This window comes from Haemaphysalis longicornis, unplaced genomic scaffold (genome assembly GCF_048455015.1).
Source record: "Haemaphysalis longicornis isolate Haplotype H1 unplaced genomic scaffold, Haemaphysalis longicornis Haplotype H1 scaffold_7, whole genome shotgun sequence".
Classification (NCBI taxonomy): domain Eukaryota; kingdom Metazoa; phylum Arthropoda; class Arachnida; order Ixodida; family Ixodidae; genus Haemaphysalis; species Haemaphysalis longicornis.
Window position 1 is genome coordinate 189,506,115 of NW_027526422.1, and position 72,089 is coordinate 189,578,203.

Sequence of the window (72,089 nt, forward strand, 5' to 3'; positions counted from 1 at the left end):
GTGTAAGTGCGAATGCCCTCCCGCTCTCCCGCCCGAAGTGGAGAGGAGGCGCCCAACACCCGCAGTCACTGAGCGGAGAGAGGAGGAGGGAGTAGCGCCCGCCGTTACGGCGAGGGCTACACGAGCGCCCTCACGCGTCGGAATGCGGAGCGCCCGCTACGCGAGCGAGAGCTCTCCCGCCCGAAGTGGAGAGGAGGCGCCCAACACCCGCAGTCACTGAGCGGAGAGAGGAGGAGGAGAGTAGCGCGCGCCCATCTCCCCCCGTTGCTAGGGAAGACGAGGAGCGCGCGCACCCGCAGCTGTTGCTATGCGGTCGACGGCGGCGGACGATTCAGGCTCGCTTAAGAATTGCATTCGCACTTAAAATGTAGCAATCGGATAGACGCCGGCTTCGTAACGGGAAGGACCCAGGTTCAATTCCTTCCACGGGAAGCGTTGGTTTCTTTCACTTTACCCAAAATAATTCATCATCATCTTCAGTGAAAGTCCACTCTTCTGCAGAATGTATTGGCGTACAACGGAATTAGTAGAGACGCTAAAGCTTTGCTTTAATATTGTCACAAGCCAAACATTACGCAGTTGTCTTGAAGGAAAAACAAGTTTATTGGAGCGTACTTGTGCTCCCCTAAAAAAATTACACCACCTTCCTGTAGGGGAACCCTGAGTAGTATGCAAAGCAGCCATGGGGTCGACTCAAGTGCCCATTAGTTTTCAGTTCGTCGTTTCGGTTAGGTTGAGGTACGTAGCCACGTTATATTTATTTATTTATGTATTTATTATTTATTAATTTACAGAATACTGCAGGCCCATTTAAGGGCCCCAGCAGGAGGGGCAAGAATATAACACTGCACACAACTGTAAATCAGCAAGAACAATAAAAAGATACAAAAAGATACATCATGGGTCATGGTTCAATACGATCAAGTGCTTCTACAGAGCCGGTTAACGACTGAGGTAGGCAGTTCCAGTCGTTTATGGTTCGAGGAAAGTACGAGTATTCGAAAATGTTTGTTCTGGCGAAATACGGTGATAACAAATGAGTCTGCCGATGCCGGGTTTGTCTTGTCGTAAGCGGTTTTAGGTACAAATCACGGTTTACTGACAGCTTGTTGTTATTCAAAAGAAAAAGAAATTTGAGCCTGTGAATTTTCCGACGTTTTTAAAGTGTGGGTATACTGTTTTCTTTCATAAGGTTTGTGGGGGAATCAGTTCTTCGGCACTTGGAGTAAATAAAACAAACTGCTTTGAGTTGCATTAGTTCAAGAGCCTCGATATTTCTTTTTGTGTATGGGTCCCAGACGATTGATGCATATTCCAACGAGGGTCGTATAACAGTCAAGTATGTTAGTTTTTTAACAGTAGAAGGAGCATGCGACAGTTTGTGTCTCAAAAAACCAAGTTTACGGAAAGAGGACGCACAAACATTAGAGATGTGCTTATTTCAGCTGAGGTTGTTGGTTAGAGTGACACAAAGGTACTTATACTCAACAACCTCAGCTAGTGTCTGGGTACCACATTGATATGTAAATGGTAAAATAGTTTTTTGTTGCTTACTCGCATAAAGACGGTTTTGTCTGTGTTTAACCTCGTCTTTCATTGCTCGCACCATGCAAAGATATTATGGAGGTTAGTGTTTAGCAAGAGCTGGTCGTCATGGGAAGTGATTTCATTAAACAGCACACAATCATCAGCAAACAGTCTGATCTGAACCGGCGCGGAAACAGTACGAACAATGTCAATAATATAAATTAAAATAATAACGGCCAAAGAACACTCCCTTTGGGAACCCCAGAAGTTACAGGGAGCGGGTCAGAGCAATTGCCGGCACTGCTTTGCTTACAAACTGAACACGGTCAGACAAGTAGGAAGAAATTCAGGAAATTATAAATTCAGGAAGGCCAATCGATTCCAGTTTTTGAATAAGCTTATCATGAGGAACAAGATCAAATGCCTTCGTGAAATCCAAACAGATGACATCAACTTGACCTGCCTTATCTAAAATTTGTGAAAAACTGTGCACAACAGAGATTAATTGCGTTTCTGTGGAAAACCGGCCCTTTCCTGAAACCATGCTGAACATCCGAAAGTATGTTATTTTCATTAAGGAACAATATAATAAATTTAGCTATAATGTGTTCAAGCACTTTGCAAGATGAAGACGTTATAGAAATTGGACGATAGTTCGACACCAAATCTTTGTCACCCTTTTTGTGCACTGGAGCAATGCGTCCCACTTTCCAATCACGAGGCAAGCGGCCGGAACGGATGGAAGCGCGGAAAAAGATTATAAGAAATTTCGATAACATCTCGGCATATCGTGGTAAAAAAGTGTTGTGAATTTGATCAGGACCGGTGGAAGTTTTAGTTTTCAAATTCAGGAGCAGCGAAACAATACCGGGTAGAGATACAATATCTGGAACGTCGTCATTACTTCGACACACTCGGTGCAGTGGCTCGTTAGAGGCGGTAAAAACGTTATGGAAGTACAAATTGAAATGATTGGCAATCGTTTTCTTGTCGACAATAGTTGCTCCTTCGTGCATTATTTGCTCAACACAATTGGTCTTTTTGCTCAAAAAGTGCAAGAATTTTTGTGGGGCAGACGTAATAAAGTTGTGTAGAGTATCCTGAAAGTATCCACATTTAGCTATCCTCACAGCCTCGTTCAGTGTGTCCTGGGCAGAAAGAATAACGTTGCGTGGGGCACCGTTGCGTTTAAGCCGCTTTAGTTTTCTTTTCATGTGCAAGACGTTTGCGTGATCCAAGGATTTGATTTGCGCGTTTTTTTTTAAACTTTTCTAGGGATAAAATTATCTAGACAATACAGGCATATTTCTTTAAATTTGTTTCACAATACTTCAGGGTCACTTCCCTCAAATCTGTTGAGGGAGAGATCGAGGTGGTCCAGAACACTCTCGCCATTTGCACGCGTAAAGTCTTTCCAAGTGATTGATTTGGCATTGTGCGTAGTGCAAACAGCGTGCACGGGACAAGAAAAATAAACCATGTCATGATCCGAAAGGCCAGGGTCGACCGTTACAGAAAAAAGTTCAATTTACAATTTGGTTTCCATGGTAACTACCACACTTACCACTTACCGGAACTATGAAATAGGAAATTGCGTTGAGCCCATGGCTGTTTCGCATACTTTTATTTGATACTTCCTCTTCCGTTTTACGACAGACATCAGCAGCACCAAACAAATTGAAACCGATGGCTCGTGTATCATTCGACCTCGTCCACCCCACGTCTTACCGGAGGAGCGTTGTATAATTCAAGAACGATGTTGACGACATGCTGAAGAAAAACACAGTTCGCCATTTAACGAGCTTCTAATCCTGGAAGGTTGTTCTAGTCCGCAAGAAAGACGGATCTGTACAAGAATGTGTGGATTACCGGGCGCTTAACAACAGAAATAGGAAACATGTCTATCTGATGCTTAAAAGTGACGATGCTATGGACACAATTCAGGGGGCTGAATAATTCTCCAATCTAGACCTGAGATCAGGATACTGGCAAATTTGTATACACTAGCAAGACAAAAAAAAAAACAGCTTTTGCCACGTCCGATGGTCCTTACGAATTTAACGTAATGCCGTTCGGGCTGTGTAATACTCCAGCCACATTTAAAGGCATGATCGATCAGGTTTTACGAGGTTTCAAACGGAAGACATGTCTATGTTATGTTGACGACATAGTTATATTTTCTTCCACTTTTCTGGAACATTTTCATCGACTTAATGAGGTGCTAACATGCCCTTCCAATGCCGGTCTGACCCTTAACGCAAAAAATGCCACATTGCTAGACAGTAGAATGACGTATTCGGTCATGTAGAGCGGAAGGACGGAATCCCGTCCGACCTCGACAATGCCGTACTAAATTTTTCCCGCCCAAGCCGTGAGAAATAATTCCGGAGATAGGATTGGCCTCCCACTGCCGCCGCTTCGCCCGAAGCTTCGCTTCAATTGCTTCACCTCGGCATGAACTCCTGTCTTCTGGCACACCATTCCTATGGTGTGAGTAGTGCGAAACGGCCTTTACGAAACAGAAGCGTGCCCTAACCTCTGACCTTGTACTTTGTCATTTTGATGAAAAAGTACCCTCTCTAATGCACCCCGACACAGCGGTCACGGCATTGGGGCTGTTCTGTTACAGCGGAGGACATCTTCCGTAGCAAGTAATTGCCTATGCCGCACGGACATTGACACCTTAAAAGAAAAATTACACAATAACCGAGCAAGATTGCTTCACCGTAGTTTCGGTAGTTCAAACGTTTCGTCGATATCTGCACGGGCATCACTACAGTGTCGTCACGGACCATCACGCTCATTGCCGGATATCTTCCCAGAGCACCTTACGGTGCGACTTGGCCGCTGGGTACTCCGTTTACAAAAACAAGAGTACATTTTCACTGTTGTCTACAATACCGGCAAAAAGCACGGGGTTGCAGACGTCCTTGCATGCTTCCCGTAATCCCCTACTGAAGAGCACATTCAGGCGCCTTCTGCATAAACGGGAGTCTTGCGAATTGCCGCTGCGGACACTTTTACAGAACTAGTCTCCGACTTGACTTCTCATCAGAGGTCCGAAACTTCCTGCCCAAAACTTACTGACCTCCTAACCGTTCGGCTCAACCACGATTACGTCGCCTGCTCCACCAACTTCGACTCAATAATGGCACCCTTTACTGGTGAAACAACCCAACCGGCGAGAGATGGGTGCCCGTCATTCCCCGTGCTCTCCAAAGCAAAGGTTACCGCAGGTCACCTCGCCTTCCACAAGACTTATGATCGTATCAGAAGCCGCTTCTTCCGACCCGGCCTACCCACTTCTGTCGGAAAATACGTCATCGCGCGCATTGTATCGGCACGGCAAACGTCTGACTTCGGGGCCTACATGCACACTCGAGCCACTCCCCCTAACCACTTCTCCGTTTGAACTCCTTGGCATCGACCCTATGGTCCTCTGGCCGTCAAATTGGCTGGACATCGGTGGATCGTTCCCGCCGTGTATCATCTCACGGGCTGCGCGGAGACAGCTGGATATTCTCGGCGATGTACTGCCTCCTCGTTATCCTGTTACAACCAACAAACGATTTCATTGCCAGTTGTAACATTGAATGGTAAAGCATTATTGTTATGCATTACTGTATTTGATCTAAAAGGGGTCACAATATTAGTTTTCTCGCTAGTGAGTACTTATGCACAGGACCTCGTGTAAAAATACGAAAGCTGCAAATTCATGGGGGATTCACAGCACCGAATGTCCGTGAAATAAGTTTACTCATTTCAGGGCAATGGCAACCGCCATTTTTTTGGATTCTACGCAAAAACACAAGATGTTTCCGTTAGCTGAAGTTGCCAATCTGTGAAGGTCATGCATTCCCGCCAACCGTTTACAAGAGGTTACTTCTTTTCAGCAGATCATAAAGAGGGCGTGGACCACAGTCAATGTATTATTGAATAGCACAACAAAGCCGGCGTTGTCATGTGCGTTGCAGTGCGTCTTATTTTTATGTGTCGTACAATTATTATGCCCATTCAAAACTTGGCGAAAATGTTATCCCTAAACTGGCGCAATTAACTCTCGTGAAACGTCAAAATGATGAATCCGAACACAACCATTCCGTCACCTGAGGTACGTGGTCAAACTGATAGGCAATAAAAAATAGCTCCTATTAGAGATGGCGAAATCGCTTATTGATGGAGTCTCTAATAGGGTCCCGATAAAAACAAAACTGGCTGTACAATTTAATCTATTGTACTTTCCTTAAACTTTTTATAAACACTTTTTAAAAACTACTTTTGCTCAGTTCAACACAAATCTTTCGCTCGTGTTTAGATCAACGTTTGTGGATTGCCTTACAGTATCAATGCAACCACAAAAATGGTTTTTTTAGCTAGCCCTGACGTGCGTCTTTACATTAGGACTGTGCATCCAATGTAAATTCTATCTTCTGTTAGGACTTTCTATATATTTTGTGCACACTATCACATAGCCAGGGGGTGATGTTTGTCAGATAAGCTTCCAATTGTAAGATGTTTCGTAAGATAAATGCGTGCACACGTCAGTGATTGCTTCCGTTTCACTTACGAATACATTAGGCATTCTCAAGGTCGAGAGTATGGTCCGCGATTAAAATTTGGGGGCTATTTTATGTGTCACGCAGTTTTGGGTATGTTATATATGTTAGAGCGGAAATTTGGGCAAGTTGGTTCATACTGGGGTAACTGACGCGAACGCAAGAAAAAAAATGTGGATGCAACAGGCGCTAGCCATCAACTCAATGTTACAAAACATTGATCCGGAAACTCGCCGCAACCTAAAATCCCAAGATTCAGAGCACATCACATTACAATGCACAATTCATCTTGAATCAGTCAAGTTCGGTTTTTTAAAGTGCCAGTGGAGGTCTCTGCATCTCTGCTCTTGCATTCGCGTCTCTTTTTTGCGCTAGAAAAAATGCATCAGTTATCTTGTTTGAGTGTATTTTGCCGGTGAATTAGATGCGGTTTTCATTTGAAGAAATCAAATACCAAGTAGCCGAGCACAAAAGCTCTGCTCCATAAATGCAAAAATTTATTTATACAGATTTTTCCCCAGGAGTAGTAATTTTTTCTCACTCACTGACGTTCACTGGACCAAGATATTTTGATCAAACACCATCCAAGTCCAGGATTAGGTATTTCAAAGTCGGGCTCGTAGTCGGAAACGTTGTCTGCACTTTCCAGGTAAGCTCAAATGCTTCACCACTTCTTGAGTACTGCTCTGCAAACTCCAAGATGTGCTGCTTGTGCATGGACGTATTCAGAATAAGGAAGTCTGCGAACGCTCGTGCCGCTCGGATTACCTTGGCTTGCGCATCGTGAGACAAAGGAAACACCTCCCAAACTAGTCGGGTCCTGCCTCGTGGAGATTTGTCCAGTGTGTCCACAATAGACGTCAACTGGTAGACAGCACTTACGTGGTCGGCCACGAAGTGGAGATATGCTCGAGTAAGACAGGGTAGCTGACACAGCATTGAAACCACAACGGTGTTGCCCTTCAAGCCGGACAGGTGCAAACTCTGAACCTTCTTGCAACATGACAAGGAGCCAAGCAGCTCGTCTGGAACCAAGCTGACGTCGATGTGGACGTGCTCCAGCGTCTTCGAGTAGCTCAGAATGAGCTGCTTGAATTGCCCTTCCTCTAAAACAAGATTGGGCACTTTGAAGCACTGCAGAAGCGGGGGCGGACGAAACTGCCCGTTCAGCCATCCTTCACCGCAGTCGAGTATGACGCGCAGTGATCTGAGTTCCAGGAAGCCTTCAAGAGCCTGGGCGACGCTGATGTCGTTTTCATTAAGCAGGAACCCAGTCTCTAGCATTGTGAGGCCAGGACAACTCTTTGACACGTGCAACAGACAAGCGGTGGAGATGGCATCCACTGATAAATTGCGGAGGTAGTGGAGACACCCGAGGTACTCCAAGCTTTCACTGCGGGAAATATGCTCCACGCCTATCTCCATGAATTCAAGTTCAGGACAGCTGCAACACAGTTGGTACAGGGCATCGTCATTGATCCCCACCGCGGTTGAGGCCACGAACTCCTTGAGGCACGGCAGCGTCTCCAGGGGGCGGACGTCAGTCGCAGACAGCCTGTGCGGGCCCACGAGCATGATGGCCGTGAGCGACTTGCACTGTCCAAGAATGCGCGGCATGGCACGGTGTGAGATCGTGCTGCTGGAAATCACCAGCTTTTTTAAGACCCGCAATGCAGACGAGGCTGAAGCTATCGTCTCCAAGTCTGCTCTCTCGGAGGTGATTTCTAGCGTATGCAGCATGGTTGAGCGCTCGAGGATCTTTCGTGTTTGCTGAGGGCTGTCGCCATTTCCGGGGTCTATGCGCACCACAGTGTACAGCGACGGGTCGCAGGTCAACTTCCGCCAACTCTGCGACACCTGAGCAAGTACTTCGAGAAAACGCTGCGGTAGGTGCGAAAATATCTTGATAATTATCTCCGTGGGTAATTCGTCGAATTCCATTCCGGATCTTTACAATGTGGCGTTGATGTTGGCCCTTTGTTTTCGTATGTAAGTTTTGACTGCGACCGTGCTGCCCTGCGTGAAATAGCCTGCGCGTTAGTCATGCTTATAATATTACTATTTTTTCGGGATATGAGATAACGTAAATTACCCAAGGTTGTTATGTGCAGCGTATCGTGAAATTATTACTCGTGTATTCTCGAAGTGCTGTGCGCCAGTTTAAACGGCTCCTACACCGTACCTGAAGATAACCAATATTCGGTCTATTTAGCTAGAGTGACGTTATTTCCCTTGTATGCGTAAATGTGTGCCCCAGTGCAAGCTCTGGTGACGTGTTTAGAGCATTTGCACATCTCCTCGGCCGCACGACCATTCCTCCGGTACTTTGTGACTGCTCACGTTCTTTCATGGCGAGAGCCTGGTGCAGTGTTGTGAAGTGAACCTCTGATATGTCACCTGTCGACAGAGCAGCCAGGCGTTTTTACCATTCGCTCTAAATCGTAATTCTTCTCAACCCATCTCAATCGACCTTAATCAGCTTTATTTAAATTGCTTTTCACAAATACAGCTTAACCCCACCATAACCTCGTTAGTCCTTAATCCATCCATCTTATTTCTTCTTGATACATCATATACCCTGATACATCCTAATCGCACTTTAATAGTGTTTAATTGAAATCGCTAATTAATCATGACTAGTTTTTAGCTCACTGTGACGCAAAAAGGAAGCAGCTTTTGAGAAATTGGTACTCGCTGGTTAGGCATTCGATGCTTCGACGAGTGCCATTTGTTAGAGGAAAGGCGCTTGGGTATGAAGAAAGTGCGGGGGGAAGCGTTTCCGCTCTTCTTGCGCGCTCTATGCACGTTCCATGCTACGCCTCTAGAGCGTTGTTGCAGGTCCGAAATAGTGCCTGCTTCGGTATATAACGTCGCCAAAAACCACGGGGGGATCTACGGGATAGGTTCAACCACGCTAGGTGGGGCTCCCTGGTACACATCCAACATTTCCTCACCAGAGAAGGATTTGGCCACCCTGTTTGAATACGTTTGTTAAAACCTCGCAATGATTATACAATCCTACCAGCGGCATTCACGCACCCGATAGGCGTTGCTGGAGATCTTTCGGAGAGGCCTTCGTCCTGCAGTGGACACAACCAGGCTTAAGATAAAGATAAAGACAAAAATTTCCCCGCATTTACCCGAGGGGAAGAATGTGAAAGTGCGAATGCACGAGTTGAATTTGCGCGGTTCGGTAATGTTCGCGAAAGAGAGATCACACACACACACACAACTACAAAGAAAGAAAGATGCATTTATTCACAGACACCTATTTGTGTTGTCGTTGTACTTGATTGCTAGAGCGGATCTCAGCTTTGAAATTTCGTGTCAGTACTCCTCTAAGCGGGTGCATTAGCCCTTCTCACGCCCGATTCCTGGCCAATCCCCCACGTGGGTATGTGCCATGTCAGCGGCCAGGCAGCGCGCGCCCATCTCCCCCCGTTGCCAAGGAAGACGAGGAGATTCCTGGCCGATCCCCCACGTGGGTATGTGCCATCTCCCCCCGTTGCCAAGGAAGACGAGGAGCGCGCGCACCCGCAGCTGTTGCTATGTGGACGGACAGCGGTCAACGGAATTTAGGGTCGCTTATAAAGTGCATTCGCACTTAATATTTTACCTCATTCCGATCTACCGTGATACATGTTGTTCTACTTTAATTCCACCCTACTAACCATTGGTGTCATTTACTACGACACACTACTGAAATTTTGTAATCGTTATTCATCTCACATACACCGTTTCCATGCTTTGGTTCGCTTCTGCGTTTTAATGGGTATTTGTACCGCTCGTGTCGAAGACCGGGTCCTTCAAGGTTACCTCCCAATCGGGCTTCAGACTCTCGCCGTAATATTGGGGGACGCAGACTTTTTCCGCTGGTATTGGCGTAGAGAAGGAAGGAATAAAAAGCATGAAAGGTGATTTTCTAAAAAGCGACCAAATGAGGCTTTCACAATTTCCCAGTCTAAAATGACGACAGGAATACCGCAGAAACCTAACAAGTATTCCTGTAGTACGACAAAAAGCTTTGTTGTGACGACAAAGCCATCGGTTGTTAAAACACACATTTATGTAGTAACGACAAAGTCAATTTTCTCAACAACAAACATTCCTGTAGTCACAACAGAACTGCCGGTCGCTGCGACAGCCATGACGCTGTCGCTACATAGCCAGCTGCCAGAATCACGACACAAGAATACGACAAGACGACTGTACGACACACAAAAATGCGACAAACTACAGGAATTGTAATGCGTGACATTCTTTGCCGAGTACTTCCAGGTCCAGGACCCTGTAACACTCTGAAATTTCACAAAAGTACAGCTTTTGCCGAAGTTACACCTGTAGTAGTTATAATAGCGCAAATGAAAACAACTGTTCGCACCAAATTTTGAAATCTGAAAAATAACAAATATATAAAACAATTACGAAAAAGGGCGAAACGTTTAACGCCCTGCATTTCCACAATATTGCTGATTTTGCGAAAGTTCTGCCTATAATCGTTATAATAGCGTAAATGCAGATAATTGGCCGAACAAAATTTTGAAAAAATAAAAAATAAGAATATAAAATTACTGAAAATGGCGAACCGTTTAACGCCCTGCATTTCCACAGTAATCCAGATTTCGCGAAAGTTCCACCTGTCATCGTAATGATAGCGTAAATGGAGATAATTGCTCGAACGAAATTTCGAAAAAAAAATAAATAACAAAAATTTTAAAAATACGTAAAATGGAAAACTGTTTAACACACTGCATTTCACAATATTACAGATTTCGCGAAAGTTCCAAATGTAATCGTTATAATAGCGTAACTGGAGATAATTGGTTGAACAACATTTTGAGAAACTAAAAAACAAAAATTATAAAAAACACGTATAGCCGGAAACCGAACAACGCCCACAATTTCCCCAGTAATCCAGATATTGCGGCAGTTCCACCTCCAATCCTTTTCTTAGCGTAAATGGAGATAACATGGAACAAAATTAAAAAAAAAACTAAAAATAAAAAATAAAGCAATATAGATAATGACGAACCGTGCAACGCCAGGCATGTGGACAATAATACAGATTCGACGGAACTTCCACCTTTAATCTTTGTAATTGCGTAAATGGAGATAATTGGTCGGACAGGATCAGAACAACTAAAAAAATTCGCTGTAAAGAACTTACAGTAAAGACAAGCGACATAACAATGCTTCGCATTAGTATGCAATTCCCTAAATTTCTGCGCAGTTTTTTCTTGTCATTTTCGACTGGGTGCCTTTTTATTTTTACTGTATATTTCACAGAAAACAAAATCTAAGCAAAACAAAGTCACCCTCGTAATATGTTGCCAGACTGGAAGATACAGCGCTGCTTTTAATCTGCAGGAGTCGCATTGCTCGTGGCATATCCTTGGAGTAGACTGTAAACGGCTCGTAATACGTGCCAAGCGGCGACTGCAGCGCCGTTCTGCCATTCCTCATCGGCGAAGATAGGGTATTGCAACGTTTACGGTCACTATGTGTTAGCGGCACTTCATGTAGGTTCAAGAAACGTGGATGGCGTCCCAACGTTTGAAATTACCGCCACGGGACAACCCCGCTATTGGATTATGCAGTCGGGCCGCATTTTAGGTGGCGCGGGATGTACAGTATGTATACTTCATTGCGCGTACCGCGTTTGGAATCTGTACCCTAAGAATAAAAAGATAAATCTATGCTGTAAAACGCACCCTGCACAACTTTTGCCGTCCACCGTGTGACGGGGCATGGACAAATAGGAATCATAAGTAAATGATAAACAATTAGCCCCATGAACTGTACGAATTGGTTGTTTTTCGGGAAAGCATGCGCAGAAGGGCGAGAGTTGCACGCATGAATAACAAACGTACACTGTCTGTGGGTTTCATTGAAAGTTGTTTATTTCGAAAGCTTTAAATTTGAAATGGTCCAGTGTGCCGTAAGCAGCGAAACGTTGTTGAACCCACCTAACTACGGACACTTCGCAGCGCCTGTGTGACATTCATAAAATACCATAAAAGGTCCGCTTCTGCTAGGACAGCAGGGACACACGAAAAACCGAGAATGTCTGAAGCACGCGTCCCGCTCACACCCGTCCCCAGCGTGGCAGCGGTTAGGAACATCGTCAAAGTGATTTCCGTCTTACAAACACGGTGACACGAATTCCAAACAATAACCTGTTCCTATCTCACAGCAATACTCTAAAGCAATCCAGCAGTAAAACTCGAAAATCCTACTTCCAAGTAAGCTCTGAAAGAAGCAGTAAGCGGCGTTCAGTTTTAGCATGTCATTTAGTGTTTAGAAAAACGTGTTTAGCCACATTTTGTACCCGAAGGTCCCTTAGTTAAAGCGCGCCACGAAACCTTGAATGAGGGGTATAAAACCGTCGTTCAATTTGTTAACCCTCATCGATATCAAATAGACTGGAAACTATTGCTTTCGCATTCCAAACTCATAAGCAGTGCCTAGATGGCCTGTGATGTCATGTTGTAATCATTTATTCAATCAGATAACTCAAAACCACACCAGAAAGAGGTGTCTTGTAGGAGAGAGAGAGACAAAAACAATTTTATTTATGCTCAGGCATCAGGTGAGGGGGGAGGGGGCGCTCAACAGGGCCGCCGCGACTGCCAAGGCCCGGGTGGTCACCAAGTCTTGACTCGATGCCTCCGGGTCGCACAGCGCCTGCTCCCAGAGGGAGGGGGAAGGAAGGGGGGAAAGGGGTCTGCTGGGAACTCGCACAAGGAATGATAGTGCGTGTCGAGGGTCCCGCAGGCAAGGCATGTTGGGGATTCAAAAAGGTGTGGGGGGGGGGGGTGAATGAGCTGAGTGCGGTGGGGGAAGGTGTGGGTCTGGAGGACGCGCAGGCAATGAGCTGCGTCTAGGGTGAGTTGGGGATGTGGTGGAAGGTACTGGCGGCGAAGGAGGTGGTAGTGAAGGGTAGTGAAGTCCTTGTTTTGCAGGAGCCCGTGGGGGCTAACGGCAGGGGCACCGCGTGTAGGCGTAGATGAAGCGGTGGCCAGGTCTACTGGTTCACGAGCACGTACGTTCGCCACCCCGTTATCTCCTACGTTTGTGTGGGCTGGAGTTTACAACAGGCACGCGGTGTCAGTTGGGGGATGGGTGGTCAGAATTTTCAGGGCTTGTGGGGAGATGTTGCCACGGAGAAAATGGCGGATGGATGGCTGTCTGCAAATCGGAGAGTACGTAGACGGGGGTGGGGCGCTGGGAAAGCGCGAGGGCAATAGCCGCCTCCTCCACCGTCGTGGTGTTAGAGGTTGTAATGGTGGCAGTGGCTGTACTGTGAAGGGAGTGATGCCCGATGACTGCAACGCAGTGCGCGGGGCGGTTGAGGTACGGAGCGGCGTTGGTATAGAGGGTGTGTGACGCCGGGGGTATTTGTGGGAGTGGGCGACTGCTTGGGCATGCCGGCGAGCTGCATGGTATGTGGGGTGCATATGTCTAGGGAGAGGGCGGATTTTAATGTGTGCGCGGATGTGAGCTGGTATGGGGGTGGTAGGGGTAGGCAGTGTGGCTGGCATTGTGTCAATAGCTTGTAGGATGTAGTGCCCTGTTGGAGACGAGGCTAGCCGCTTGAGTTGGGACGTGTGGTGAGCGTCTAGGTGCTCTCTAATGGTATTGTGGACTCCTAGCGCTAGGAGTCTGTCATTGTGGGTGTAGGGAGGAAGGAGTAGTGCATGTCGATAGGTTTTCCGCAAACGGCATCAAGTGTGTTAAGTTGGATGAGTGTGAGATGAAGGTGAGGGAGGTGATACATAAGACGGTTAATGAGAAAACTGTGCACAAGCCGTAGACAATCCTGCTCATTGAGGCCGTGCTGTTTCGTGGTGATACGCCGGATGAGGTGTGTAGTTTGCATGGTGTATCGTTTAATGTATTAGAGGGTGGGCACTTGGGAGCGGTTGTGGGTAAGAGTAAGCCCCAGGAGGCGGAGTTGCGAGACGTGGGTGACGGGTAGAGCGGATGTAAAGCTGTGTAGGAGGGCTCTGTGGTGGCTTGGAGTGGGGCGGGGTGAATATGAGAAGGGCAGATTTTTGAGGAGAGCAGCTAAGAGCGAGGGGCTCGATGTGGTGGAGAACTGTGTTAAGGCCAAGTTGCAGAGTTGTCTCAATATGGTAGTCGGAGCTGGAGTGCACCCAGAGGTTAATGACATCTGCATAAATCGTGCTGCGGGGAGTGGGAATGGGAAAGAGGGTTCGGGGAAGGGGTATGAGTGTTAGAATAAAAAGAATGGGGGATAGAACAGCACCTTGCGGGGTGCCTCTGTTTGGCATGGTGAAAGAAGCTAATTGTGTGTGTACAAGGCGTATGATGGCGGTGCGGGCAGAGAGGAAGTTGTATAGATAGTGGTAGAAATGGGTGCTACGTTGTGGCGTGATATGGCTTCTAAGATGCGGTGGTGTGAGATGTTGTCCAAGGCCTTTGGAGATCAAGGGAGAGGAGGGACGTGTGATCGCGTTGGGGTGGGTGAAGATGGAAGTCGTGGTGTAGTTGAAGGAGAGCGTCTTGGGTGGAGAGGTTTGCGTGAAAGCCAATCATGTAAGGTGGATAGGCCTTCGTACTGTCTAGGTATGGGTTCATCATGGTTCAGAGAACGTGTTTGAAGAGCTTGCCCTGGCAGGATGTAAGGGAAATGGGGCGGAGGTTGTGGATGGATGGGGGTTTGCCAGGCTTAGGTATAAATGTGATATTGGAATGTTTCCAGGCAGGTGAAAGGGTGTGGTATTCCCAATGGTGGTTGAATAGTTGTACGAGACGTTCGATGGCGTCTTCAGTAAGGTGTCGGAGAAGAGTGTGAGGGTGCAGCCATAGTGATGGCTTTAGTGGAGTGGAGTGGAGGACGCCTACACAGGAATTTGCGAGAGTTGCTTGAGGGAATCAGAGAGGGAGAAGGTGATTACCACGTCTGGTTTAAGAGTGGACCTATGGTACACTTCTAGATTTCACCCCTATGGTCCATGCAGGTGGGTCTTGCTTAACGGGTGGGCAATAACACTGCGAGAACACACCATTATTCATCCGGATAAACAGACATCATTAAAACGCCAAAACTGATCTGGATTTTTATCAGGATAGCAAATTAGGGCACGAGATAATTACAGTACAGTACGTGGAAATAAGCAGAACCGAAAAACTCCGACGATAGCTAAGCCTTTTACATGAGTTGGGGATGCGAAGGCGATAAAGTCCAAATCACGGAGCAAGATAAACAGGAGCGCCGACTTCGCTCTCTCCTGCGGGCTCTTAATGTCCACCACTCGCGGAGCACAATGTAGATGGCGCAGCGAATGGTCAAGCGGCCGGCGTTCCCTGTGCGCCGGCGGGCGCGTTGGCGGAACGCATTCCGTCGGCTTTTGTCGTCTGCTTCGGCGACGGTAGTTTTGTGCACGGGGTGCTTTGGGCTTGCGTTGGCGCCGCTTCACGTTCATTGCGCTCCTCCTTCGCACGGCTTGATTGTTCGACAGCACCTTCTGGGTAACCCGAACCCGAAGGAATTGAGTGGTCGTACGGCACGGCAAAGATACGTTAAGGACTGGTTTGCATGGCGGGAAAACAAAATGTAGAGCGCACATATAAACATATGGCTGCTATACAAACACTACCTTTTGCGCAGTGCTTGCCGAAAATGTGACTCCGTTTTGTAAATTTGTGAACACCAATTCGGGTGTGTTTTAACAGGTTTTACAAAAGGCGAAAGGAGCAACTGGTTCTGATCACTAGCGATTATAAAAGTTGCCTCAGCTTTCTCGTTATTCTCCAACTTATGTCCAAAACAGAGTGTGCCTAGAACACGGACCGGCACTCACACGCTCATCAGAAAATAACAGAAACGCGATAACATCACCCGCGACTGCCCGCGACGTAGCAATCTGCTCAAGATCGAGGCCCTGACAGTGCGGTCTTTTCACAAGCCTTCATTTCACGATATTTGAATTCGTCCAGACCCTATATCTCTGTGTTGATGACTCTCTAAAAGAAAAGGTTTGACGAGCCTGTTTTGCTGGTCAGCCGCTTAAAGAATAAAAAAACGCCGGGAACCCTCGTAGGCCGAAAATTGCCGCCATACAAAACGCAGCATTTTATTTGGAATCCACGGCGTTATCGACGAGATAACACGACCGTAGAGCGACAGTGAACATCGGGCGGTAAGTTGCGGTATGGGTTACAATGAAGGTTGCGTTTGATATATTTGGGTGCCTTATCAAGATGACAGTGTTTTTGTACACTTATTACAACAGGGCAGCCGTCCAATTCAGTCATTGGCACAGAAATGTGTGTCTCATTGCCGTTTGCCGATGGAGACTCCGGGCGATTCTTGTAAGCATTGTTCGTGCGCAGAAGCGGCATAAATAATTAAGCAGGCGGCCGGAAAGCGGGCCAAGAACAGAGGGTAATTTTTGCGCTGCATCGGTTTGTCGTAAGCAGAATCACGCTAGACTGCATGTTGTGGCGTTTCATATTACTCTTGCTCATTCTTTGGTGATTCTAAAGTCGTCGTCGTTCAGTTGCGTCTTACATCTGCTGGGTTAGTACAATATTTTTAGCGGGTCTTCATAATGTCAGAATAAACGCCCCCCGATAGGGAATAAGCGATCGCCATGTATGCGGTGGCGTGCGATTATCTGCGCCGTCTATTCCGGCTGCGCACGGGTGTTTAAATTCCGCGCGTGCAGGCATGCCTCCTGCATAGTAGGACTGGCATACGACAGGCGTCGTTGCGAAAGAAATGACGCCTCTGGGGAGAGCGAAGAAGGGAAGAGCCATGTACAGAGGCACAGCGACGAGAGGGCAAACGAAGGAGGAAGAGAGCAAAGGGAAAGCTGGGCGGCCGGCGGCGCGTGGACATTATCGGCCCAAGCAAAAGAATTTTTATGGGCCACAGTCTGCGCTCCTCTTTATATCTTGCTCCGTGGTCCAAATGAAAGCCGCTCAGTGTCAAATTGAACGTCGTAGTACGCTGTGCTCCACGAAAAGGTCCGCGTGTCTCGTAGAGATAGATTGTAGGGTTTGACGCGCCGACGCAATGAAGGCGATGAGGCACACCACCGTGGAGGGCTCCGGATGAATTTTGACCACCTGGGGATCTTTATCGTGCGCCGAAATCTCGTACACACGGGCGTTTTTGCTTTTCGCCTCCATCAGAAAAGCGACCGCCGCGGCCGCGAATCGAACCGGCGACCTCGTGTTCAGCAGCACGACGCCTTCGACACTGAGCCACCGTGGCGGGTCTGCTTGTCTGGGGCTCAAATAAAACCCCTTTAAAGGCGCAATGAAGACAAAGTGCAACCTCGTTAATTTTAAAAGATCTTAACTCACTCAGCTTCGTGACAGACCCGAAAGATGGTTTTTACGCGAAGAAACGCGACATGTTGAAAAACTTTCAAATCTGGCGCTACCGTGACGTGATGTGGCAGAAGTGACGTAATATGGGAAAGCGCTAAAAATATAGTTAATGGTGCGCCAATCGGCTTCAGAATTAAACTGATCCGACCAAACAGAACCAGAGGCCCAACTGCAACCACATAGTAATGTTTCTTTTTGGTGGCTTGGGTGGGCTGTCACAAATCGCAGAAAAAATGCTCTGTGACCAGTGATGATTCGTGTCGGGAATTTTTCCTTTTTTAGGGAATTTTCGGCTGTAATTTCGGCCAAAAGGGGATCTTTAATCGACGCAGGAAATTTTAGGAGTCGTGGAGTAAAAAAGAAAAATATTGTCAGCAAATGGTCAAACCTTCAAATACCCAAATTGCAAACAAAGAATGAGCCAATGCGACGATATTTCACGCACTAGGTAGACTCATCCTCAAACTATCTACAGTAAAATCGCGATGATACGAATCTCGCGGGACCTCGAAAGATATTCGTGTCATCCGAAATTCGTATGAACCAACACAAACCAAAAATTGAGCACTAAAAAAAGTATTCGTTTATTTCTGTTCTTACTTTCGCGTGAAGAAATCCGCGACGTTTTTCTGCTTTTCTTAACCTCGATGTCGCCGAGCGCTCCTTTCCGGACTTTCGCCTCTTCACTCGCGGTGCCCAAGCTCACTACAGGAGCGTTTTTGCACGCGATTTGTGCGCGTCGGCGTTGCGCGCGCTATATTTTCACGCCCGCGTCGGCGATTCCGCGGACGCGGCCGCCTGTGCCTCGGTCATAAAATGACGCACAGTGGGAGGAGCCTGACGACTAACGCCAATGGGAAGGCGTGCGCCTCATGGTGGCAGTTTCTAAACGCTCGAGGCAGCCGGCTGGCTCCGCCTAGGATGTTTTGGCTTAGCACTCCAACAGGTATTAATTTCATGGGCGCTTTCACTAGAGGCGCGGATGATGTTTTTATAGCACCGTTTTCGCCCACATTATTAGTTCATTTACCGCACTAGAAAGTTCGTTTGTGCTTTGAGCGACATTTTAAAGAGCGGTTGTGAGCGGTCGCTCGAGCACCCCGCGCAGTGTGCGCGTGGTTTCGCGGCAACGTCAGTGCGCCTGTGGAGTGCGCGGCACGTTTTCGCGAGCAGAAAACTATCGGGAGTTTTAGCTGGCCGTTTCTGACGCTCCGCTCCGCTCCGATAGCAAGAGGGATTGCATTGCGCATTCGTGGCGCGGTAGGGCGCTGCCGGCGATACCGAAGCGAGGCGGACAGTCGCGGCAGCCATAGAGTTTCTCACTAGCTTACCTAGAGTGGAATCTGGCGCTAGAGCGTCAACGTAAGCGCTCTATGCCTCCATGAGTGCCGCCATAGTGTGTAGTTCCGCCGGAAGTTCGGGGCATGGCCGGCAATGACTTCGTGGCTACGGAAATTGAGTTTTTGTTTAAAAAACTGCTGCCGAAAGTGCCGCTGTCAACAAATTTTGTTTTGTGTAAGGCACTGTGTTTGAGGTCTTCTGCTGCAGAACAAATTAGAGGGTTACAAAGAAAAGAAAAAAGTAGAAGTCCTGCCTTTTGCTCACGCTGCCAGATACAGCGGGCCGCCTCGGATATATTTTTAAGTTATTACATTCTTCAAACTGGGTGAGGTTTTCTTTGATATTTTGTAATAATTAGCTGAAAAAAAATTATTTATATTGTCTAAAGCTGTGTTCTTGCTCCCACTCATTAGTCTCATTATCGTATGCTACGCGCCTTGGCAGGCGATGCAGCATTACAGATGCGAGAATGCCATAATCCCGTTGTATTTATTTGTTTTGCCTAAGAAGGTATAAATTAACGTAGAAGTGAAGCCTGTTACCGCAAGTAAGTCTTCAAGTACGCGCGCAAAGCATTATGAAATTGCATGAATGCTTCAAATGGCAAATAAATACTGGCTTGTCGAGTTGCTATGTATGTTGCCCCATTGCGCCTGCCAAGGCAGTGCATGCTTCAAGGAGTAAGTAAACGCAGCGGCGGCGACGAGCGATGCGAAAATCGTAACTGAATGTGTGCAGAAAACGGATAGTGTGGACTAGCGTAGCTTATTTTGTGGCTGTAGTGTGGGCGGTGGCGGCAAGCGGTATGATGCGGTATATAACAGGCCGCTGGGACCCTCGCTCACTTTTTGCTGGCCAGAAGCAGCCCACAAGCGAGCGGCAGTGGTGATACAGTGAACTGTAGCGACGAGCGACGACGACAGAGTACATTGGCGGCAGAGTATTAATTTCTTTTCGCTTGTCGCTGTCACGCAGTGCACTCAGCTGTTGTACTTTTTGAGTTACGTTTTTGGCGTCGCTTGTCGCCGTCACTGCATGTGGTCACCCCTTCATCTTAAGAAACTCGCCGCTAACGCCAGCACATACGTGAAGTGCTAATCACGCTGTTATTTAGACATATCTGTGATAGCCATTGAATGCCAGAAAGTGGCATCCCGAAAACGGTAAAGCATACCGAAAACAGAACTAACAAGCACTTCCGAGCCGAGAAGCCTAATCCATAGCCCTTTGTACTAGCCACTTGCTACCAATCCGATTCGCACACTACCCACAATTCCCATGTCGGCGTGCGATCGCAGCGACACTTTCCGCTCTAGGTAATATTGAGAAACTCTATGGCGGCAGTTTACGCTTCTGAATTCCAACATGGCTGCACCCCGCGAGGCGAGCGCGCTACGGCGACCCCCGTTTCGTTGTTTGGAACACGAGCGACAATATCGCAAAAGCGCTTACGACTAGGCAAACATGTCACACACCTCAACGAGGTTTAGAACGGAAGCGAAAAATGCCGGCCGAAGCGGGGGGCTGCTTCCGTAAAGACAGTCTTGTCATGGCTATTCCAAAGTTTATCGCCTTCTATTGACGGTGAGATATTTGAGTGGCGCCCCCTGGATCCGACGTCAGCTTAGGGACTGGCGCAGCTGTCGTCTGCTACACTCGCGCCCCTGTCGTCCGCTAGTGAGGGGCAGCAGTGCCTGTGCTAGAAATTGCGTGCTTCGATGTTCTGGTGCATTAAAAAGCGTATTTCCAGTAATTCAGTTATTTTCTGACACGTCTGAATAATTTTAAACTGTATCACGCACAAGTTTGCAACAAACAAGAAAGGGACCAACGTTCTTCAGAGCATCAGTTATACGATCGTGTGTAACTCGCCCTTTCAAGCTTACTTGCCAGGTTGAGTGCTCAGAGCGCTTTGATAAGTATTCTAAATGCGTAGGCTTCCCTATAGCATCTTTGAGATGCTCTTATGAAGACTCAACTGTCTAATGCTACGCACCAAGCATCGCACAGCAGGAAATAATACGGCTGTATTTTATTTATTTCGTTGTTGCATGCTGACTTGTATCAGACGAATTTTTTTTTCTGCGCCCAACGCATTGTTTTTCTGCACCGTCACAAACATCTCATTTGGAGGTTTGGGGATATTTGGGAGGCTCACAAAGTTTGCGTGGATATTTTCTTCGCGCTGTAAGGCGCACAGAACCTCCTTCAGAAGTTGGCTTTCGTTATGGCTGCGTACAAGAAGGTGTATATCCGCAGCGCGAGTTGTTTATTAACATGCAAATGCAATGAAAAGGTTCGTACTACGACACAGCGAAACGGCGCAGACCACGTTTTCTAGAGTACTCGAAGGCGGGCTTTTGTGGCCCGAATTTCTATCGTAACCATCGTTATCGTAACGAACTTAATCTCAGCCCAAACAGTTATGACATGATTACGGTGTTGAAGCCTTGAAATACTCGCTAACGAACGCAATAAATAGTATACGTGCCTGTTTTCAGTATAACTAGAATCGAAACCGATGAAAATGTCCACGCAACTCTTTATTGTTTTCTAACCCCTTCAGGCGTAAAGAACAAATCCTGGCCTACTCGGGATGACGTTCGATGAATTGAAGAAAATTACTCTTACTCTCTTGTCCTGGACTGAGGAGCCCGAACACTAACCAGCTCAATTTTGTTGTAAAATAAAGTTTTCCCCGCCTCCTCGTACTCCTCCTCTTGAATGAAGTTTTACTATAACGCATATCTGAAAATAGGGAAGATGTGGCTGTGGGAAATGTACCGAAATATCCCCTCCGGACCTCCATGTCAGAACAAACATAGTGTTGCTGTATTTTTACCATACACCGACTCGGTTTGCTCGTTAAGCCTCTATACTGGTTAGAAGCCTGGTATAAAACCAGCACGCGCCGATACACACTGGTATGGTTGGGCCTCAACGTACATTTTTTGCGCCCCGTAGTGCATGACAGCATACTTTCATGCCATGACAAGGTAAAGTGTTGTGATACAATTCTTTGGAGTGTTCGGCAAGGTTGAAAAAACTGTTTTACCTTACATACAATTACCGGGCATCGTAATGCCTTCTGCCAAAGTCGACAGCCCCGAAGGCCTGGATTTCTTTTTCGTTGTGCATTTTCACTGTTTGTCGGTAATTAGACTCTGGCTGTTCCCTTTGTTCGAAAGATTGCTGAATATGGAACCTGACGCCTATCTCCGACTCTGCGCGCTCCGCACAGGACCGCCTTCGCAGGAATAGGGCGACGCCAGCAATGTTCTTTCTTCCGGAGCGGTATCAAAAGCTATATATAAAATCATGCCTTGAGCTAGTGTATGCGATATTAAGTTTTTTATTATGATAAAATGTTGCGCATACGCAAAATCTGGTGCGGAAAAGCATCAGAAGTTAACCGCGCTCAGAGAAATAGCAGGGAAACTGAGCCCGTATGAAGCAGACGACAAATGCGAGAATCCCTAAGCCGACGTCACGAAGACGCGCGTCGCAGCGCCGCCTGTGGTCGCGCTCACCGCCAATAACTTATTTGGAACCATTATACCGTGTCAGTGACCACATTACACAAAAAAGGTTAAATGAGGCGAAAAAAACCGGGGTACTTTGCTTTATTTGAGCGACCAAATACAGATTCGTATGTTTTCTTTTGGGTCACGTTTTGCATTACACACGCGTGCGAAACGACCAGTCACGCGAATCATTGCCCGTCGAGTGAGATACGTTTATCGCTCAGCTAAAAGACTTTCTTCTGTTGGCGCTACGGTTATGCTAAGCGGGCCGTCGGGAGCATAGCGGAGCGTCCAAAAGGTTCGCCTAAAACTCTCTAATAAACCGGCCGTTCCTGGAGAAAGAGCGACAAAGAGGGGACACAAAGCCCGTCCGGCCGTCGCTTGCTCGATAGACAGTCGGACGTCTCGCTGGGTCGTTCGTATCATCCGCCGGGCCGAACCTAAATTTTCCCTATTGCAAACAATGGAATTTCGCCAGGACTTATCAGAGAAATTCTTATCATTCCGAAATCGTTCACCCAGAATCGTATCATCGAGATTCCACTGTATATGTATACTGAAACGTGGTTTATGAGATAAGGGCATAATATGGTACTCCTTTAGGGTCGACGAGTGTATTGTCTTATCTGCGAGTGTTCGTTTTGGCAGATTTTGAAGTAGTTGTTTTGTCACAGTAGTAGCCCGGTCTCACGCACGCGCCGTGTGTCCACAAATCTCATCAGAGCTTTGCGGTAGACCAACCGGTCTGTGAGGAAATGCGTTAGTTTATCGGCGGAACGCCATCTGTCCCACTAAGAAAGCTTTCATTTTACTAAATACTGAGCGACAAAAGGAGATCGCAGATTCACTCACTGTTTTCGAACGTCCGTGGTAATTACACTGTAGGTTGCCGGCGAGGCTGAGCTGACGAATCCACGTTTTCTCGGGTTGGGGCGGCTGTGCCGTGGTGGTGGTAGAGCAGCGAACAACTGCGTACCCCTCCAGGCCGGGCACCCAGCGCGTTCTTAGCACGACCTAATTGACAATGATGATAATGAAGCAGGTGAAGAAGATAATGATTGCATCGCTTCACCACCAATTTCAACGGAAGAGTAATTTTTCAATGAAGACATAGGTTTAAGTGTCGATAAGAAAATTATCCCGTGGATGTGATTGCGTAAGCCTAAAGAAATTCAGCTTTTAGAAAGTTTTTATTCCGCACCTTGAACACCAGAATTGGCGCAATGGTAATTGTGGTGCTGATAAAAACTTTCATCCAAAGCTGGATAGAAATAAGCGGCGGCTGGGGGCACCGGGACACTGCAGGTACCTAGCTGAAGGTCATCCCCGTGCGCCCTAGCGGCGAGTTAGTCCAGGGGGATCACACACTCTTTCACTTGTGGGAAAGAGCTGAGCAGCGTAGCCTCCCATTGCTCTAGGGTGGTAAGGCGCGGGGTAGGATGGAGGGTGGTTTGGCAGGGCAAGCGTCCACTAAGTGCCAAAGGGAAGTGAAAGGCACGTCGCACCACGTGCACGCGTGGCAGCATCGCTTGCACGCACGAGCAGGTTATACAAACCAGGGAATCGTGTCATAACTATTAATGCGAAAGCGTTATGTGTCTCATGAGGCGTAAAACTCTCGCCTTGTGACCAGTTGACGGCCCCAAAGTTCCAAGTCCCTTCAAATAAAAAAGACCTGAAATCCGTGTTAGAAACCAAAATCAAACTAAGGAACATGTGGTCAAAGGATAGTGAGTTGAACCCGGCTCTAAATTTCCACCACAGCAAATATGGCATCCGGGTTACACTTCAGTCAACATACGTGCTTTGAAGACGAAAACAGTACATGTCTTCATGTGCTGATACTTTTTCCTATCTGCAATTTTCATGTGTATGTATGTCGTGCTGGTTCTTTGAGGCTGACCAATTAAGCATTTATATCTCCCCATTACCGAGTTTTGAATGGTCTTCGCCCTGATCACATACTCACTCAAGGGGATCGGCCAATGACGACGTCGGACTACGGCGACATCAATACACCAACTACAGGGAATTGGGCAGTGAAGTTACCAGAGTCTGCCAAAGATTGGCCGATTTCATGCATTCGTTTAGAAAATAAGCATGGTTTAGTATAATTTAGACTGATTTAGGATACCAACCCATTTAATTTGTTCTGGAACCCTTCCAGGGGGGCTATTCCAGAAGGCCCGAGATTGAGCAGAATTCTGTAGATACAAGTTCTAGCGACGCCCACGTAAAATGATAATATTTCGAGGCGGAGTTCAAGCCCATTAAAAATGCGATTCATGCTATTGGCTCACTATTAAGGAGACGCAACCTGTCCAGGGCGGCGCGCCTCAAGGAGGCGCGACTGGGGCTTGGCGCATTTTTTAGTGCGTTCTCTAGTTCAACTGCTGCACTGGTGGCTACGGGGGGCAAGCAAATTAAACTACTTTACTTTATCCGCTTTTTTATTTTATTCATCTGTATTTCACTACAAAGGTAATATATGTTTTATTTCACGCGTTCACATCAGCTTTCTGTTTGAAATTTCTCGTCCCAAAATGCAGTTTCTTTCGATATCTGCCGTCCGTTGCATGCAATGCTATCACGTGACTAAGGCTGACTGGAACAGAAGAAGAGAGGGCGGTGATCGAAATGCGCCACCTTCAAAATAATTACTGCTCGGTTTTACAATATCGAAACCCTCCATCCACTTTTCGATGGAAAATCTGCTGATGGGCTCTAAAGGCGAAAACTTGGCGATACGTTTTAACAATTATACATTGTAGTTGCGTATTTTTCCTACCCTGCCTTTTTTTCTTTTGGAACGAGTATTTTTGAACGCCTGCTTTTCAACTATACCAATCTGCGTCAGTTTCTTCTTTCATTTCGTAGTGAACTACGTCAGCAAGAAGTCTGGCACAATCCATAGACTCCCATAATCGGGGTACTGTGCGGCTGGTGTGCACCTGCTCTGCTCATGCGCCATCACGTTCACGCGTCACGCGGCAGGCACCATTATGCAACTTTTACTTTTCCAATTACAGTTTTGTGAATATTGAAAACCATGCCCATTGCTCCTCAAATGTCCCAATTGCAGGGAAATCGCCCAAGTAGGCGTGTGCTACGAATAAAGCAAAAGCAACAACCACAACATTTCAAATTTGTTTCCCTTATTTTGCTCTACTTTTCACAGCTCTTGTTCGACGAAGGCCTCTACTTGAACTTGCCGCTTGAACTCAAGAAAAAGACAGGATAGCGAGCATGCTTTGACGCTCACGCGCACATCGTGCCCTGGCACAAGAATTGCAATGTTAGAAAGCGCGGCGATGCTTGTTGATACGAGCTTGCGGGCCCCGGCTTATTTTGCAGCCAGGTGTACCTCAGTTAATAAAGACCGCCAGCAGCTGCGTTATTGTAGTTGTATTATAGCCTGTCTGGCTTCTGTGGCCCGGCCGCACTGAATTGTTCGAGGGGCGCTAAAAGCGCTTCTGGTCAAGAGATCCAACGCGTCAAGAGGGCCAACACGTCAAGAGGTCCAAATTGTGCCAAAAGGTATAACGCCTCATGAGATCCAACGCGTCAAAAGGACCAACAAGCATTGCTTTTTTTTGTTTTCTCCATTTATAATATACACCTCAGTCGTTCTTGATACATTAACTCCTTCGGCTCATTTTATAAAATGGCTGGATCCAATGAAATGTCCTAGTAATATTTAGTAGTTTAAATGACGCGGGTCTACATTGCGCTTAATGTTTGCTTGTGATGGTTACTGATCGTTCTACCTTCCGTCTCCCCTAAACCGCCAGTCTTTCTGCACGAAAAGCGATCGTGGGGTTCCCTTCATCCGCCGCAAACAGTAAAAAAGTGACATGAACATTGCTCCCCCTAAGGGTAGCGCTGCCTGTCCTTTGAGCGTGCTTTCAAAGCTTGTGTTATCGGTTCGTTTGAATGAATTACATAGAACAACGACGTCGCCCGACAGTAGGGGGACAAGTATGATGAAAAAAACTAGTATTTTCACACGTGCAGGAGCAACCCGTGTTCTTCGTCGAGGTCACAAGGCAGAGTGTTCCACGCAAAACTTCTGTTTACGGCTGAGGGCCAAATTCTTTCCCATCTGGGCTGACCAGAGCAGGCGCTCCGCAGTGCATGCGTCTCGTGTTTCGGATTTCTTGAAATGCTTGGTTGTCGGTTCAAGGTTCTTTTACTTTACCGTAAGCTTGCGTTCGTTTGTTACAGCTTGGCCCTCTCGACTCGTTTGACCTCTTGACTCGCCTCAGCCGCATCAAGAGGTATACGAGGAGTCAAGACGTACAATGAGTGAAGAGATCCAACGAGTCAAAAGGCCCACACTGAATCAAAAGGTCCAACGAGACAGGAGGTGACTCAACTCAAGAAATCCAATTCCGAGTCAGAAGATCTAACTTGCCAAGATATCCAACGCGTGAAAACGTACGATATTGGATCTCTCGACTCGTTGGTTCTCTTGACAAGTTGGACCTCTTGACTCACCGTCGACCTCTTGACACGGCTAAGGCGAGTCAAACTGTCCAACGAGGCAAGAGGTCCAAGCTGTAACAAAACACCTCTAGCCCAACGGAAAAGTAAAAGAACCAAGAATAGACGGCCAAGCTCTCCAACAAACCCAAAACTTGGGACGCACCGCGGAGCGCCGGCGAGGGCGGACCCAGACAGGGCGCGAGCTTCGCGCTCACCCGGCAGCAGAACTTCTAGTCGCGGCGGAATTTCGAACAGTCAAAGTTATAGCGCCTCTGCGTGTATAAGTTGTGTATATATACAAGTAGTGTATCAGTTGTGTATATATTGCCGAGAACCTGTTTTCCCGCGTTTTCCAAGAACATGTTTTCCCTCTACGTAGTCTCTACATTTTTTTTTCCCGCCTTGCAAGGTAACCAGCGGGAAAACAAAATGTAGAGACTACGTAGAGAGATCTGGCCACCAGAGAAACGCTATCGTTTTGGCACCGCTTGCCAAGAATAAAACTCCGTTCTTTAAATTGGTGAATACCAATTCGTTTGTGTTTTAAGAGGTATTGCAAAAGGTGAAAGTAGCACCTGGTTGTGAGAAGTTGCGATTATAAGAACTCCATCAGCTTTCTCGCAATTCTCAAACTTGCTAAACTAACTAGTTTAAATCCGTATAAATGGGAATGGCTAAGCTGACATGCAGAATAGTTTCGGTGTCTGCACTTGTGTCACACGGGGGTATAGCCCCAAGGTAGCCCATCAGGACGGCTAGGTTCCGCTGTCTCACCCTTCGAAAGACGCTCCTCTCTGTTTTCTTTCTCCTGACACAAGGCCGGGCTACAGCGATAGTGTCCGCCGCATAGCCTGGCCGTGGCCGACGCTGCTGCGTTCGGGAATCCGCCCCCGCGAGTTAGAGGTAACGGTTTGGCGAATCCCTTGTTTCACTCTTTGTAGAGCCACGTGTCTGAATTGAAGTGACGCCGCATGGGCTATGGTTGTGGGTGTCGTTCGAAACTTTGTTTTCGAACCACCTTAACAGCGTGGATTGGAGCCAATTTTTTTATCTCTTGTTAGTTTGTTCCAATCTGACGAATATTCAGTTGACCATACGGAGGGCTACATTAAAAATATTGTATTTAGGTGTGTTAATGCGTTTGTCCCATTCAGAATGAAAGTACAGCGTTACTCAAATCCACGGCTAAATAAACAAATAGTGCGCACCTTGCGCAAACTGAAGAAGGTAGGAAAACATTTTAAACGATGGTCAAGAACGTCCTAAAGCGGCAAAATGTTTAACCACCTCATGTTTTGAAGGAGAGCATTTAAAACCCAAAGAACACGATCTACGTAACACATTACAAGAATTTCTAATTTCCCTCCCCAGCAGTGTTTTGGCGGAATTTTTCTACGAACGAAGGGCTGTGACAAATCTTTGGGTGGACAGTATTGTAATGATACTCAGCGCATTTGAGAAACGTTAAATGATGGTAACGTTAGGACTTCTGTACAGTGATGGTAACGTTACACCGAGATTTTGTTCCTTTGTTATCTCCCAGCCTACCGGTGATGTGTATTTATTTATTATTTATTTATTTATTTATTTATTTATTTATTGCACCCCTAGGGCGTTAGAGCGTTAGAGAGGGAGGGTAGGGCGTTAGAAAGGGGAGTGGGTGTGATGATTGCATACAAAATAGTAACTACAGGAGAAAAAATGTGACAGCATAATAAATGTTTATACAACTCAAAAATACAATCCGCGCACACAATAATACCGAGGAACATGGTGCCGGAAGAAAACAACATAAAATATTGATATGAAAAAAGCACATGCGGTGAAGCGTACAGTTCCGAGGCGATATTTATTGAACGAACAATAAATATAGGGGGCGTAATACAACAAATAACGTATTCAGGCGTCGAGACATAGTAGAAGCGCAAAACAACAAAAAATTACACCATCTTCCCGCAGGGGAACCCTGAGTAGTATGCGAAGCAGCCATGTGGTCGACTGAAGTTCCCATTACGTTTCAGTTCGTCGTTTCCGTAGACGTTCAGATTTGCGTACCTTTGTTGTATCAGTAGCTTCGTGACTTAGTTTGAATTAGTGAAGGACATAAGGCGGGTTCGTAGCACAGGCTCCCGTCTCGCTTGACAGTGTGCCGTACGATCTGATAATGCTGTTGCGCCTACACGCCATCTGGATGAGTCGTATGGCAGTGCGCCACTCTGAGGCTGACGCGAAGACTGTCAGCAAGTACTTTGCTCAGAATGTCAGTATGCTGAAGGAAGTAATTAATATGCAGTGCCCGGAGCTTACGTGGTTACCAATTTTGGAAGAATTGTCTTCTTTCGATGTTTATGATAGTTTTCGCCCACCAAAGTTCGGTGAGCGGGTTTTAAGCCGACAGTGATGTGTTTTAAACCAGCGTCGTAGTCATTGACGCGACTGTTTGTTCTATATGCAATAAAGCGAAAAGAAAAGCTTTGTAGCGCAGTGGGAAGAGCGCCACGTACCTCCTTTTGCGGCCGCAGAGTCGTGGGATCGAAACCGGGTGCCGCATAACTAATTCTTTTTATAGTGGACTGCGCTGACGTGAGCCCAAGCCTTGGCGGGGCTGAAGAGACGCGCATGTGCAGTAGAGTGCGGTCGGCGGACGACAAGGGAGGTAGGGACACAGCCCTGAGCATGAGATGTTCCGCACCTAAAATGTTCACGGTAAAGGCGTCGTGTATGTTCACGAGAAAGGCGCCTGTTCATTCTTAGTCGTCGTGTATGTTCGAGAAAGGCGCCTGTTCAAGTATAAAAATACGCATATAAATGACGCAATACCTAATGCATTTCTGTTCACGTGCGCCGAAAGGTTGTCTAAATATATCTGTTTAATTTTTAATACGTCGATTGAATTGCGCTGAAGTACCGAAGTACTGGAAGTGTGCTATGGTGACCCGTATTCCTAAAAAAACAGAATGAATCACGATTAATCCAGTTCCTATTGGCCTACATCATTGCTGTGTCCTTGCGCCAAGGTATTCGGGTGCATTATTTTCCAGCACATTATTGGTCACCTCGATCGCGGTAACATGCTTCACAATCGACAGGATGGTTTCCGCAAGAACTTTTCCACGGTGACGGCCTGCTGGAAACCGTTCATGAGCTCGCATCAGCCATAGACCGGAAACGGCAAGTTGATATCATTTACCTAAATTTGAAAAATGTATTTCATCGTGTTTTGCACCCTTTGCTACTTTTGAAATTGAAACCCATTTTGGAAAACGATTCATTACTTTCGTGGATTGATGCATATGTCCCACATCGGGAAGAAGGCGTTTGTGTTTGCTACGTAAATTCTACACCTGCTGTAGTTTAATCTCTAGTCCCTCGACAATCGGTGTTAGGGCCTCTTTTATTTCTAATTTTTATTAGCGACATCACTTGTAACATACCAATAATATTGAGTTATTTTCCGACGATTCTGTGCTATACCATGAAATCGAATCTGCTAACGATTGAAAAACCTTAAACACGTCGCTGAACAGAATACAGGAATGGTACTTGAAGTGTCAAATGATATTAATCAACAAACCTGATTCGATATCATGTCGGTAATGGTTTTTTGGACTTAGTGTTCAGGTACAACTATTTAGGGGTTGTTGTCATTTCCGATTAGCGATTATTAAAGGAGCCATGAAGAGAAAATACAACTTGGTTTAATTTGAAAGAACTAGAATTCAGTGTCTCACTCAGCTCCATTAGAGCCCAAAAAGAGGTTTTTTAATGAAAAAAAGCAAGAAGTATTTAAAAACTTTCAAATTTTGCGCCACGGTGACGTGTTATGAGCAAGAATGACGTCATACGGGCCAACAATAAAACATAATTTTCAGTGCGTTAACTGCACGTTAGCATTCAAGTGATGCGGTCAAATGGAACTAGAGGCCCCATTACAGGACGTCCAGTCATGTGTCGTCGCGACAGGTCAGTTAGGCGGTCGCCAATGGCACAAACAAGGTTCCGTGACGTCATAGAAAAGTTGCGGGAAATTGGCTAGGGGGTCGCGACTGCTTCACACGTTTTCTTTCATATCTCCGTTATTTGTTCGAAGATTGCGATGATATTGGTATCATTGTTATCGGGACTAAGCAGTCTTTCTGATAAACCAAACTTCTATTTTGTCTTCATGGCTCCTTTAAGCACCCGCGTGCATTTAAAATAGGGTAATGAAAAAGCTCTGCTACTTGAACCGAACATTAGCGAAGTCAACCAATGAAGTGAGCCTTTTTCCGCACAAAACTTACACTACGCCATAGAATATGCAACGCCTGTGCGGAGCCCGAATACGCGAACAAACATTGACAAACTAGAAAGAGTTCAAAGGAAAGCCGTCCGATTTATTTTGATTTCTTATAGTTGGAGCACATACCCATCGACCTCCTCTAGGCCGCAAACTTTAAAAAACCAGAAACGGGACGTTACCGCGACAGGCTAGCGTTTTTCGGTCTAATATACCAAGATAATCTAGGCGTACGCAAAACTAACTACATCACAATAACCAGCCGCCGCCCAACGTGTTTATTATACCAGAAAAAAGTTGTTTTTTTGCGGCACAAACGTACTTAAATATACCTTCTTTCCGCAAACAATCACCAGTTGGAATTCCTTACCTCAGAGCACGGTCGAAAGCCCTACTGTGGAAACAATCATGAACTTGAACGGACTGGTGTGGCATGTTCTATAGTCATGCTATATGCGGTCGCGTACTGTACTTCTTGTGCGCAATGTTCGGAAAAATAAATTATGAACCCCAAACATTTGAAGCAGATACGTGCTACAAAATACGCCTGACCGCGATTCCTTGATGGCACAGCGGTGCCGTGCGATTTTGCAAATTCTAAAATTCTGAGGTTCGAAACTGCTAAAGATGGAAGTTCCAGCTACAATTACAGAGTCTCACAATCTACATCTGTCTTTAAGCAATGCGAACACACTCATGAAGCTCCAGTTATGTACAAATCTTCTTATGCGTAAGGTTCGAAAAATTTACACTTATTCAGAATATCCCGAACAGATAAGTGTGAAGAAAACCTCTTGGTCGCGTATGCTTTATCGCACAGCCTTGCTATGTCGTTTGGCAAGTTCTAGACATAAGTACATAGTTGTTCGGCAGCGGTGCGCTTTGGACGCGGCACTGATTCCTGCGCTCTTTGCAGTTCCTGCAACACCTGGCCTCTTTCCGCAAGAAACGCTGCCCTTCCACCGGCTGCTGGCAAGACCGGGCTAACGCCTGTTTCAACATCGCCTTATCAACGGACCGAGAAGCACCGGCACGCCACAAGCAGGACTGCACAGGACAGGACACAGGCGCCACTGGACGACGGGATTCCACCATAAAAGGAGGACGTACGACAGCCCAGCCCTCTGTTCGGCAGCGGTGCGCTTTGGACGCGGCACTGATTCCTGCGCTCTTTGCAGTTCCTGCAACACGTGGCCTCTTTCCGCAAGAAACGCTGCCCTTCCACCGGCTGCTGGCAAGACCGGGCTAACGCCTGTTTCAACATCGCCTTATCAACGGACCGAGAAGCACCGGCACGCCACAAGCCGGACTGCGCAGGACAGGACACAGGCGCCACTGGACGACGGGATTCCACCATAAAAGGAGGACGTACGACGGCCCAGCCCTGTGTTCGGCAGCGGTGCTCTTTGGACGCGGCACTGATTCCTGCGCTCTTTGCAGGTGAGAGTCCTCATTGTGTAGTGACGGTGCCAGTTTTGAGCGCATTGCTGCCGAACCCAGCATTGATCTTGATGTATTGATGAGCTGATGTATTGTTGGGTTGATAAGGTTGTGCTTGCGTATTCGGAACTGCCGTATTTTTGACGCAATGAGCAAAGAAATGAAGGAAATGCAAAAGGCCCTTGAAGACCTCAAACGAGAGTTAAGGGCTGACCTTCGAACCCTGAAGGACAGTGTAAAACATTGTAGTGACAGCTGTGATGGTATAAACGACATTAGGACTGAATTGAAGGAGATTCGAAAAGAACTGCTAGTGCTCTCGCGGCAAAACAAAGAACTTCGCGCAGAAAACGGCAGGCTCAGTGTAAGAATCGAAGAACTCGAGCAGCACTCGCGATCTAACAACTTGGAAATAAAGGGAGTGCCGGACGATGGTGACGTAATAGATGTGCTCAAAAGAATTGGAAGCCACGTAAAGGAGCCGATAGCAGACTCAGATATCGACGTATGCCACCGTGTCCCAACTTTTCGACCGAATGAAAAGAATATAATCGTGCGCTTTGTTCAACGATCGAAGCGAGATAGCTTCCTTCAGAAATGTAGGAAGCAGGCAACCACAACGACCGACCTTGACTATGGCGGTAACAGCACGACAGTGTACGTGAACGAGCACCTTACCCCATCGAATAAGAAACTGCTCGGCGCAACGGTTGCCCGAAAAAAAAACTGTCGGCTGAAAGTTCGTCTGGACCGCAGGGGGGAAGGTCTTTGCTAGAAAGGATGAGGACTCACGTGCTCTCAGGATCGCCCGCATGAACGACATTGAAAAGATGACAAACTGAGCAAGAATAAATACCCCGATAGCGTTCCCCCCCTGAAATGGCCACTATAGAGACAGGTTGTTGCTATTATGATTACGAGGCTTTCAACGAAAAATTTGATGACAAAAGAGGAGGTTTCCAGGCAGTGCATTTAAACATGCGAAGTATAAAAAATAAGAAGGATGATCTAGGAATGTGCTTGAGTTCTTTCACTACTGAGTTTGATGCAATCGTGCTTACAGAGACTTGGCTGACAGATGCAGACCTCACGCCCCACCTCAAAGGCTATAGGAGTGTAACCCTGAACAGATTAAATAGAAGAGTTGGCGGTGTAATGATATATCTCAAAGGTTATCTACAATTCCGGGTTATTGATGATGTAACCAAAAGCAATGAAAACGTGGAAAGTCTATTTATTATAACATCTAATGTTGTTGTTGGCGCCTTGTATAGGCCACCCTCGGGCAATGTGTGTGAATTTATTACATTTCTTGAAAACGCATTTTATTGTCTTCATCCTATGAATGTACTGTTCATGATTCTTGGAGATGTAAACATTGATTTCATGTCGGAAAGCCGTTCTGCAAGGTAGTTTAGAGATATTATCAACGCACATGCCTGTAATAACGTGATCAACATACCAACTAGAATCACCCCTAACACTGCCACATGTCTTGATATTTGCATAACTAACATAGATATTGAGAATGTCTCAGCAGGTGTTCTGCTAAATGATATTAGCGACCACCTACCAATTTTTTGCATCGGGTACTTGACAATCAAAAATAATTCCTCAAAAAAACGTGCTAAGTTTTGGGTACGAAGTATAAACGAGGAATCATTAAGGCATTTCCTTTGCCTCATCGAACAAGTAAATTGGAGTTATGTATACGCAGAGGACTGCCCAAAACGCGCATACAAATCATTTTTTACGAAGTTTGAGGAATGTTATACCTGTGCTTTTCCTCTTAAAGAATGCAAAACACAACACAAAAAGATTAGAAAGCCATGGATAACATCAGAACTGTATAAAAGAATCAAAGAAAAAGATAGGATGTTTCATAATTTTCTTCAGAAGCGGGATTCCGGATTATTCTCTGAGTTTAGAAAAGTACGGAATAAGGTAAATTCTGATTTACGAAAGGCTAAGAGCGATTACTATCAGGGCAAATTTTTTAACGTACGAGGGGACCATAACAAATTGTGGGATAATGTTAACGACTTATTGAACAGAAAGCAACAGCATGGCTCTGTGCAAGAAATAAATATAAATTCACGGCATGTCACTGGGGAAGAACTCGCTGAAACAATGAATAGGCACTTTATAAGCGTTGGGAAATACAACGGACAAATTCAAAGCCCAGATTACCCTATCGAATGCAATAAACTCCAAGACTCAATTTTTCTTTCACCAGCTACATTTGCTGAAATTGATAGTATAATTGACAGCCTTGATAATGATGCAGCCGCTGTAGATGACGGAATAAAATCCCTACCATTAAAGTATACCTCGTATATCATTAGCCCAGTATTAACACACATAATGAACAGGATGCTGGAGACAGGCGACTTCCCTGAAGAATTAAAGGTAGCCAAAGTCACCCCCGTTTACAAAGGAGGCGGAGAAGCCGACATTATTATTTATAGGCCTATTTCAGTTCTTCCCATTTTGTCAAAAATATTTGAAAGGATTATTAATGATAGGTGGAGTCACTTCTTCGAAAAACATCAAATAATAAGCCAATGTCAATACGGCTTCCAGAAAAATAAGTGTACTGAACTAGCTCTCGTGCACATTAAGGAAAAAATAATCGAAAATATTGAAAATAAATTACTCACGCTAGGAATTTTTCTGGATTTACGAAAAGCCTTCGATACTGTACAACATGACATTCTATTAATAAAACTTCAGGCAATAGGCGTACCAGGAATAGCTATAACCATACTTAGAAATTACATCACAAACCGATACCAGTATGTTCAAATAGGCAATCAAACCTCCTCCAAAATGACAATACAATACGGCGTTCCGCAGGGCTCCATTTTGGGACCACTGTTATTTCTAGTTTATATTAATGATGTTGCGACAATAACAGGTTGTTCTAATGTAATAATGTATGCTGACGACACAAACATTTTTTTCTCGGGACAAACAAAAGATTGCTTGGAAAAAACAGCTAACGAATATCTTCTGAAATTATCGTATTGGCTGCAGCAAAATCATTTGAGCCTTAATACAACCAAAACCAACTATATTACTTTTAAACCAGTAAATAAACGAGACTGCACGGACATTGATGTAAAATATGAAGGTGTTTCACTTACACAGGTTACGCAGTTAAAATTTTTAGGCGTGTGGTTTTCTTCACACCTATCATGGACTGTTCACGTTAACAAGCTTAAATCGGATTTATCCCGTGTAATTGTGTGTATTTATAAAATACAGAACCTGGTACCTACCTGGATTAAACGGATACTATATTACTGTCTTTTTTATTCCAAATTAAGTTATGGAATGTTGGTTTGGGGCACTACTAAAGCTTATAATTATAACAACCTTGTTATCCTGCAAAAGAAAGGGCTGCGTATACTTGAGAATTACAAAGGGGACAGGCGTAATCGAAGAACGGGACCACTTTTTAAGAAACACCTTTTATTGAAAGCAGACCAAGTCTATTTTTTTTAAACTCATGCAATAGATACACAACAATAAGACTCACCAAATGCCAACTGGAAATGTAAGTACATACGCAATTCGTCATCAAAAAAGAAAGCTACCCTCAATAAGAACAAACTACGGGCGACAAACTATACCGTATCAAACCAATAAACTGCTAAATACCTTAAATGGGAACTTAAATTTTGACCAATCCTTCTCTTGCTTTAAAATGAAATCCAGATCATTTCTCATCAATTCAGGCCTCTCCTGGATAATCTGATCACACGCTCCAACTAACTACTATGCAGTACTGACAATATCTGCCACTTTCTACACTTACGTTATATGTCCCAATTTGATGAGTGGGCTATTTTCTCTAATAATGAAAATGCTGCCTCCAAATACATGTTTCTTTATTGATTTCTGAGTTCTGAGTTCATGTTCAAAGTTCTGAGTTCATGATTTCTCAGTTCATGTAGAATCTGTACTGTATATGCATTGTATTTGCCTATGATTGCATTATTTTTTATGAGGTTACTTTTGATGTAAAGAACCGCAAAGCTGAACGGTTCATTATATTCTGAATGTATGTATTGAATGGTGTAAAGGCACCGAGGCCCCGTCAGGCATTTCTTGCCTTTAGCCTCGGTGCCCTCTTAGGCAGTGTCTGAGAAAAAAAAAGAAAAAAATATCACATTGCAGAAGTAGAGGTGATGATAGAGATCACATTAACATGGCTATTGTATTTGGTAGAGGATGTGCTTGGAGCCAACATGCTGACTCTATTCACTAATGCGCATTTAGGACGGAGATAAATTACACGTGAGAACGGTTTCACGTCACCGCGTGAATCTGCAAGTTTTTCAGAAAGACGACGAAAAAATTCTGTGGTTTAGCTTTGGTTAGCCTTAGTCGATAGCGAAAGCTTCCTGCCCTGGCCAGGCCCATTGTCGAGGTGTGGTCGAGGTGTGGGTGCGCAATAATATACGGACATGTTTGCAATGAATACACTGTTTATTCATCATCTTTCTCAAGGTGGCGACACGGGTCCCGCGCACGTCTCCGTTCCCTCCTTGCCCTTCTCTCCACCACCGCCTGCCTCTCCCCGCCATCAAGCTGCTGCTCCGTGCCGGGCGCCTGCGGAAGGGGGCGTGGTTTGACCTCTAGCTATCAAGGTCAAAGCTGGTCATCCCGCGAATACTGCCCGAGGTAGCGTAGTGTAGCTTTCGCTACAAAAACTACCAACAGGACAAAAGTGAGAACATATTCGTACGATTGTAGTTGCGGCGCGTTTATCTTTGCAGAAAAAGTTTGTAAGGAAATAAATCATGTGCGTTCTTAGACGAGCCCTTTTCAATGCAATGCTTGCGAGACTAGAGGAAATTGATAGGCCACGCATCGACGAATCGCCTAAGTTGCCCACGTCCAGGCTATTTTCCTGAACTGAGGTACATTCATGCAGCAGGCACGTCCTTGGTTTGAAATACTAGTATGAACCACAGACTTTCCATCACAAATCTGCGTAATTAATTCGTTCGTTTTCCGCCTGGCGGCTGCAATCTCACCGGCACGACGAATATTTAGGTCCCGCACGATGACCGAGCTTAGCGCTAAATTTGATTGATTTGCAGGTATTTCCCTTCTCAATATTCAAGTACACTGACTTATTGTATATCCTGACGTGATATCAAGGTTATAGCTATTCGAGACAGGCTATGCAGATAAATAATTCACGAGTTAGGCGCGAGCCAGCATACACGACATGCTGTGTAATAATGGAAACACACAGTAGAGGACCACAAAACCCGGAGCTGCCTCCTGCTTAATGACTAGAAGAGTGATGTCTTTTGGAAATCGAGAGGTGCCGGTGTGAGTCGTCAAAAGAGCTCTCGTTCTCGCGTTGTAAGGATACTGTTTTCGGGTGACGCTCAGCACAAACTAGTGTTACTGGATTGTTACAGACGTACAGGAATGCTCAGCTGGTTTATTTAACATTTAGTCAATGCTCATCTTACTGCCGCTTGCGTAAACGACTGATTTTACATTTTTTCTCTACCCCTGTTGTTGCTCCAAGACTGAATACAGTTTCAGTCGTCGCTCATCCTGATAGAAAGGTGCGTAGAGTATCCAAACATTGATATTGTAAAAATGAGTATTCTTGAGAAACAATTTCGCGCTGCTACTAGCGTTAGCAAAGTTACAGGCTTGTTCTTCATCACCATGAGTACCAACAAAGGAAACCTACGTTTCTCTATTCGTTTCAAAACACTCGGCACTGCGTACGGCATACTGATCAATGGCGCTTGCATCTGTTTTGAGTCTAGTGTACTACTTTTTAAGTTCTTCCGAGAGATTTACGAGGAACAGTTTGGGAGCACGATTTTCGACATCATGCTAATGACGATGTTCCTCAAAGTAGCTGGAGGCATCGGGACTTACGTGTTCACTGCCAGAAAACTTGTTTGCATTCTAAACGACATGGCCGCCTTTGAGCGGTACATACACTTGTCTCGCGAGCGCACTCATGGTCCATGCCTCTCATCTCGTAGGCTGTGGATTCTTGCTCGCTCTCTGAGCGTAGGGGCTTTTATAGCCAGCCGGTACGTAACTCACGAGGAGTTTGCAGCTGGCCAGCCAGCCATCATAGCTCGGGCCGTGTCATCAATTTGGTCTTCGGTTTCGGTGTTTGTCGTCTACGTTGCGTCCTCTGCGGAGCATACATTGGCGTCTATGATCTACCACGTCCTTGGTTTGTATGTAGACCACCTTTCAAGTCTCGTGAAGCTCAGAACACCCTCAAGCAGTTCTGTACACAAAAGCGCCAATGAATGGAGAGTTCTTCAGGCCCTGAGGCTGAAGTACTTACAGTTGAGAAGAATCGTGGATAGCTTAAATGATATACTCCAGTATTCCGCTCTTGTGTCGGTCACATGCTCGCTTGTCCTCCTCTGCCTGAGCGCGTACTTCGTCGTCCATCCCGGCGCCTCATGGACAAAGCTGGTGTTCACGATTTGCTACTTTGTTCTGATCACTTTGGAGCTGACAGAGCTTGTCCTTTCTGCGGCCAACCTGAAGAATAAGGTAAAGTTCTTTTTTGGTTCATTTTAAAGCCTCTTATGCTAAAAGTGCGGCGTTGCAAACTACTGTTGCGTTGTGCCAGTAACAATAGCTGCGGCATTGGCTGGCGGCAACAACGCAAGCAAGCCATTCTCTGAAACATCTTTCAGGCGCAGAGACTGCAGGAAGAGATCGACGTGTTGTCGACGTCAGAGCTTGCTCCGGAAAAGGTCGCTCAAGTAAAAATACGTCCGCACCTAATGCGAGAGGTAAAGAGAACGATTTAACTCATTCCTCTTCTTTTTTGCGTTAGGTTCAACTTTTCAAGGAATCCCTGGACATAGAGCAGCTGACGGCCAATGTTTTCGGATTCTTCACCCTGGATAAGAGCTTGCTTGTTTCGGTGAGCAATATCTGTAGGTTTTTATATGGGTTCACTTTTTAATGCTGAAACCACTTCGAATCGCTTCTGAACCCTTCTAGCTTGCGAACGACATTGACTGTGTTATTTTGTTTGCAGGATCGCTGGATTGCTAAGTATAGTGAAAAGCGTCAGCTTTACATCGTCATGAAATCATTCTATGCTAGAAATTCCAACCGGTATTTTTTGAAATGTGATCGCTGCTGCAGCGACCAATTCACTATTGTTAGCTTATACACTAAGTGCTTATGAGATCAAACATGCGGTGTAATATCCAAAGCCGACGATCAGACCACGTGAAGTATGTCGAATGCCACTAACCATGTAGAATCTATAGCCCTTTCATGGTTTTTTTTCAAGCACAACAGGGTTTTCTGTGTTTTTAAAATTTTAGGGTCTCATTACCCTTCAAACAAAAATAGAGCTGGAAGTGAAAATATTCACAGATTTCATAATGAGACATTTATTTAGAACATGTGGCAATTAAAACATTTATGTTGAGCACAGAAATCACTGTTGCATATTTCCCTAAACCTGATGACTACATCAACCTACAAACAAAAAATGAGTTTGTAGTGCGCGTGTTTCTAGATTTACAAGCCTGGGAATAAAACTCATACCGCCATTTTTTTCAGCCTGAATTTTGCAATGTCACCTTCAACGGGACGTCTTCTTTTTTGTAGCGCCCCGCTCTACTAAAATGAACCAATTGTGATATCTACGGCAACAGGCATCATTGAAGAACAATTCCCCAGAAAACCAGCAGTTTTGGTTCCGTTCTCCATGCGCTAGAGGAACTTTTAGTTGATGGAGTCAAATGACACCACCAGGGCCGAAAGAGTTACTTACAACATCTCTGTAGTAGCATTTCGTTGGTATCCCAGCCCATCAAAAAAAAAAAAAAAAAAACAATCAAGAGGAAAGAATAGGTACCCAGCTGCCTATACACTTATATAAATACTTTGTAAAGAATCTCCACTTCCCCCTACGCTACAGCTCAGAGCAGTGAAAGTGCTGTTGACACATGGACCGCATACATGATTTCGTTTTTAGGTGCGGTGTCTGCGGCTGCAGGCAGTTCGAATGCGATAAACGTCAAAATGACTTGATACGTGTTATGACCCTAATTCAATACATGAACACGTAGGAATCAGTATAGCAGCCACAATAAAATACCGGACACGTAATGTGATTAAAAAAGACCATGTCACTACGCTCCAAAAAGTAAACATTTCGTTCTATTTTTCAGATGGCTGCCTGCGTTCTGTCGTTTACGATTCTGCTCGTTCAGACAGGTCAAGATTACAAGATTGACTGACCGTAAATGATGGTGACGCTTGGAACGGCGAAAAGAAAAAAAGCATTGGACGTAGATCGTAGATGGGCACAAGACATGTTATGAGAAAGTCACGAATAAACAGATAAACGCCCATCGAGTTTACGTTCTCATATAGGTTGTTTTCAGTATTTTGTTATGTGAAGCCTTTCATTGGTGCACTATGCATAACTCTATCGTCGGTTTAGGAAGCGCGACTAAGATGGTACCAAAAACCCCTTTATCTGCGACGTCAACATACCGTCGTGCAATGTTCACATGCTAACTTAAGTGAATTTGTCAGTGAGGGCACATAAAATTGCGGGAGAATATTTCTGTGAACACAGTATCAATTTCATAGAAAACAAATTTTAGTACAAAAAATGATACTGGAATCAAACCGTGGTCTTCGGTTTGTGAACCGCGAACGCTACCCGCAGTCAAGAGGGCACAACATTTCTTGTGGAATAAACACGTAGCTACCAAAGCAAACATTCTCGAATCAGCATCATTTAGGAAAAGTCGAAGCTCGTGTCGCTCGTACGGTCACTCATGCGACCGGCAAAGGGGAACATCACTAAAAGGACCTATGTCTGGTTTGATTAAGCTACAGTTCTGGTGAAAATCTGGCAGGAGCATTTTGTTCCCTGCCTAGAAAAGTGTGTGACTGCTTCTGTAGTGTACGACTCAGCGGTATGGGGCGGAGAGGCGGCGCCTACTGAACAGTATACCGCAGGTCATGATAGGATGATCTCAATGCTACCTATTGTCCAGGGAGAGCGATAATCTCAACTAATCAGGCGAACCGACTCTACCCAAGCAATTCACGACATCCGTCACGTTGCACGGGCCACATCGTTCGCAGACGTCATTCATAAGTTCATAAGATAGCAAGAAGGACTGTACTGTAGATAATCATCTACTGTGTACCCCGTTCAGCTATACCTTCCAGTATGGACTGGCTAGTCGCCAGTATACCTTGATTTCACCACTACAACCTTTCCTCGAAGATCCTAGTGGCCACCTCAAACGACATAAGAAAAATCTCCGACGCACCACACGAGCTCTCGTAACCCTTGTGGTGCAAGTATTTCTGGTAACTTGACTCGCCTGGATGATGTTGCACTGCGGAGGCTGCACGTTGCGATGGCCCTTATGACATCTGTAACTGCCTAATGGCCATCCCAAGACGACTGCACATGCCCATTCTGCGACTTCTCAGTACAGTACGTGAGTGTGCAGGATTTTCTGTAGACCTGTCCAGGACGCCATCAGGTCCGACTGCGGCCACATTATGCAACCGGCCTGCAGCTTCGCCGCCCTTCAAGCCTGCGGGGCCTGGTGCATGAACCGTTTTGTCGACAACTCCTGGACTTTATACATGTAGCCAATTTGTTCGTGCATCCTTGAATTCCTTTATCGCTATGCCACAGGGATAGCATCCACATTTTTTTAAATCAACAGATATGAAAAAAGCTTCGAATTTGTGCAAGAGCGCGAACTGTTCGCCTTTTCTACCATTATACACTTACACCAATTTGCCCCCTTCCCAAGATGCCAAGATGCCAAGACAGAGTTGAAAGAGGATAAAACTGTCATCAACTGTGTGCGCCATTTATTACACGATCCCGTACCACCCGTGTAGTCAGTCTGAAACCAGGCTCGTGCGTCATCGACGCTTGAGTGCACGCCCAGCAGATTCCGTTTTCCCGCCTGCTTTTAGCGCTAAAGCTGCTCTGCAGCTCAACCACCCGCAGAGAAGCAATGCCTCTCCTACGTGCTAAGCCCACACCTTTAAGGACTCAGATTACGCATAAGTATCCTGTGCCCACGCAATCATCAGCGCCTGATGCTGATACGACGGCCACCAATCCCCGGGAAGCGCAGAAGGCTCTCCTCAACATGAGAAGTCGTCAAGACGTCCCCGCCAGCAGGGTACCTTTACAAAGTTAGCGAAATCATCTCAGACGAAGAAAAAGAATGAAAATACGACTCCAGCTAAACCGTCTTCGGGAAAAGGCGAAGGAAGATTCACCAAAGGTGCCTTTCACTGCGAGGTGAGGGCTCCCTTTGCCGCTGCTCAAGAAAAAAAATCCCGGGCCATCTTCACTAACGTGAAACCTGGGGAGGGGCGAAGCATGCAGCGTATAAGTATATTCTTGGCGCCTTGGCGTTTTTGCCAACGGAGATGAAGCCATTTGGGAATAGAGGTATACAGCTTTGCTGTAAAAGTCTCTTGTCTTTCAAGCACGAAGATCTCTAGCGCGAAGCGTAAACGATTGTGCCGGTGTTTTTTAGTACGCATTAGGAAGCACTCGAGCGCGGGGCCTAAACGAGTGTCCCGGTGTTTTTAACACGGAAGTGTTTTATGCCTGGGTACACAACCTTCCCCACGTCATATCCGTCATAGAAAATACATCACCAGAAAAAGTTCCACTGGCGCGGTGGCGCTACGTTTCGAGCCCACGATCACTACGGATGTAGACCGGCACTTGATGCACCTCTGGGATGCCCGCAACAGCCTGAAAAAACGATGGCGAAGGCAAAAACATAACAGAAAACTCAAGCAGCGAATAGTCGCAATAACAGCACAAGCAGAAAATTACGCAATGGAACTGACCAGAAATAATTGGAAAAACTTCTGCGATCGCATGCAGGCATCCCTCGGCACGGCTAAAACGTGGGCGCTGCTTAGAACCCTTATTGATCCAAATCAAACAAAAGCAACGATCAGCAAAACTCTTCAAAAAAGTCTGAGACAGACACCCGGGGACGAAGCAGCCATTATCGAGGAGCTAAGGATCCCCTACTTAGGCGCTGGCGCCACTCCGTCCTACAAAGACTATCCACACGCGGAGACCACGTAATTAGACAGGGACATAACAGAGCAAGAAGTCAGAGCGGCACTCCACCGGATAACAAGAAACACTGCGCCGGGGGCCGACGGCATACAATATCGTCTTCTAAAAAATCTCGACGACAGGTCAATACAGGAACTAACTGCCTATTATCAATACCACTGGCAGGAGGGAACGCTAGCACAAGAGTGGCGCCACGCCGATATAACCATGATACCGAAACCGGGCAAACCACCGTCCCTAAAACAACTGCGGCCCATCTCCCTCACGTCGTGCGTGGGAAAGTTATTTGAGTCTATCGTCTTAGCCAGACTGCAACCACACCTAGACGAACACGCGCCACTGCCGCACACAATGTTTGTGTTTCGACCGGGGTTCTCCACACAGGATGTACTAATACAAATTAAAGAAGGAGTTCTTGATCGAATAACAGCACACAAACGAAAGCCATACTAGTTTTAGATCTTAAGGGCGCTTTCGACAATGTGGCCAACGATCTTATACTCGACAACCTCGCAGGAACCAAGTGTGGCCGAAGAACTTACAACTACGTAAGAGCATTCCTCAAAGATCGCACGCAACAATAGGGGTGGGAAACATTCGCTCAGACACCATCCCTCTAGCAGGAAAAGGCACGCCACAAGGGTCAGTTCTTTCTCCGATGCTGTTTACCTTAGCGATGAGCCGACTGCCCCCCTTCTAGATGCCATTCCAGGAATCAGACACGCGCTGTACGCGGATGATATTACCATCTGGGCCACCAGCGGCTCTGATGGAGAAATACAAGACGCGTTACAGGAAGCAGCAAATGCCACCCAACAGTATGCAAGGGCAGGGGGACTAACCTGCAGCCCACAAAAATCAGAACTGCTCATAGTCAGAATAGGCCGCCGGAAAACTGACCCACCGCCCGACATTACGGTCACTGTCGAAGGCAAGTCAGTTAACAGAGTAGGCAGGCTACGGTTGCTAGGGCTGCATGTGCAAACGAACACGAAGGCCACGTACACTTTGGGACTACTGAAAAAACAAATTAATCAAATAATCCACATGATCCGAAGGATAACCAACCGCCGCCACGGCCTTAAAGAAGCGGACGTACCACGCATCGTGCAGGCTCTGATCATAAGCCGCATTACCTATCATGTACCTTACCACCGACTTACCCAGGCAGAGACTAAGCAGCCTGACACCCTAATCCGCACCGCCGTAAAGGCGGCGACAGGCATCCCTGTCTACGCCTCAACAAACCTGTTATTACGATTCGGCCTACATAATACCACGATGGAATTAATCGAAGCACAAAAAATCAGTCAATTAGAAAGATTGAAACGCACCCCAACAGGGAGACACGTCCTCCGACAACTAGGGTACTCGACGTCTGAACTTGCCCCTCGCGAACTCAAACCAATACCCCCCGGAAGTTAGAGCGAGAATAACAGTATCACCCATACCCAGAAATATGCATCCAGAACATCATGCCGGCAGGCGTGCCGCGCGGGCTAAGGCCTTGCATCGCATATACGGCAGTAACCCCGACACCCTCTATACGGATGCAGCAGACTATCCAGCCATAAATGCCAAGGTCGCAGCGGTAGCCGATTGGAGGGGTGAGACGGTAACGTCAGCCACCATACGCTCCGGGAACAGCACGGAAGCGGAAGAGTGTGGAATCGCACTCGCTATCAGCACTCGCCCTTCAGGGAACCCAATAAATATTATATCCGACTCACAAGAGGCATGCCGAAATTATGCGCAAGGACATATCACCCCGACCGCCTATCACAATCTGCAGCAAAACCGACTGATTCCACCAGTCCATCTAATCTGGACACCTTGGCATGCGTGTTTCCCTGCCAATGAACGCGTTCATGCGGTAGCCCGAGGCCTCACTCTCCGGGCGCCAGTGGAAGACCAACCGAAACCAGACAAGACAGAAAGTATCCCACTCACATACACACTTATACTACAACACTACAGACTCTCCCGTAGGACACTTCCTCCGCCACACGTGCAACTCATCCGTGAGGAAGCCGCTGCATGGCGCCAGCTACAAACCAACACGTTTCCTAGCCTCTCGCTTCGGCACAAATTCTACCCTACCATGTACCCAGACAGATGCCCATCCTGTGGAGGACACCCGAACCTGTACCATTCCACATAGGAATGCCCCAATCCCCAACCCAATTGCCTATACCCAGCCCCTCACCCTCCGGATGGGTAGCCGTTCTTTCCAGCTCAGCCTTGGACGACCAGCGCGGACAGATCGACCGGGCAAGACGGATCGCAGCAGCAAATGGGGCCCTGGACTAAGGGCACCGCCCTCTGAGGGCTAGATAGCCTGCTTTATAATAAAGTTTTCTACTACTACTACTACTATGGCCCCAGCGGGAGGTGAGAAACACTGTACCGACTGAGCCATGAAGTCAAGCCCGGATAGCTGTACGAATGCGTCTTATGTCCTTCCCTTCAACTTGTCCATTCAGATACTGCTGCCGTCTAGGAGAGGTGAAGCGAAGTAGTGTGTCGTCACACTAGTGAGCGCCGATAGTTGGCGCCTTGATAGGGCAGCGTGTAGCGGCAGAAGCTGCTGTTTTTAACCGTCCGCCGCCTATGTGTAACGCCGCTCAGCTTGTGGAACGTCGCCGCCGCGTTCCACAAACTGACATCGTCGCAACGCAAGCGTCTGGCGTACACGCCGCGGAGCAGTAGCAATGTCGTCGCACGTTTGCGTAAGCGACGCGCTAGCAGGACGTCGCCCGCCAAGCTCACTTACAACACCGCTGCCGACCCGGAAATCATGCTTTTTTCGCTGTAGCGTACTGTGACTTCACCAAACGATTCGCAGACAACCCGTTCGGTTTCGTTCACACGGTTTGCAAGCGCCTGGGGTTTCAATCGTATTTACGCAATGTTCCGGCGTGTGTAATCCAGTGTCTAATGTTGATGGGTCTCATGGTGCCATACCGACAAAATATGTGCAAGTTCATATCGATGCACAATAAACATTCAAATGCCCCTGTGAGGACACATTTTACTTTTGTGTTTTACCGATTCCTATGAAATAAGGATCAACCACATTTTTTGAATACGCGTTACGTTCTAGTGCGAGGCGTAAATGAGTTTTCTGGTGTTTTACTAGCGCGACTAGATGAGACGACGATTACGACGACGACGACGACGACAGGAGACGCCAACAGCCCCAGCCCCTGAGCAGCTTCGCCCCTAAAACATCCAAGGAGGGTCCGAAGGCGCATCAACAACCCGAACCTCCAAATGCTCTTCTTGCGGGGCTCAATGAACGAATAGCCCTCGAATAGGCTCTGTTCCACTTACACGGCTTTGACGCCACTAACCTCCGACCAGACCCAGGTCTCCGCAAGGTCTCTCCCAAGCCTCTACCAAGATGGTCGGTCTGCAAGTGCCTGTCAGTAACCATTCGGTCTCATTTTGTTTGGACTTCGACCTCTTTTTTGTGCACAACACGAGCTATTAATCATAGTGAAACACATCGGATCCGAGAGGTTTTGCGCTACTTATTGTTTTTTTTTCACTTTCCACTCAAATGTCTTATCAAGAGATGGTTGCGCCATATTCGGCATCTGAGTATGCACAAATTCCTGTTCCCCCGATTTTATTATTGCGCCATTCGTCTGTTGTATTTCAAGTGCGAAATTTCTTACATTGCAATAGCATATTATAGGCGAAAGCTCAATGCAGAATTTGTGATGTTTAATTAAAGTCTTTTGTGCCATTCACTTACCACCGTAGGGACCGGTGTTTAATCGGCATTGCGGGAATTTCGCACTGCCCGCCCCTCGCCCTCAATACTAATTTAAAGGTACAATTAGGAGATGGTGCTTTCGTCTAGGTGCTGTGTAGATGTCCTCCCCCTCTATAACTATGTCCTTTATTATGGATACAGCCCTGTATGTTACTGTGCATACAGGGCACAGTGTTCTCCTACTCAGCTCACTAACCACAGACTCCCTGAAGCTTATGTCTATTCATGCTATGTTTGTAACACCTCGCGAAGCTAGCAACCTTACTTGAAGTATCTTCAAATACTTTTCTTTTCAGTGCATTGAGTAGCCGCAGGAGTCCCCCTATGCTGCTTCTATATAACACACGTTTGGAAACATAGAAGATAGCACCTGTTTTCAAAAGAATGTTCACCATCGCAGATGAAAAAAAAAATCTTCCGCCTCCCTGGCTAGCATCAAACCCTCGGCTCCGCATATAACCTGGTAGTGCGTAACCATCTAAGCAATGGGTCGGCAATGTTTTGAGCCGAAGGGACGCGTTGCGTGAGGCCGTGAGGCAATTCGCGGGGAGGGCTTCGCAGACAGAGGAAAAAAAATTCGGCGAATTGAGAATAATTTACAAACCTTAAATAGAAATCATGGTTACTGTGGTTGTGGTGGTGTAAAAACGGTTTTTTTTAAGTGCAATGCACTTCTTAAGCGACCCCGAACCTGCGTCCACCGGCGATGTCCGCATAGCATACCCACGTGGGGGATTGGCCAGGAATCTCCTCGTCTTCCTTGGCAACGGGGAGAGATGGGCGCGCGCTGCCTGGCCGCTGACATGGCACATACCCACGTGGGGGATTGGCCAGGAATCGGGCGTGAGAAGGACTAAAGGGTACGCTATACCCAGGGTTGTTCGTTTTCGGGTTTTTTTAACACGAAAGTGTTTTATGCCGGGATAAACCAAAATTTCCCTGACGCCATATCCGTCAAGGAAATGATACTAATACACCTTTGCCAAAGCGACCCGCCAGGAGAACGTCGCTCTGCAACCACACCCACAAGGCAGCCGCCGTCCCGCAAATCATGCTCAGCTGCAGATTTCGCTGCACATTTCACTTTCGTGTTTTACCGATTCATATGACAGAAAACCAACCACACTTCGTTTTGTGTTTAGGTAGCCTAAAAGCAAAAAAAAAAATAATAATAAGCAGGTACTCCGCCTGCCTTGGGTGATGCTCGAACTCATGACCTTAAGATTATGAGACTCAAGCGCAACCTACGGCGCTACCAAAGCGGCTGTGGATCGGCACAATAGGTAGCAGTAGCATAACGCAACGCAGCACAATTCGCTATGAGACAGACAGAGAAAGAAAGTTCTGTGTGTTTGTGAATATTTGCTGCGGCACTTTGAGACAACGAAAGTTGCGTGCATTGCGGCCTTGCAAACAATGCAGGCTTTGGTGATCTTAAGATCGTAAGTAATTAAGAAGATGCTTATTGACGAAAACAACGACATTTGTTTTTTTTGTTTTGTTTTTTTGTCTGCTCGAACAATAGGTCATCGGGAGACACGAACGGCTAGAGGAGCACCAGCCAGCTAGCGTGAACGCACGTTTGCTGATGATAATAACGAATGGTGTTATCATTATTACTATTAACATGACTTTACGCTTGCATACCTGTGTCTTCGCATCTGCGCTTCCTTTTAGACGGCCGATTATTCGCATGGCAAATGCCTAACTGCTGGGCATTGTACTTGTGTGCGTGAGAGTGGGGGGGGGGGGGGGGGGGGGCTTGTGTGTATAGTAGTAGTAAACGTTTATTGGAGCAAAAGGGAAAGGGAAAAGGGTGGTGGTGAAGCGTCCCTAGTCCAGGATGCCTCTCGACCGGGCCGACTCAATGGCCCGAGAAACCAAGGCCCTCTGGCGGGCCGGGTCCGGGCTGGTCAGCTCAGTCTCCCACTGCTCCGGGGTGGGGAAGGGGGGGTGGGTTAGGGGAGTGGGGACAGGAGTATACGAGGTGGAATGTGGTGAGTGGGGTGTCGCAGTGTTGGCATTGACGGGGGTAGATAGTGGGTGCGATCTGGTGGAGGATGACGTGGTTGTAAAAGGTACCGGTCTGAAGGCGACGATATATTATGGCTTGCTGGTTGGTTAGGGAGTGGTGTGGAGGGGGGTAGACTCGACGGGTAAGGCTGTAGTGGGACAGAAGGGCATTGTACGTGTTATCAAGAGGAATTTGGAGGAGGTCGTCGTTCGTGCGGGGTGATGGAATCACTTGACCATCGGTGGAGAATGCCCGGAAGTGCAGAGCTCGGGCGGCGGCGTGGGCCGCTTCATTCCCCGGAAGGCCGGAGTGTCCGGGAGTCCAGACGATCGTAATGGTGGTCTCGTCAGGTAGACGCTGGAGGAGTGGAATGGCCTGGGGTGGGGCTAGACCTGCCTGGTAGAGGCGGCATGCCTGCTGTGAGTCGGAGACTACAGTGATGTGCGGATGCTTGGCATGGGTGGTGGCTGCGAAGGCGATTGCCAGAGCTTCTGCCGTCTGTATTTTGTTGGTGTGCGTGGTGACAGCCGTGGAGATTCGGCCAGCGTGATTTAGGGTAACCAAAGTTGTGCGTCGAGCGCAGGAGTCATAGGCGACGTCAGTGTAACGGACCTGGGGGTCATCTACTAGCTTCTTCATGAGATAGCGGACCCGCGCTTCCCGACGGCCTCTGTTGAAGGTGGGATGCATATGTCGTGGTATGGGGGAAACGTGGATACGGTGCTTGATGGTAGTTGGGAGGCGTTGTGGTCGGTCTTGATTTAGCAGTGCAGGGTAGCCGAGCGTGCGGAGAACGGAATGGCCAGTTGGCGTTAAGCTGAGGCGTTGAAGTTGGGAGTTTCGCTGAGCCTCCACAAGCTCGCCAAGGACGTTGTGTATGCCCAGCTTGAGCAGTTTGTCCGTAGAAGTGTAAATGGGGAGGCCAAGAGCCGTTTTGTATGCTTTACGAATGAGCGCTTCAATTTTAGCGGTTTCTTGTGGTCGAAGATTGAGGTACGGTGTGGCATAGGTGATTTTGCTGATCAGGAGAGCTTGGACTAGACGACAAATTTCCCATTCGGTGAGGCCGTGATGTCGGCTGCGGATTCTGCGGATAAGATGGGTTAGGCGAGTAATGGATGTCTGGAGTTGCGGAATGAGCGCTGTACCCGTGCCGTCCCGATGGAAGGGGACGCCGAGGACGCGGAGGGTGGTCACGGAGGGGATAAGGTCGCCTTGAATCGACACTTCAGGATCAGGTGTGGGAGGAGGAGGGCGGCCACGTGATCGGGCCCGCAGGATGAGAAGGGCTGATTTGGCAGGTTCGCCGGTCAGGCCCCTAGGACGTAGGTAGTTGACGGTGGTGTCTACAGCTTTTTGGAGGGCGTTTTGCTGTTCTCCACTGGAACCAGAGGTAGTCCAGAAAGTAATGTCGTCGGCGTATATGGCATGTTGAAGGTTGGGTATTTTGTTCAGAAGAGTAGGTAGTTCAAGTAATGCGATATTGAAAAGTAGGGGGGATATTACAGATTCTTGCGGTGTCCCTTTAAGGGGTGTTCTGATGATGGCCGAGGTTAGACTTCCGAGCTTGATAGTAGCCGTGCGCTCTCGGAGAAACGCTGCAACGTAGTTGAAGGTGCGAGACCCGCAGTGGGTGGCGTTGAGGTTGTCTAGAATCGCTTGGTGAGTAACGTTGTCAAATGCGCCTTTTGCGTCCAGCGCAAGGATGATGCGAGGAGTGGTGCGGCTGAGATGGTCGAGCACCTGCTCCTTAAGTTGTAAAAGAATGTCCTGCGTTGACAGTTTGGCGCGAAAACCAAACATTGTCAGTGGGTATAAATGCTTTTCTTCGAGGTAGTCGGTGAGGCGGTGATGTACAAGTCGCTCGAACAGTTTGCCAATGCATGAGGTAAGGGCGATCGGACGTAGTGATGTTAGCGAAACAGGTTTGTGGGGTTTTGGGATTAAATTAATTTCCGAATGCCGCCACTGTTCTGGAAGAGTGCCCTTCGTCCAGTGAGTGTTGAACAGTTGCAAGAGGGAGTCGAGGTCAAGGATGTCGAGGTTACGAAGGAGGCGGTTTGTAATACGATCTTTGCCAGGTGTGGTATTACGTTTCAGATTAGTTAATATGGCCTGTAATTCTTCCATGGTGAACGGGGCGTCGAGTGCAGGGTTGGGATTGCCGGTGTAAGTCTGGGTGGGGGGAGAGGGGTAGGTTGCGGGCGCGCCGAAGAGGTTCATCTGAGCTGCATGGAGAAAATCTCTCGGGTGAAGAGAGCTGTTTCGAATAAGCCTCTGTATTTGGTGGTTACTTTGGGTACGGGAGGTGGTGCTGTCAAGTAGGTGGCGAAGTAGGTGCCAGGTACGTTTAGAGCTTAGCGTGCCTTTGAGTTGGTCGCATAGCGAGAACCAGTTCTGCCGATGAAGCGTGTAGGCATATTCCTTCGCTTGGATAGAGAGGAGGGCAATGCGTTTCTTGAGTGTTTTATTGTGGCGCTGATGTTTCCAGCGTTTAGTGAGGTTGCGGCGCGCCTCCCAGATATGTAGCAGGTGGCCGTCGACTGCTGGGTGATCGTCGGTAAGTGTCACTTCGTGAGTGTAGCGCTTGAATTTTTGTTCCAGTGCCTCCGTCCAGGCATTGAGATCATCCATAATGGGGGGAAGGGCCTTGGCGTCCTTTCTGAAGGAGGGCCAGTCTGTTAGTTTGGCAGTGCCTCTGCTGAGCGGTTTCTTGTGCACCGGTAGCTGTATGGTGATGATATAATGATCGCTGCCGAGGGTTTCCGAGTGACAGGTCCAGTTGGTATGAGGGCAATTCCGGGACCATGTGAGGTCCGGAATGGTGTCACGAGTGACACTGTTGCCAATTCTAGTGGGCATAGAAAGGTAATTTTGTAACACGAGGTCGTGGTTGTGTGTGGTTCGGATTAAGGCTGCACCTTTTTTTGTGGCCCGTGGGTAACCCCAAGCAGGGTGAGGGGCGTTGAAGTCCCCTAGGACAAGGAGGGAATCACGTTGCGAGATTCGAGTGGCAGCGTGGAGAAGTTCCTCGATCGCGTGGAAGTTCTGTCTGGGAGGGCTATATATGTTTAGGATGTACGTGCTCGGGTGGAGTGGTTGACGGGGCAGCAGTTCGACAAACGTGTTGGGGATGTCCTGATCGAGCGAATGCGCCTGGGCAGGAAGGGAGCTGTGCACCAGTACTGCCGTCCGATGAAGGGTGTCTTGCGTGTAGGTTTGGTATACAGGAAGAGTAGGGTGAGGAGTGTCTCTTTCTTGCAGCGCTAGGACATCGGAGTGAGACAAGGTGAGGTAAAGTGCTAGCTGAGATCTCTTGTTGTTGTAGGAGCGACAGTTCCACTGTAGTATGGAAAGTCGGTCGTCTGGCGGTTTAGTCATAATACGGGTGATGCTTGGATTTCTTGGGGAGATGAGAGGAGTGAAGTGATTCTGAGATGCTTCGGAATGCTAGTTCTAGCTTGGCCTGTCAGTGAGAGTCTGGAGTCCTTCGCATAGCGGGGTAATCATTGCTCTGTGTGATTCTGTGATCTGTTTGACAGTTTGAGAGAGTTTCTCTTCCATGTTGGCGAGTATTCGTTCCAGGTCGATGGATGGTGGTGGGGAAGGGGGCAGGGGTTTCGCCGCAAGGTTTTGGATTTGCTTGGTGATTTCAGAGAGCTGCTGGAGGACCTCGTTGGTTTTCTGTTGGATGTGTGTAATGACTTGAGCGAAAGTGAACGGGGAGGCAGGTGGTGGGGAGTGGGGAGTGGATGGAGCAGAAGGAGAGTGAGAAACTTTGGCTGACCAGCTTACCGGTTGGATGTCTGGCTGGGATACTTGTGGCGGTGGCCGTCTTGTTTGGAGGGGGTGCAGGGTCGGAAAGTCCTCGAATTGTCAAATTTTCGTTCTATGCAGGCAAATTTTTTTTCTCGTGCCTTGCCTTTTTATTCTTGCGCCCGCACAAAGGCTTCCAGGTGCTCTTGTTTACGCTATGATTGATTGATTGATTGATTGATTGATTGATTGATTGATTGATTGATTGATTGATTGATTGACTGATTGTAATTGTAGCGACTAATCCTCTGGTCCTGTGTTCGCAAGGTGTGAACATCGTTCATCCTTCTCCCTGTCATCGCGTTATACCTCCCGCGAAGAAATAGTCACTCTCAGAGCCTATAACGCAAACACTGCCATGGAAACTAGCAGCGTTTGCAAGTGTGTCGTATTATTCATATTAAAAGAAAGGTAAACATAATGCGAAAAAACAAGAAATCATTGAGCAGACATAAGTCAGCTCACACGAACAATAAAGGTCGAAATAAAAAAAAGCCAGAGGTAAATTCTTTTCAACAACGCTGACAAGCATTATGATAAATCCTTCCCAGAAGTCTTGACGATATTTGTTTAAGCCAGTTGCCCCTATCACCACATTTGAAGTAGCAGGTGCTGTTGGAAGCAATGAAATGTCAATAACATACTGCTTCAATGAGTACTTCCAATCTGTTTTTACCCATGTTCCTGCCGTAGCAGCGCCGGCGACAATGCCTCCCTCAGCATTGTCGGGGATAGAGATAACACAGTCGGGCATTTTGCACTTCCTTGTGCCGATTGACCTCAAAAGAATAGCCGGTCCTGATAATATATCAAACATTTTCTTCAGATGATATGCTGAACAGTTAGTCCCATTCTTATATGAAATCTTTACGCCCCTCATGACGGCCACCCTGCCCAGGTTCCCATCCAAAAATGCGGCAACAAACTGCAGGGAGAAATGTACAGACCAATCGCACTAACGAGTTGATGCTGCAGATTGATGGAACACATTCTCAACAAAGCAATAATAAATTGCCTTGAAGAAAACAGCGCTGCAGATTGATGGAACACATTCTCAACAAAGCAATAATGAATTGCTTAGAAGAAAACAATCTGCTTTACCCAAAAAGCACGGCTTTCGCAAGGGTTTGACCACGGTGACTCCGCTTGTTGAAATAACTGATGATTTTGCTTCCGCGATAAATGTTAATCTCCATGTTGATAAAATATTTGTTGACTTATCTAAAGTCTCTAACCGTGTCCCGCATAGCAAGTTAGTTGGAGAACTGAAGTCAATTGGCATAAATTATCAAATAATATCGTGGCTAACAGCTCATTTATCAAAGCGCAGTCAGAGCGTAGCCGATGTAGCGACCGAGACAAGACAACAAAACATCGGTGCCTTACGTGCTGCATCGCAAGTGTATTTCGTACGGCTCGTGGAATTGCACCAAAGCGCCCAGTAACCATTTACGCAGTCGGGGGGCGCCTGGGAAGCTAAGCAAGCGTCTTTCCTCGAAACGCGGGGTGGAACGCTGAGAAAATGCTGATACTACAGGTTTTCCCACTCAATTTAATCCAATCGCCATACAATTTAATCTAAGCGCCAGTCAATTTAATCCAAGTGTCATCTAATTTAATCCAAACGCCATTTAATTTATTCCAGGTGCCCGCGAATTTAATCCAAGTGCCAACCAATTTAATCCAAGTGCCCACCAATTTAATCCAGCTGTTAGAAGGTTGTTCAGGGGTGTTTTTTGCGGCATTAGGCGAGCTTTGCGGGCTTTGATGCGCGTGGTGTGATGAAAACGTGGTGTTTCTTGATGTCTTACGTGCGAAATACGATATGAGCGTAGCTTAATGGGCATTTACTAACATCCGCAGATCAGGATAGCGGTTTCGTTTGATCCGTAGGTGTCGTGGGGTGATCGCCTGCGAGATCGTCAGAAGTATCGCCTGCTGAGGTAATAGAGTTTTAGCATAGCGGGTACCGTCCGCTAACGCACGGCGGCGCGTAGCGGGGCCCGATTGGGAAGGTGAAAACTCGTTCCGGTGGGGGGATTAGTTCCGCGATGCCAGCCTTCGCCATGCCCGCGAATTCTCTCCACGGAGGGGCAACCTCCTCGCCCTCCCCGCACGCGCATGCGTGATCGGGTCCCGGTAACCCGCCACCGTAGCGTGAGCCTCCACTAGCCGCTATGCCAACGTATTTTTACGCTAGCAGACGACACTTCTGTCGCCAGGTGATATTTCTGACGATTTAGCCGACGCTTTAAAATTCAGTATTAATGCTTAACGGTGCACAAAAGCAGTAAGTTTTTACCAACGAAACGTCTTAAAGCATTGTTACGTGAGAAGTAGACGATACACTACGCTGGCACGTCCGGTGGCGTAACAATACGCCGCAAGCAGGCGATACTTCTGACGATCTCGCAGACGATCACCACACGCCACCAACGGATCGAACGAGACCGCTATCCTGGCCTGCGCGTGTTAGTAAATGTCCATTAAGCTGCGCGCATATACTTTGAACATAGGCATAAATGAACACCACGTTTTCATCACGCCAAGCTCATCAAAGCCCGTAAAGCTGTGCCTAATTCCGCGCAAAACACCCCTGAACAACCTTCCGACAGCTGGATTAAATTAGTTGGCACTTGGATGAAATCGATTGGCACTTGGATTAAATTTGCTGGCACCCGGATTAAATTCACTGGCGTTCGGATTAAATTGGCTGGCGCTTGGATTAAATTGCATGGCGATTGGATTAAATTGAGCGGGAAAACGTGTAGTTCACTGTAATACTACTGCAAAACAACGAAAAGGAACTCGCCCGTCTGGCGAGCTTGGCAGTCAAGGTCGGCGCCCTCTCCGCGTCCTTTGCCGTAACCGGAACGTCGGCCCACTTTTGCAGACCCTGGAGAGTTGTCGTAGCCGGGGTCTGGGGTCCCGGGACTCAAGCCACAGCCCCAGGCAGTCAGGCAGAGGCACAGGCACAGCCCCCCAGGCACAGCCCCACGGTATGCTCCTAAGCGGGATGGGAATCTGTGATGCGAAAAAATCGCAACCACAGGAAACACCACCCCAAGAAAATAACACGTGAAGCTCAACAAGAAGATGACAAAGACGACGCAAGGCGCGCAACGCCAAGGTGATTGCCCCAGCTACGGCGGCGAGCACTTGAGACCAGAGCACGAGCTTGCGCCGGCCGCGGGCCAATCGGAAGCGGCCAGCGAGAGCGGCGGGCGGGAGAAGCGATCCCGTAAAAGAACACTGAGGGAGAAGAGAGACTCAGGTGAGTGGAGCGTCACTGGGATGCGCTGCGGTCGGGCGACCTGACCCGTGCCGTGCCCCAAGAGGTCTTCCACAGTCGCAACCTCCAAGACATCTCCTCTGCAAAGAAGTCGTCTGGTCGGGCATCGGTAAAAGGACAGCGTCGCTTCAGAGAGCTGCGTTCCCCACAACGGTGACGGGAGCTCCAGCGCACAGCACTATCACGGGCTACAGGACGTCACCTCCAAGCTACCAGAAGTGTGACCCAAGGACCGGACGTCCCGACGCACTGAAGCTAAAACCATGTATTGTGTGTCTTTTCCTTCAATGCTCGACTCACACTTTCTCCCTTTTATTTGAACTCTTACTATCGTTGTCTCTACCTCTTCACTGCGTTTACCAATTGTTAGTTTGCAACCTCTGTCCGTTGTATTTTTTGTGGGTTTCGGGTAATACACACAAAGTATCGTTCACTGAATTTCTTCTTGTATTATTGTTCATGAACCTGACAGAGTCACACTGCGGAGCCGAATAGCGTCCCCAGGCAACAAAGTCCTGAGCGGACTTGGAAAGCAGGCGATAGCAGGTGGACCCAAAAGGGGGATGCAGAGTTTGCGCGCAACGATCGCAGGAAAAGGTCCGAAGCTCAAAATCAACAGCCTTTGGTTTTCTACAACTGCAGAGAGCCAGGCAACAAAGCAGCGGTTTGCACGAAACGCAGGGTGCTTATTTCGTATGTCAGCTATTCCGGGGAGACGACAAACTTTTGGCCCCTTATTTGCACGCACACTGACGGTGAACGGAAACCCTGCCAGGTTCTCAGGGATTACGCGGCTACAACAGATGTGATTCACCCGGACCTCGTAAGAAGGGAGGACTACATTGGGAAATATGCCTGGATTAGGCAAGTTGTGGCGGCACAAAGCGTTTGCTTGCCGGCGGCGATAGCGATAGAGTGTCCCTTTGGGAGGCTGGAGACAGGGGCAGCGGTGTCGAACAACCTCCCTCCGCAGTACCCCTCTATACGGGCACTGCGAAGGGAGGTTCTTCGACACCGCGGACCACATTCCCCAATGTAGTCCTCCGTTCTTACGAGGTCCGGGTGAATGGCATCTAATGTAGCCGCGGAATCCCTGAGAACCTGGTAGGGTTTTCCGTTCACCGTCAGTGCCTGCAAATAAAGGGCCAAAAGTCCCTCGCCTCCTCGCAGTCGATGACATACGAAAAAAGCACCCTGCGTTTCCTCCAAACCGCAGCAATGTGCCCTGGCTCTCTGGAGTTGTAGCAAACCAAAGGCTGCTGACTTTGAGCTTTGAACCTTTTCCTTTGATCATTACACGCAAACTCTGCTTCCTCCCTTTTGATCAACCCGCTATCGCCTGCTTTCCAAGCCCGTGCAGCACTGTGATGGCTGGGGATGCTTTTCGGCTCCGGATTGTGACTCCCATCCCGCTTAGGAGTATACCGTGGGGCTGTGCCTGGTGGCTTTTAAAAACGTTCGTGATCATTAGCCTGGAGCTCCTACGGGACGCGTATTCTTCTTCTAGTTTAGCAGCTTCGTCCACAGTCACAGGATTTCTATCCTGAATCCAAATCTCATGCCGTCAGACAACCCTATGTAAAATTGCTCTAGCCCCACTGCCTCAACGACTTTGTCATGGGTTCCACATGCCTCAGCTCCTTTCAGCCACTCGATCAGATTCGCCAGGAGCTTGTATCCATACTCTGTAAATAACTCGCCCCCCCCCCCTCCCCGAACGGATGCACCACGAAATCCCTGCCGAAATGCCTCGGTAGAAAGACGAAACCTGTCAAGCAGCGGCTTTTTTACGGCGTCGTATATAGTTCCCCGCCTGCACTGCCGTTGGTCTCGCCACTATATCCGCCGCCTCACACGGTAAAAGTATCAGCAGGCGCTGGGGCCATCTTCCGCGCACACAGTTTATCTTTTCGCATGTGCTTTGAAAGTTGACGAGAAAGAGTCCTATGTCCTCCCCAACTATGTTATGTTGCATAAGATACTTCATCTTGGTCACTCGAAGCATCGGCTGTAGTGGAATGGCGTCAACCACTGCAGACCATCTTCGTCGGCCTTCGCTGGTTGGGCAGCTCTTTCGTACACTGCTCTGCCACATTACAGGATAACACAAACGCATACAAAGCAACACTGCACCATAAGCACCTCGCCCACTCCAGCGCCATCGGTTCAATTAATGGAGCAAACTGCGTATTATAAAAAGCTCATTTTTATTATAAAGAAGAAAAGAACACTAAAATCACTTCCGAGAACACAACGGAGGTCCGAAATTTTGTGAATTTAGGTTTTCGTTCTCCCTCTCCCTCTCTCTCTCTGACGCGGTTTGCGTCAGAAAAGGTTACATTTACATACCTGCCTCAGATAACATTGAAGGCCCGCTCAAGCCACCAGCATTGACATGTGTTTTGCCCTTTTTGTACCGGACATCAAAGTTATACTGCTGAAGTACGACACCCCATCTCAGGATACGGCCGCTTCTGGAAGGCATATTTTGGAGCCATGTCAAAGGGCAGTAATCAGTCTCAAAAGAGAAATGCGAACTCACTAGGTAGAAAGCTAACTTGTGTGCGGCCCATACTAGGCGCGCACACTTCTTTTCTGAGGCGCTGTAGGCTTCTTCACGGACAGTAAGCTTTCTGCTCATGTATGCTATAGGATGCTCGTTGCCCTCTTCGTCCCGCTAGTACAAAACTAGTACGATGCCGCGGTCACTGGCATCGCATTACACGATGAAAGGCCTATCGTAGTGTGGCGCATCGAGCACGGGGCGGCTCATAAGCGACGCCTGCAAACTTTGGAACGCTTTGCGCTGTTTTTTGTCCCGCGCAAGTTGTGTGGGTTTGTCCTTTCGGAGTGCATCTGTTTGTGGGCTGGCCATTTCCGAATAGTTCTTGATGTACCGACGGCAGTAGCCGGTAAACCCGAGGAAGGCCCGGACGTCTGTCTTGGTTTTCAGTCTGGGGTAAGACGCGACTGCCTCGACCTTAATTTCCGAAGGCCTGCGTTTTTCGCGTCCCACAGCGGTCCCAAGATAGGAAACTTCGGCTTCGCCTAGCTGGCATTTTTGGGCTTTCACCGTCAACCCAGCTTAACTCAACCACTCAAACACCTTTCTGAGATGCTCTCGATTCCCACGAGTTAGAAAAGACTGCTATGTCATCGAGGTAGGGCCAGGCGAAATCACTCATGACCCGCAGCACCCTGTCCATAAGTCGCGAAAAGAAAAATAGGGCATTCTTTAGCCGACACTGAGCACATGAGGATGGTAGGACCCCAAAGGGGTCACAAATGCCGCATAAAGGCTTGCGCGAGCCTTCAGAGGCACCTGCCAGTACCCGCGAATTCGATCGAGGGTAGAGATGTAGCGAGCCCCACTGACAGTTTCTATCCTTTCTTCGGTGTTCGGGAAAGGTTAATGCTGATCCCTCGTATTTGTCGCCGTTAATTTATTCATGTCCTCGGCTCTTTCTCTGGGGCCTCTACCATTATCATCGACAACGCGTAGTGGCTGTCGCCAACTTCGATTGCACCTAAGTTTAGCATCCTCTCTACTTCCGCTCTCATCAGGTAAATCTTGTCTTGGGGAAACCTGGTAATTCACTCTCATCAGGTAAACTTGTCTTGGGGAAACCTGGTAAGTTTTCACTTGGACGGGCTTGTGGGAAGTGAGCTCAACGTCGTGAGTCGTGATGTCGGTTTTTCCCGGTCTGTCTGTAAACAAGTTCTTGAACTCTTTTATAAGATTTTCCAAATCCGCGACTTGGTCCCAGGTTACGCTCTCGTCTTTTATCATTGCCCGAACAACTTACTTACTTAGGGCATCGTTTTTCACTTCCCCCAAAGATAGGGATGTCAACCGGCATCTCATCGTACTTATTCAGTCAGAGGCAAATCACTGCTTACCTGTCTACGTATGGCTTCATAAGATTTACGTGATATATTTTTACGTTCTTTCTTCATTTTCCCAATCGTACCACGTAGTTAGAATCTGTCAGTTTCTTCAGAACCTCAGCTAAACCCTCCCACTGAACTTCAAGCTAGTTTGTCTTGCAAGGACGCAGCAGCAAGGCCTTGTCGTTTTCTCTAACCGAACGTTTCCGGGCTGTGCGGTCGTAACAAAGCTTAGATTTTGCCTGTGCGGCAGTCATGCAAGTCTCTGTCACCTCAAGCGCTATCCTCATTCTTTTGAGAAATTCTAGCACATACTCAACATCAGTTCTTTCCTGTTGCTCTGTCGTCCAGTTGTCGCCAAGCATACGGAGTGGCGACCGTAGTTCGCAGCCGTATACCAGCTCCGCGGGGTTAAATCCGGTAGACTCATGCGGCACAGTGCGCAACGCAAGCGTCGCCGCTGGGAGACACCGCTCCCAGTCGGTGGAATGATCAGGACATAAAACCCTTAGCACACTCTTCAGCACTGAATGCCAGCGTTCTACGCTGTTTGTCTGTGGATGTTATACCGAACTGTCTATGACCTTTATGCCGCACTTCTGCAAGAACGTGGTAGTAAGAGCGCTAGTAAAAACGCTACCCTGATCACTCTGAAGCTCTACGAGGAAACGTACGCACAAGAAAATTCCCAGACGACCGTCCACCAACTCCGTAGAAATAGGCTTCTTAAGGGGAACAGCCTCAGGAAATTTTGTCGCTGGACAGAGAATTGGCGACACATACCTGTGCCCTGAAGCTGTGGGGGGAAGTGGTCCTACCGCGTCAATGACTACACGCCGAAACGGTTCGGTGATCAGCGGAACCTGTTTCAGTGGTGCTTTCCACTTGTCAGACAATTTTTTAACGCGCTAGCATGCATCGCGTGACCTTACGAAATGCTCCACATCGCGGAAACAGCCCGGCCAGTAAAATTACTGAAGAAGTCTTGCTTTCGTCTTTTTGACTCCCAGATGCCCCGACTAGGAATCGTCATGTGCCATGTGCAGAATATCTGTTCGATATTTTATTGGCACCACTAACTGCTCACATGATCTTCCCCGCCAGTGTTACTAGCGGCAACAAAGCACGACATTCTTCTCGAAAAATGGGCCATTCCTTCGTTCCACCCCCTTTTTCTGGAATGAATCTAGGCGACTTATACTCTCGTCTACACTCTGCTCCTCACACAACGCAACAAAGCTGACGTCAAGCAGGCGTTGAACTGCGGCGGAGCTCGGTGACAACACACGCGCCTGTGCACCCTCTCCTTCGAGTTCGCTTTCCTCGGCGTTTTATCCGTAGAGCCCCATTGACGGCCTCGTTCTCTTCCCCGCGATCGCCCGCCCACGATTCGGCAGTCTTGACTGCCGTGTTTTCATGCTCAGGTTCCTCTCTGCTCTGATCCTCCCTTCCTTCACTTTCGGGGGGATGTTCATGCTTTAACTATTCCTCTGGGATGTTAACGTCCCCTGATGCCTCTTACTCAAGCTTCGCGGCCATTTTGCGTGCCTTTGCTCTCGTCAGCGCCATCACTCTTCCCCCGCAGAAGAATTAGGCCTCTCGGTCTGTAGTTGTTCTGATTTGTTACAAATAAAAAATACGGGTACTGCGGAGGGAGGTTCTTCACCGTAAGAGAGTGCAAATAAGGAGCCCAAAATTTCTCGTTCTCCTCGCAGTCGCTGACACAGGAAAAGACCACCCTGCGTTTCCTGCAAAGCGCAGATATGTGGCCTGGCTCTCTGCAGTTGTAGCAAACCAAAAGCTGTTGAATTTGAGCTTCGAACACTTTCTTTTTATCGTTGCACGCAAACTATTTTATCTTTGCGCTAGTTCTTTTAAAGTTGACGAGAAAGAGTCCTATGTCCTCCTTAACTCTGTAAGGTTGCTTGAGATTTTTCATCTTTATGGTTTCGGTGCCCGCTTCACTCGTACTCTCCTTGCTTCACTCTCGAACCTTCCTTAAATAGAAATTTGACCATCTCGAGGTTTTTTCCCTGCGTCCCGCAGGGTTTCGGCTTGGGCCCGTTATTTTTTCTTGCGTATGCTAATAGCGTGGTTGACTGCGTTGGAGGTGGAGCTACCTTTCGACTCTTGGTTGACGATTGCATTGTTCATTCAATCGTGCGTGATGCCTCAGACCAATTAAGACTAAATTATTTGTCTGTAATACATCTGGTTGATGTGACACCTGAAACCTAAAAATAAACACTAGTAAATCAAAGTGATAACTCATAAAAGGCCACCCTGAGAATTTAACTACACATTACTTGGTTCCGAGGTGTCGTGAACAAATTCTATAAAACATTTAGGCATAACTTTCACGCATACTTTGAAATAGGATTATCATATTGAAAACACGTGCACCAAAGCATTCAAACAAATGTGCTTGCCCTGTAGAAAACTGTCCGCAGCACCGCCTCATGTCAAATTAACAGCATACAAAACACTTGTAAGAAACAATTTCGAGTATGGCAGTGTTGTTCGGGATCCACATCAACAATATCTGGTGCACAAATTAGAAAAATTCAGATAAGGCAGCCAGTTTAATTTACAGTAAATATTCTATACACGACAGTGTAGCTTTACTGCGCATCCAAGCACGCATTCCAACCGGGCCGTGATGTCGTGGCGTTGCTGCTATGAAGTTCATGTGCCGTTTGCATCAGGGAGCTATAAACATTCAGGAAAGTGATCACATCCAACCTCCACATCGGTGCTCGACAAGGACCAATCATAAAAAACTTATAAGGTCATTCAACAAGCGTACAAATGCGTTCACGTGTTCGTTTTTTTTTCGTGGTCCATTGACACCTGGAACGTATTACCACCCGGCGTTATCGACGCCGCATCTGTTGACAGCTTAGTCCCTGGAACAGTTAAAGCGTTTGGAAAATGTATACGTTTTTTAGATGCGAAGCAGCTTATGGTCGAGCCTGTTCCCTCCGGCGTTGTGTGGACGCCGTTGTGCGGCGTCCACACCCCCACTGCGCATTCCTGGCCAGGCACCGCTGATGAAGATTGTGGCAGGGTGCCCCTAGGGATTGGCCAACCAAAGAATCCATCCTCTCCTCTCCGGGATTGCGCAACAAATGGCAACACCTGCGGCTCCGCGCGCGATAATAGGGAGTTTTAGAATAGGGGGCCCCAACGCTCCGGGGCCCCCAAGCGTCTTGGGGCGTCGTACTGCGCATGCGCAGAACCCAAGCCGACCTTGGGGTTTTGGGTTTGTGTTTACCGCGCACGCTATTTTGCTGAAATAGCGGGCGCCCCAAAGCTGGAGTTTGCGTTCTTGCGTCGCTCTCGCAGCCAGCGAGACTGCGCGTGACCATGGCTGAAGCGAAACCTGCGGCTTGTTCCTCGACTCACCCGACCGACTACGACGATCGCTGAGCTGAACTTGTTGATTCCGCGCGTCGGTCGCTAGAAATGGATAAAGCAGGTAATCGTGAAGCGTTTTCTGCCTTCAGAAACAGTCCGCGCACACGCCGGCCGCGCCTGCCAGCTCGGCACGTTCAGCGGCTCGAACCGGCGCAGACAACGGTAGCAACCGCTTGTCGCTGCTCTTCCGAATCAATCTGATCGCTAAAAAGAAGTTCCACATGCGAGAAAGTAGGTTTTAGTGTGATGAAAAATTGTGGTAGGGCTTGTTGTCAGGGCTTATTTTAAAAGCGGAGATCAGATATCTGCCGCGATGCTAAGCCTACGCTGACCGACCGCGGACGTTCGGTGATCCGACCAATCGCCGCGGCGCGCAGTGCGCGGAGCGGCCGAGAGATGGCGCTACCTGCGCGTAAGCATCGAAACAGGCAATGCAGATGTCTCGGTCACCGATCGCTCAAACGGCAGTTATTGCTGAAATACAATTCCACATGCGAGAAAGGGGATGATAGTGTGGTGAAAAGTTGTGTTACGGATTGTCATTCGCAGTTTCACAGATAGCGGCGATCAAATTTCCGCCACCGCGCTAACCCTAAAGTTCCCATCACCCGAGCCGAGCCGAGCAACGTAATCCGGTTGCGGGCTGTCGGGGGCGCCCCTCTTCTAAAACTCTCCGCGCGTGAGCGCCTTGCGTTTCCGTTCCCCTAAATTCTTGGGGGCCCCCAACGCCGGCTTCCCCTATTCTAAAACTGCCTAATGCGAAGCAGCTTAGGGTTAGAGACGCGACGGTAGCCGCTGCATACTCCGCTGAGGGCGCCACTGTAGCTTCGTGGTATAAATGACGCCCGCGCGCGCTCCGCTCCCCACATTCTCCCCCCGCAATGCCGAGATCGAACTTAAAAGTAATGGGAACTTGAGTCGACCCCTTAGCTGCTTCGCATACTACTCAAGGTTCCCCTACGGGAAGATGGTAAATTTTTTTATTCTGTTCTTGTGCCTAGTGTAGCCGAGATTACAAGGCAAGCACGTTGGCACCTGTTCTTTCCCGCATGCTTTTGATTGTGCACTTTATCGCCTTGTATTATCAGATGCTGTGTTGCGTTTGGAAGTGTCTCATGTCATTATGTGTGTTAGAAGAGGCTGAACAATGTTAGTATTATAAGAGTCTTTTCCCACCACTGTGTGGTAACTAAACAGCACAGTTGAGAAGGCGCTTGCCTGTTGTTTCTTTTTTGCTTGATGCGGCGATGACATGGTCGATTTATAATGTCTTTTTTATTTGACCATTCTTTAGGTACCGATGTGCAGTGCACCCATTGTTGTACTCACGCGCAGTGTATCCTTCCTTGTATTCTTGCATGTAGTGCGCATTGAGTACCCACTTCCTGTAAGAGCCGGACAAGGCTTACAATATTGATAAATAAAAATCGATAAGCGATCTTCATGGGGGAGAGGGATGAGAAGAAATCAGTTGCGTCCTGCACGTGCGTCTGGAAGCGTGGCTGATATCACAGGGATTACGCCATGGAAATTTGCGCACATCAGGTTTACATGTCTACCTGGGATAGTGCCTTTTCAACAGCGAAGCTGTCTGGCAATCCGTGAATTTCGGCGCCGCAAAAAACCCTGAGAGATAAAAATACAGAGCGCGTGTGAGCGCGGGCCTACCTGCGACCGCCCGGCTCTCAACAAGACCAAGATAATTCCTAGCGCTCTTGAGTGCGTTCCTCGCGGTGACTGCCTACTATCCCCGGGCAACGTTTATCAAGCAAAGCATTGGCCGACAGTGGCCAAGCTCGAAAAAGATGATGATGATGATGAATAAATCTTTATTTGTCAAGCTGGTGCAGATTTTAGGGCACCCGCCCGGTGGGGGGCGTCCCTATTCCGGGATACCCTGAGCTCGGCTGGTGGTCCAGGCCCTCTTCACCAGTTCACGCTGGATCCCAAGGTCCGGGCTCGTCAGGCGGGTCGCCCACTGCCTGTAGAAGGGGGAGGTTATTGGGGTAAGACCTGGGGTCTTCTGGCATTCCCAAATCTGGTGGTACAGTGTACCGGGCGTTGGACAGAAATTGCAAGTAGACGTGCATTGGGTGGGGTAAATCGCATGTAGTAGGGTTCTGTGGGGGTCAGGAAGGTTCTTCGGCCTTGACTGTAGTAAATGAGAATGTCAGCATAGCTGGTCACTAATCTCTCTAAGGCAATGAGGTGGCTCATGCCGCTGCCCGCGCGCTTATACATCGGGCCATGACCACAGAGGGACAAACACCGCTTACGGCCCTCAAAACAGAGCGAAAAAGAAAAACTCCGCCGTTCACCGTACTCACAGCAACACTTCCGAATAATGAAGGACGCTTATGCTTATAGCAACACAGAGGAAGTAAAGGCCGTGGCGGCTGCGAAGAAGCAGATATGCTGCAATCGTGCACTTGAACCGTCGTGACCGTCGTTAAGGTTGCGTAGAGCTGCGCTGCCTTCAGGACTTAAGGGTTAGTGTGAGCTTTCTTAATTTGTTGCTGCTTGGATTTTGTCGCTCCGCGACATTGTAAACAAATTCCTGGTAGGAAAGTGCCAGAAAAAATAGGTTATGATCAATTCACGTCAACAACGACCATGTTAACGCGCTTCGCTGTATTTTCCGAAATATCCATTTCTGAGCTGATGCATTAAACGATAGCAACAAACTGCATTTTTAATTTAATGCTCAATTTATTAACCGTGTCACCTGTGCCATTTCTTGAGTCTTCTGAGGGTAAATAATAAAAATTTGAATCCAATTATTATTTCAATCTAAATAGCAAGGTGGGCTGGTTTTATTCATATAACTTCCTAAGTCAAAAACTTCGCACACTCGCCTATACCTGTTTTTATTAAGGCGATAGCAGACGGAAACAATGCTTTAATATTCAAAAACAAGCTCTTAAAGGGGCCATGCAGACAAAGTAGAAGTTTGGTTCCTTCGAAACATTACCAGGTTAGAAGCATACTGATACCACTATAAACGCTAACTTCGCACATATAAGCTATGTAATTATGAAAAAAAAAGGAAATGGCCATGCGACCCACTAAATCATTTTCCTCAAAAGAAGCTATGATGTCATGTGCCCAGCTGTGTGATTGGCTGTGGCCAGCAAAAGCAAACGCAAATTAGGCAGGGCATATAAGCTTGCTGAGCGAGCTATTGGCGGTGAGATGTTTGACTGGCGCCCCCTGGCTCTGAAATTGGCTTAGGGACTCGCTCCGCTGTCGTCTGCTACATTCGAGCCGCGGCTACACTCGCGCCGCGGTCGTCCGCTTGTGACTGGCAGTAGTGTCTGGGCTAGAAATCGCCCGCTTTATTGCTTTAGTGCTTTAAAAAGTGTACTTTCAGCGAGCTTCTGACAGTTCTGAATAATTTCAAGCTTTAACCAGCACGAGCTTAAAACACACGAGGAGAGAGAGAACAACTTTCTTAGAGCATCGCTCAGACGAACGCGTGTACCTCGTCCTATCTAGCGTATTTGCTAGTTTGGGTGCTCAGAGCTAATCGATGAGTAATAAAAATGCGTAGGCTTCCCAAAAGTATTGATGAGATGCTCTTATGATGACTCGACAGGGTAATTCTACGCACCAAGCAGCAAGTCCCACAACAGGAAATAAAACGGCTGTCTTCTATTTCTTCCGTTGTTGTTGACTTGTATTAGATGAATGTTTTTTTTTCTGTACCCAACGCATTATTTTCCTGCACCGTCCCAAACATGCTGGGAGGTTTGGGGATGTTTGCGAGGCTCACAAAGTTCGTGTGGATATTTTCTTTGTGCTGTAAGGCGTATAGTACCTTCTTAAGAAATGGGTGTTCCTTATGGTTGCGTAAAAAAGTTCATACCAACAGTGTGCGTTGTTTACTCACATGCAAATTCAATGAGAAGGTTTGTGCTATATATGCAACCGCGAAACGGCGCAGACAACATTGTCCACAGTACTCGAAGGCGGCTTTTGTGCGCCGAATTTCTATGGTAACCATCGTAATCCTAACGAACTGAATCTCAACCTGAACAGTTATGACATGATTATGGTAATGCAGCCTTGATATACTTGCTAACGAACGCAATTAATAGTATACATTCCGGTTTTCAGTATAACACAATTTGAAACCAAAGGATATGTCCAAACAGCTCTTTATTGTTTTCCAACCCCTTCAGTAGTAAAGAACAAATCCTGGCGTATCCGGGATGACGTTCGATGAATTAAAGAAAATCACTCTTCCTCTACTGTCTTGGACTGAGGAGCCTGCCCACTAACCAGCTCGATTTTACTGTTATAGTTTTCTGCTCCCCTTTGTCCTCCCCCTCTTGAGTGCAGTTTTGCTATAAAGCAGTAACAACATGCAGCAATTTTTGCGAGCCACGCGACGAGCGATGCGACTGGTATCCGCAATCGCTCGTCCCAGTCGCTCACCGAGGCACCAACATGAAAGCGATCGCGCGAGCGACACGACCAACTATCTCAATAATGCCGCACAGCGCCCAATACGATTATCGAAGTACACACGACAGCGAGGTTTTTTTTGTGTGCATTTGTCACAAAAATTGGAAATAAACGTGTTTCAGTGAGCAGAGGGTCGTACTTTTCTAGGATGCTTTGTGCCACCGCTCGCCCATTCCCCTCGTCCTCTCCCTAAGCCGGAAGTTGCGCCCCTTACCGCTCTCCTATTGGCTAGTCGGTGAGGCAACTTCCGGGAGGTGAGCGACTTGTTCTGGCCACCCAGGACCGAGCGATTCAATGACCGTTTTGGTCTGCGGCGAAAAGTAGTTCGTCGCTAGTCGCGTCGCTCCCCAAATCGCTTGCAAAATCGATTCATGCGGTTACCACTTAACGCCTATCTGAATATTGGGATGATGTGACTGTGGCCAATGTCCCTAAATATCCCTCCAAGTCTGAACAAACACAGTCTTACTGTATGCTTACATTACAGGTAACTCGTTTTGCTCAATAAGCCTCCATACTTGTTGGAAGCCTGGTATAAAACCAGCACACGCCTATACGGAGAGTAAGTTATTTGGAAGTCAACCTACATTATTTGTGCCCCATAGTGCATGTTGGCACACTTTCATGCCGTGACAACGTACAGCGACGTGATAAAAAAGTTTCGAGCGTTAAGCAAGGTTGCCAAATCTGTTTTACCTTGTATACGATCAAATGGTATCGTAATGCTTTCTGCCAAAGCTGACAGCCCCGAAGGTCTCGAATTTGTTTTGGTCTTGCTTTTTCGATGTTTTCGGTTGTTAGACTCTGGCTGTTACCTTTTCTCGAACAATTTCTGAATACAGAAGCTGACGCCGAACTTCGACTTTTCGCGCTCCGCACAGGACCAGCTTCGCAGTAGTGGGGCGACGCCGGCAATGTTTCTTCCGTAGCGCTATCACAAACTATTCTTAAAATCACGCGTTCGGCTATTTTATGCGATTTTAAGTCTTTTGTTACGAAAAAAAGGTGCGCATACGCGAGATCTGGTGCGGACAAGCACGAAAAGTCAACCGCACGCGAAGAAAGACCACAGAGAGCGCGCCCGAGTGACGCAGACGACAAATTCGAGAATCCCTAAGCTGATGTCAGGGATGCCCACTTCGCAGCGCCACCCGGGGTCGCGCTCACCGCCAATTTGCGATTGGATGTAATACCCATTCATTTTACAGCAGTAAGAATGGTGGGGATCCAAGTTTCAAAAATACATGTAAACATTGAAGTGCCGATGCCGACTGCTCTAGGTACTGGGCGCACTATGCTTGTTTTAGCTGCAGAGAAGGCCGCCGCTTTGGAATTGTCTTACTCGACACTGGCCGATCGGGGTAAGCGATGATGTCTTGCGTGATTCATGACCCTGTTTGTCGAACATACTCCATGTTTCACAAAACGATCCCTTTCTATCGAAACAAAAACAAGTGATCTCCAAATACGGTCAAAAACAAAGCAACGGCGGGCAACGGTCCGCGGCTGAGTGTGGTAGCGCCATCTGGGACGACTGACGGCAAGCAAGGCTGCACAGCCTAATGGAGCACTGAAAGTTCATCTTAATAACCTCTCTTGTGAATTCATGGTAGACGTGACCAGAACACACGATTTGGCGGGATAATCGGTATTTTAACCTAAAATAATTAATTTATGAGTCAATACGGCATCGCTCGCTGCCGGACAAGGGCTTGGGGCGCTATAAAACACGGAATCTTTCGAATAAAGCAAACTTGTATTTTGCCTGAACTGGCCCTTTAATGAGAGTTTTCAGTGTGCCAAAAATTTCCGGAAAACGAATATTCTTCTGGGCTGGGCGTTGCACGGACTGGGCATTGCCCTCACATAGCGGCGGCTACTCCCGGACATGCGAGGACAATTATCACGGTCAAGACCGATGCGCCTACCCACCCCAAGTGCCTAACTGCCTGACACAAAACAAAATGCGTTAACCACCTGCGTGCTACAATTGAGGAATCGTGGGCACATAGCACGGTTTTGCCGCCAACGCGGCCCAATTACAATGCAAGATTCTCGGCACAACTACTCCGGACGTACCCCTTGAAGATTCGGAAATGTCGGGTCCCAGAAACAGACCAAGACCGTTCTGGTAGGCCGCGACCGGGGGAAATGTCACGTCTGGAAGTAGTGTACCGATTACGAGAATCAATCCCCTTGAAGGTTGCTGGATAGCCGACGATTAGACAGAAGTCGGGGCTCGCTCGTACGGCGGGAACGCCCAGTTGCCGCCTCCTTCAACTTACTCCTTCCTGTCTCTTCCTGTTAATAAACCCTTCTGCCCCGTAACAATAAGTTTAGTTTTGATTTCATTTCCATTCCGTCTTATTGTGATTCGACTTACCACAGTCACGCCTTGCTCGCGCAAGCCTTCAAGGATATCCGCTTAAGTTTCATTTATGAGTTCAGTTTCTGAGATGACACCTTGGCAGCTGTTGAGGGCGCGGTGAGTTGTTACAGTGATGTCTAAGTCATCTACGTTTGTTTGCTTGCGAACGTTAGTGGACTGTTCATTATTTTATCCTTCAATTAACATGTCACCAGATGAAAGTTTCTTTGCGTCATATATTTTCCCGGCCACACTTTCAATAAACTTAGCTATTAGGAAAACAAATTTCGAAGTTACTGGGGCGGCTTTGCCGACGGTTCGCACGACTAATAAAAAGGGAAAGTTTCCAGGGTTTGTGAAGACAAGGTTGGATAGGGGTTTGAAGATTGCTTCGGTGCGGATCGTTTTCGGGGCCCTAAAATTGGAACGGGAAGATTTGAAAAATATCATAGAGCATAGTATGAACGAGGGTAGGGGGTTTAAAGTTCACTGAGGTTGCCCTCATGCTTGCAAGGTCCCGGAGCCCCCTGCCTAGTAAACAGACAGGGAACCCGTCCGCCGGAGCTTGACAAAGACTACGACAGCCACCGTTCGCGGCTTCAGACCCTTCACATTTAAACTTCCCGCCATGGTAGGTAACAGCTTAAGCAAGGGAGCTCGGGGTATGTGGTGTCACCCCACCGTAACCAAGATTACTCAAGGTGTCCCGTGCGGAGGTCGGCCACTCGGGATGGGTCTAGCGTTGTGGCCGCAGCGTGATCTCGAAGCCACATAAGGGCCGCAAGTGATTTTCCTCCGTATTCACGACTATGCGGCAAAATATTATACCCTATGCTGTCAAAGCCCGCGCGTCACGTCAACACACACACACACACACACACACACACACACACACACACACACACACACACACACACACACACACACACACACACACACACACACACACACACACACACACACACACACACACACACACACACACACACACACACACACACACACACACACACACACACACACACACACACACACACACACACACACACACACACACACCACACACACACACACACACACACACACACACACACACACACACACACACACACACACACACACACACACACACACACACACACACACACACACACACACACACACACACACACACACACACACACACACACACACACACACACACACACACACACACACACACACACACACACACACACACACACACACACACACACACACACACACACACACACACACACACACACACACACACACACACACACACACACACACACACACACACACACACACACACACACACACACACACACACACACACACACACACACACACACACACACACACACACACACAC

General features: G+C 47.5%; 1 long non-coding RNA gene across 1 annotated transcript; it reads left to right on the forward strand.

Moving 5' to 3' along the window:
• Positions 1–29,863: 29,863 nt before the first annotated feature.
• LOC144145641 (uncharacterized) lies at positions 29,864–40,968 on the forward strand. The gene is made up of 4 exons (XR_013317550.1): positions 29,864–29,968; positions 37,032–37,205; positions 39,367–39,456; positions 40,724–40,968. It is a non-coding gene; the product is annotated as an uncharacterized LOC144145641 (long non-coding RNA).
• Positions 40,969–72,089: the final 31,121 nt, after the last annotated feature.